At 33.2% G+C, this 53,545-nt stretch overlaps 1 protein-coding gene across 1 annotated transcript; it reads left to right on the plus strand.

Moving 5' to 3' along the window:
• Positions 1–14,594: 14,594 nt before the first annotated feature.
• LOC134276972 (protein AF-10-like) lies at positions 14,595–29,799 on the plus strand. The gene is made up of 16 exons (XM_062759259.1): positions 14,595–14,791; positions 14,904–14,983; positions 16,779–16,833; positions 17,248–17,360; positions 18,731–18,834; positions 19,232–19,325; positions 19,898–20,041; positions 20,450–20,654; positions 21,549–21,819; positions 22,278–22,454; positions 23,176–23,370; positions 23,860–23,948; positions 24,150–24,355; positions 24,585–24,639; positions 25,361–25,440; positions 29,622–29,799. Exons 1-16 carry the CDS (start codon positions 14,683–14,685, stop codon positions 29,718–29,720), a joined length of 2,076 nt encoding a protein of 691 aa, XP_062615243.1. The 5' UTR covers positions 14,595–14,682; the 3' UTR covers positions 29,721–29,799.
• Positions 29,800–53,545: the final 23,746 nt, after the last annotated feature.

Genomic DNA, 53,545 nt, shown 5'->3' on the forward strand with positions numbered 1-53,545 from the left:
ATCTACAGTACCTTCATTCATTTGTCGACTCTATATATCCCAATGATCTTAAAATAAAAGATACTACAGAACTTGACACATCTTTCTCATATCTGAATATTTTACTAAAAGAAGAGGTTAATGTTAACCGAACAAAGCTTTATCATAGACCTGGTGACTTCAACTTTTAAATCGTCGGCTTCTCTACGTATGTAGCAATATACCATTATCACCATGATTTATGCCTCTCTGTGTATCTGATACAAAAGCATGGATCTAAATACGAACAACTTCTAAAATAATGCACGCTTCTATTGTATTGTTTCAATGCACATGTGAGCTTGAATCTGTTATCTCCATATTTCATATGATAATAAGTGAACTGCAAGAAAATTCGAATTTGATTCCGAAAAGTATAAACGTTTTTACTCAGGTATTTGAAACAAGAATACCATCAGTCTCATCTATAAAGTCATTAGCAAGTTCTGTGGTCTATAGAATGACCTTGTCAGCAATACAATCTACTATTATAGGTCAATTGCTGACTGAGGTTATTAACACACTTAATTGTTTCAGGATTTTTGTCTGATTTTCCCCGATTATGCCAATAGGCACACGACGGGTGTGACCGGTCGACAGGGGATGCTCACTCCTCCTTGGCACCTGATTCTATCTATTACATAAGAGGTCTGTGTATGGTCTTCTTCTGATTGGTATTGGTTCAATGCACACATGAGCTTGAATCTGTTCGTTATCTCATGTTTTATTTCATAACATGTTAGTTGCGAAGAAAGTTGAGTTTGATTCCAAAAAGTATCAGAATAAATACACGTTCTCAAAGTACATTTTGATATATGAGTGGGTATTGAAAAACATTCATGTATCCCATCGTTTGATTAAGGAAATAAACAGCAGTATATTCATACAAAAATTAAACATTTGAACGTTTTTATCAAAAGGTCACAATATGGTATGGTAAAATTCAATCCTATCTCATATTTTCATATCCTACATTAAACTTATTCACAATCTGTCGATCATATTATTACCGAATTCACTATTGAAAATGTCATAAATACTTAAATATTTTAAATTCACTTTGCTTTTCTTTTTTAGTTAAAAAAAAAAACAAGTATGAAATTCCCGATTTGACACATTTTCTGTAACATACGTGATCAGAGACGTTTATAATTGGTGTACATAAGTATAACATAAAATGGACATTATTTGATCATGAGGTTATATTACCATAACAGATAGCTAAAGGCCTTTTAGTCCATATGAATTATTTATCGTATTCAGATGTACCACTTACAGTAGATTTGGACCCGTCTTAGTCAGCAGTTTTCTTTTTTATGAACATGAAGTCTTTGCCCTTTTTCACCTTGACATGCCCTTGACCCCTCCCACACATAGATCAATTATTAACATATGCAAAAGAATATAGGGAATATTTATGTAGAAAGCGCTTATTGTGATATATTTAAACACCCTGACATGTAGTTTTTCCAGCAAATTTATTGATATTAAGATTTTTAAAGTCCTGCCTTTTAACATTTATACAAAGGTACTGATAAATCCAGGTTCTTCTAAATATGCAAAACTATTGTCATTTCATATCAAGTTAAAGTATGGACAATCAGTCAGAATAAAGTACACCCCAGGTAAAGTGTGAGTCAAGAATATATTCATGGAACCTTTCGAACACCCCTACTGTTGGTTTGCAGAAATGGGACAGCATACGTGTTAGTCGATACAACTTTCAGAATAGAATATTTGATCATAAGACTAATAATTAATGTCCAATATGTATTACACAGTAGCATTGCTTCTTGGACGAGACCATTATAGGGAGCAATCTAGTTATTGTTTTTGATAGTCTATACATTTGGGATCCAATGAGACGTCCAAAATATAAGTTTTAGTCCACTGAGTGAGATAATGGACCTGTGAATGAGATGCTGGACTAAAATATAGTGATATTGAGAGAAGGATGTCGAGAAAACGAATAGTGTTCAATATCAAAGTTCATAAAACAATACAAAATAGGAGCAGAGCAAACAAGGACCTCCGAAACATCAGATGTGGGATCAGGTGCCATGGAGTAGTGAGCATCCCCTGCTGACCGGTCGCACCCGCCGTGTGTTCCTTGTAATGATCGGGAAATAGCGGAAAATCCGTCTTCAATTCAGTGTATAGATAATGGACTAACAATTAGTATGAAAAACGTCAGTCAGCATTTGTCAAAACTCATTTATATAAAATGATTTATTGTCTGTATTGCCAGCGATTATTCAGTTTATAATGATTGTTTTACTTCCTTCTATGATCAGAACAAAATTAATAATATGTGGAAAAGTTCTCTTTGCAGATTAAAAGTAAAATTAATTATCTATCAATATGTTTGGAGGGGTTATTTTCAATTAAAAACTTAATTTAAAATAAAAAGTAATAAAAAATACAACACGGAACGAGACATCGAGAGAACTACTTATTCATTTATACTGTTTATGGATATGTAGTACGTATTGCTTGAAGAAATGACCAAAATGACTATAAAGTATAAAAACTGATTCTCTATCACGCATGTAATACTTAGTAATATCTCGTATTTTGCACTTTTTGTTATATAAATCTCTCAATGTTTTACTGAAACCAGTTGGAGCACCGCACTGACAAAAAAGTACGACAGTTTATTATGATTAACTCTAGTTTTTCACTAAAGTAAATCAAAGTATTTATACATGTACTATGAATATTAGATGGATATATTTTATTTTGTCAAATTCCTACAGTGTTTTTTCTGATATTTAGATAGTTTCTTGTATATTTCCATATTTAAAAAAAATACATTATTGGTGTGTAACCTAAATGATATATATTAGGGATGTCAACATATTTATTTTCCTTAGTCGAACATTCGATTGCATTATTCGAACGATAGTCGACTATTCGGATCATTTTTCTTTTTTAAAAATCTCATCGATAGCGTCTTTAAAAATAAAAAAAAAACTTTATTCGTAAATTTATGTAAAAAGTAACATTAAGTGCCTATACTTTTTATTTATACAAAATCTTATTCACATAAGTGAATGGGATTGGGCAGCAGGCAAAGCCTATTTTAGCTCTCTCCCTAAAATGCCTTTACTTTGTTACACATCGATATTCAGATGATCCTTAAGTTGGGATAAGATGTAGAAATGAAATAGATTTACACCAGCAATTTATTCCCCAAAATGTATGAAATTTCGTAACTTGAATCACATTCATAAATTGGTCTGTACATTCTTTTGTTCTAGTACACTTAGAGAATTGTCAGCGCATTGTTTCAAAAGCTTACTCAGTTTTTAAGATAAATTGGAAAAGGGGAGGAGATTATTGTTTAAATTATTATCGAAGTTTCAAAACTTAACGGCTACATGTATGCTGTGTTTCTATAGCATAATTTAAACATTCTTAGAGGTAATAAATAAATTTATAATTGGTACAAGTCCAATTAATAATTTTCAAAGTCCAGTAAAGCGCTGCATAATTTACTACGATAACAATAAAGATCAGTAATTGAGAAATAATCATTGCGGTATGTAATTACTGTACTTTCTATGTTTACAATGTAGAAACTTATTTATATACTGTGACTGTGTTTAAGCTCTTATTCGTCAGAGAACGGATACTATAATGCTTTTAGGAATGACGCTTTACAATTTTGAGTTGCTCAAGAATTCTTTAACCCCCCCCCCCTTTTTTTGCATTTATCAAATATTCGAATGTCGTTTCATTATTCGATCGTCGGTCCATTCGACTGACAGTCGAATAGTCGACTATTCGTTGACATCCCTAATATATATATTAATGTCCTGATTCTTAAAAAAAATTCTAGAGTAAAGTTTCATAGTAAATCAAAATATCAAAGTACTTACAATAGTAAGCTATAGTAAACTTTAATTTACTAGAGTAGGTTTTTAATAGGGGCAAAACATTAGTCAAATTGCAACCTAAAGACTGATTGTGTTTTCAAACAATAACATTGTATCAACCGTAAAATTTGCCTTTTATAAATTATGTCATCAGCTTTCCATGTATTATAAATTGTTCGTAATTTAGTAAAACATGCGCTTGCATAAAATATAGCGATAATGAAAAGTAAGCAAGCCCAAAAGTCCATTGAAGGAATATAAATAAAGAGCCATGCAAACATGTGTAAAATGTTAGTGGTGGGATAAATTAGCAACTGTATGGAAGACATAGATTCCATATGCAGATGAAAATGATTGCTACCTGAATAAGGAAAGTCGGTGCTATTTCTATTTAGGGCTTTCGTGTTTCTATTGAAATTTAGATGTAATAGTTTGCTATCGTTATCTTTTATATAGGTCATTCATATTTCTCCATTTGTTACGTTTTCTAAACCATTTGAATACATATTTGAGGTGGAAATGTGAATGTAAAAAACAGTTAAGAGTCTCATAAATCTTATCCAGAATACGAGTCTATAACAGGGCTAAACATGCACCCCTTGAGAACACAAGGGGTAAGCACCCCCTGTCAACCGTTCACACCAACCCTTGTAATTGGACAGGTAAAGATGTAGACATATTTTATTTATTATATACCCTCGTTTTTGGACAGGTAAAGAATGATATAGACATATTTTATTTATTGTATACCCTCGTTTTTGGACAGGCAAAGATATAGACAAATTTTATTTACTGCATTCCCTCGTTTTTTGGACAGGTATAGACGTATTTTATTTATTATATGCCCTCGTTTTTGGACAGGTAAAGATATAGACATATTTTATTTATTGTATACCCTCGTTTTTGGACAGGTAAAGATATAGACATATTTTATTTATTGTATACCCTCGTTATTGGACAGGTAAAGATATAGACATATTTTATTTATTGTATACCCTCGTTTTTGGACAGGTTAAAATATGCTGAGTAGACATATATTTTATTTATTGCATACACTCGTTATTGGACAGGTAAAGATATAGACATATTTTATTTATTATATGCCCTCGTTTTTGGACAGGTAAAGATATAGACATATTTTATTTATTGTATACCCTCGTTTTAGATATAGACATATTTTATTTATTGTATACCCTCGTTTTTGGACAGGTAAAGATATAGACATATTTTATTTATTGCATACCCTCGTTATTGGACAGGTAAAAATATAGACATATTTTATTTATTGTATACCCTCGTTTTTGGACAGGTAAAGATATAGACATATTTTATTTATTGTATACCCTCCTTATTGGATAGGTAAAGTTATAGACATATTCTATTTATTGTATACCCTCGTTTTTGGACAGTAAAGATATAGACATATTTTATTTATTGCATACCCTCGTTATTGGACAGGTAAAAATATAGACATATTTTATTTATTGTATACCCTCGTTTTTGGACAGGTAAAGATATAGACATATTTTATTTATTGCATACCCACATGTCTGCAGGTGTCCTTTTTACACTTTGGCGATTATGTGATAAGCCACAAATACATGACTGGTCCCATTAATTTTGCAGTATGATTTTGTTAGTAGATGTTACTTTTTTTTAGAAAATAATTTTGAATACAATTTTACTAAGGTAATTCATTTATATTTAAAGGATAATATAAACGATGCTATCACCTTTAGCAACTTTCCTCAAAAATGTTTGCAGAACAATGAAAACAATTTGATGATTAATTATAAACTTAATTCAAAACAATATAATAAAAGCGCTTCGCTACATTAGAGGACGTACAACTAATGCATTGATAAAGCTGAAGTTAATCTTCATTTGTTTTGCTTCATAGATGAGAACGTTACAACACAGTCAACAATAGGTGAAATGACAAAGGGAAGAAAACAATGACACCAAAAGTGAAAGTTGGAGTTTTTAATTAAAAATGTTTTGTATTGTCTGAGAGGACAGGGACATGTGAATGATAAAAGTAAGGCAAACAAAAATGACAAAGTATAGAAAGGGTAAAAAATGAAAGTGAAATACAGTATTGTTAAAATTAAAAAAGAAACTGATTATCAAAAGCCTTTGGTCTATATGTATATATAAAAACTGTCAACAAACTAAATATTTAGTTAATTTCCAGCATAGGTAGTGTAAAAATGGATATAAATCATGTTTTCTATGCTTTTAATAAAAAATTTTGATGAGAACTCGAGCTGTACACTCGTTTTTCCACTTGATAGTCTGTCAGCGTGGGCTTTTCTCCTTCCTTTAGATTACTTCATAAATTCATATATACATCAGTAATCAGATGAACATATTAATATGCATTGTTGACCGGGGTTGACAACACAGGTTTTATACTATTTGTTTTTATCCAGTGAAATCGCGTGATACAGCCAGAATTAAATTAGTTTAATAAATATAATATATGAATATTTTAATTTGGATATTAATTATGCTATATAAGATCGAGGGGTGAATAGTGAGTATCTTTTTAGACGGGGTCACGTCAAAACGGAAGCCGTGGTTATAACACATGAATTAAATCTACGCTATATGAAAGAGTGCAGGAATTGTTTTGATTGAAATACAAACATTTTGTATCAAACTGAAGAAAGTGATATGAACTTTTTTTTACTCAAATCAATAAAGCATTTTGAAAATTTAAAACTGAAAATATTAATTTTAAATCACACTAGTAAACAAACACAGTACTCTACTGCGTAGTGTTACGACTGCGTGCGCATCATACATTGTTTACTTCCGGAAAAATATTGATTCGGACACGGTGAAATTCGAACAATACAGAAAGGTTTATAGACAGAAATGAAAAACGTGAAGATATATTATCAAGTTTTGTTTTAGTGCGTTAATTAACAAAAAATTTAAGTTCTTATCAAAACTAAAAAAAATCACATTTGTATATTAGCAGGAAGATTATTTTGACCCCGTCTTTCAGTACTGTCTCAGTACTTTGATTTTACTTGAATTAAATAATATGTATATACACTGTAGTCAGGAACTCAATTCAGTTCACTTTATTACGTAAGACATACTTAGTACATCTTATTTCATTCAATACCGGTATATAAAATACAAACAATAAAGCATAGCGTGTACCAGGTATATTTTTTAAACAGTCAGCATAATATTTAAATACAATCAGTATCATGATGATGGGGAATGTACAATTTCGAATTAACTGCTACTGTACTAGGATATGTTGGACAATACTAATAGGAGGACTTGCAATTTTCTCTGGTCCCTAGGAACTACTGGCAAAATAAGTATGATTACCGTCTCCTAAAATACTATGGTTATATCATAAACCACAGTAGGAATAATTTACTGCTGTGCCCATCATGTATGAATTATCTATAATTTATACAACAGGGTTATCAAGAGTTATCTATAATTTATACCTTTATACCACAATCCAATCAAAATAGTATTAATATAGTCACTTTATCTCTGTTTAATGACCTGTGCCATCTCATACCATTTCAAATATTAGTAAATCTTTGACATATATATATTGGTTTTACCGCGGTTGTGTACATACGATATACAGATTATTGCCTGTAATACTACACACGTGTATGCATAAGGCAATAGCTCAGTAATATATTGGAGCTATGATAATGCAGCTTGGAACGTGAGGTAAAATGAAAAACATTAGGTAACTCTTTTATCTCGCAAAAATAAGGATCATAAGGATCATTCATTGATTTATATATACAGGTTATTTACTCTTTTGTTTAAATTCTAAAGTTGAGAGAAAATGTGCGATACATGCAGTCTTAAAAGATCATTTTCATTTAAAATAATATTGAAAAGAAATCGGAAAATTTTCAAAAACATGAGATTATTACAGGTTTTTCAGCATCTTTTGCATGGTGGATGTAATTAATAACCAATTAACCATAAATAATTCTTTCAAAAGAATTGATTTCCCCCCATGTGGAGGAATTTTTCCAACACTGAAAAAAAAAAACGAAAAAGAGTTTCGTTGCAAGTATCCGTACTAAAATTTGGAGCTACCTGTTCTTTTGGGTGAGACTTTAAAAGATAGGGCCGATCCTTTGTCCTAATAAGAGCTGGAATTGTACAGAACTGTCTTTACCCTATTGTCCTGAGAGCTGAATATATGTCTCGTATTTTGGCTGAGTTGTTTGCTTTAGTATACCGACTTCGAATAGGGTTAGGCTTAGGCTTAGGGTAGTTGTTTTAGTATACCGAATTCGACTTCGGAAGGCTCCATCAGAATCTGAATACAAAGGGCTCATGGCGGGTATGTCCAGTCAAAAGAGGATGCTCACTCCTTCTGGGCACCTGATCCCGCCTCTCAAATTTCCAGAGGCCCGTATTTTATGCACTCTTTACAGATTTGAACTGTTAAAAGATTTTTTGAGATCGATGACTGTTTGATATACCTTTTGTTTTCATTTGAAACTTTTCAATGGTATATTGTGACGTCTCTATACGAGTGAAATATTCTCAAATGAGTCGCATAAAACAACATGCAATAAATTGTAAATAATCTATCAAAAACTGTTGATTCATAATTACTCTTTGGAAGATGATCACAATGATTAAGAAACGTATTAGAATCACTAACTCGGCCAGGTGTCTTAAATAAGTGGGTTTTAATCAAAGGGAATACAACCTATAAATTTCTTTACGATATTGAACATTTTGATAGATAGGAATGAAATAACTTAAAGGCAGTTAATTCAATTTTTAAATAGCAGGTGCAAGTATTATGAAACCATCTTAAAAATGTATTCATATTTTACAATGACAAAATGAAACGCCTGTATATTTGACACACTTTCTGACATTACGAAATAAGTGCTCTATATCTAATTCAGTTTCCGTGACAAAACGAAATGCTCACAATACAAAACTCATGCTTATCATAACGTATAGTAACACGTTACACATTTCTTGTCGTGACATTAATTTCATGCGCTCTTAGCGTTCTCATTATTTCGTGTGTGTTGCAATTTACGTTCACGACTTTATGTACATAGCAGTAGTCGGTTCAGAAAATGCATTGTTTCTCTTTTTATTAGCAATTTAGAACTATTACCTTTTTGTTATGTGTCATTTATGGTAACGAATGTGTATACCTCATGAAGTATAGAGTATCAATCTTTGGACAGGTAGCCAGGAATAAAGTATATACCTTGAGAATTAACCTGTATTAAATTGTACAATAATGATCAGAGATATACATGCTACAGTACTATTAGGGATTTCATGTAAGTACATCATAAAATCAACATTTTTATCACAATCCCTATGATGACTACTTCTTACTCGGCTGAATGTAGGACAGTGACGCAGCAAAGCTGTCCAACGGCGAGATATGTACCAATTTCAAAAGAACTATAGACAAACGAATTACCGGTAAAGAAATAAAAGACGTACGCAGGAGTCCTCCAAGGTTGGTCTTTTAACGCCTCTCCGTTGATGAAATGTTCCAACGATTACTTAAGTCAGAATGAACATGCAAGCAACAGAAGAAAAGATAGATAGAAAAAGCAAGAAAAATTAGTATTACATGTAGCTGCTCCCATTAACTGACTCTTCATTTACACAATAAAATGCTTTCTTTGGTTATTTGTACGGGAAAATACTAGTATGTTGCAGCCATTGCAGAAAAAAATGCATGACCTGCGTAAGGGGTAATGTTATTTTTTTCCTGCAAATGCTAATATTCAGTGGATGTTCATATATCAAATGATGACAAAATAAAGTGTTTGCCAAAAACATATCTGGTGTTTTGCTATACTTTAGAAGGAGCGTAAATAGTTAAGATAAAGAACAATGATCAATCACATTCAGCGCAAACATAGACAATAATGAACAGGGTAAAAACATTAATCTTTGGAAACATCAGAAGTGGAATCAAGTGCCAAGGAGGAGTAGGCATTCCCCTATTTAAAAGCGCTAGCGCTTGTACAAACTCTTTCAATGTACGAACTTTTACAGAGAGTAAGAAGCATGTTGAGAACCCTGGTGCTTTTGCGTATGGAATCAAATGGGAGGCATAAACTCCATATGCCAGTGATAATGGTTTATTGCTCCATAAATAAAGGAAGTTGACAGTACTAGTAGAAAAGTTTAAGTTGCCTCGCTTGCCGTGAATGTGTTAGTTTGCCATCAATGTCTTTCTTTAGTAAAATTTCCAGATATTAAACTCTCTGTTTGGTGTCTTTTATTTCAAGTTCAAAGAATATAAGCAGTCACTCTTCCATCCCCAAGCGCCCACACTAGAACAAATTGAAAGTCAAGGTCACAGTTTGTATTCCGGATAGACCTTGAGGATACATAACACAAACAAAAAGAAGCATGGATTGATAATAATTTGGACGGATTTTGAATAGAATTGTACAAATAATAAATCCGTAAAATATACAAAGAAATCGTAATTTTCCCTGGTGCTTTGATATAATACTTTGTGTCGTTTTCTATAAGATTCTATTTCAAATTTCGCACACAATTTTGATGAAATGACCTTATCTTACAAAATTTTCATACTGGACCAACAGGTTACCTATTTGAATATTAATTCAGATAAATATTGAATGATCTCTGAAAGAAAAAAAAATTAGTATAATGTATCCTTTATAACCATGGTTCCGTGTCACAGTAGACGTTGGCATGTTAAAAAACCTTTCCTGTGCAAAAGCCATGAAAACCAAGGAAAGGTCTAAATTCTTTGAAGCCCTTCACTCATATATGTTGAAGCCTTAAAATATGGATGAAAAAATTTTTGCAAGGGACATAAAACATGTCAATAAATTGGATTGAAGCCATTGCAAGCAAAAGACATTTTTTCTATTCATGTTGAAGTTGTTTTTTTTTTCATCAATAAATTTTGCTTCATATGGATACAAAAATAGGTCTGCTACGGCGGGGTACATTTAACATCCAGACCATAGCAGGTAGTTGGAAAACGTAAACTGAGGACAGGTTGAGGTCAAAAGTTTGATTTTGAATATATATTGAGTTCTCATCAACATATGAGCCTGAAAATATGCAGGTTTGTATGAACATGCCAAAATATATAGTTCCATTGTCAGAATAATTTCAAAAGTTATTTTAATTTGAAATCGGAATAAAATCTACATACTGATATTGTCAATCGGAAATTAGTGCATTTTTAAATATCAGCCTCGGAGTAATCTTTTTTTTAAATTTATTTTTATAAAATAAGTTTGTAGATAACCAATGGCAAGGTTTGTAAAGTATTGAGTTTTATTCACATTTTTTTTTATCAAAACGCAAAGATTTGTGTATGTAGTTAAGGATTACAGTAATACTATATAGATACAGTACTATAGTAATTACAGTAGTAATACTATATAGATACGGTGCTATAGTATTTCAAATTAAAATTGTTAGGAGTATCAAAAATACTTTAAATCTTACAAACAATCTTGAAGAATTCCCGCCTTTGAAAGGGGACGATGTATCTATTTATAAGTTTCTGTATTTTGAAAATCCCTTCATATATTGCATGTTTTTCTGTAGATTCATAATCGACAAACTGGGTATAAAATGTGTAAAAGTAAAGAGTACGAGTAATGAAGTGTAAGGTCTATTTCCTTTACATGTATTTTAACTGATGTTTCATTCGAAGACTCGGAAATATCGTCAGTGTGAATGACAGTGACTTTTATTTCGTTCTCTTTAGAAACTGATTTGATTTTTCTTTATTTTTAAAGATTTTTTTAAAGTTTATTTGTAATTTTGAACATAGCTTTTCCTTCCAAGAGCGATAACTCTAAACGAAAGATGTTAGACATTGTAAGTAAGTAAGTAAATTATTTATTATAGTGACATGTGTATTGTTACAGTAATACAATATATTTTACAACAATAAGTTTAGTTTCTTACACCCGGCCCAAAGGACCTATATGTCACTGTTAATATTTTAACAAATTATATATACAGAGGCACATAATGCAGATAAATGATATTTAGAATGTTCTTTTTATGAAGTTCTGGCGAGTTTTAAAAGCATCAAATATAAAGTTTGCAGATTGTCTGGGAAATTTAAGAAATTGAACCTTGTATTTTGGACTAGTAGGATAAATTAACGGTTTTGGTTATTTTCAAAATCTACTGATTTTAATTAATTGATTTATCTAATTAATCAAGGGTATCTTTCATTATAAATCTTTTAATCAAGGGTATCTTTTTATTATGTTTAACTCTTTATTTCAATATAGCTTTATCATCGTTTCTCGGGTTTCAGCAAATGTTCTTCTTTCTTTACTCCTCACTAGGACATTAACAGTAGTGAAGGAGAAACTTCAAGAGCATTGTGTATTAATGTATTCGAGAAATGGTGTACATCATATGTGGATACTTAAAAATTCCAAGGAATTTTTGGGAAACATGAAATAACAAGGTTTTACCAAAATCAACAGATTAAAAACTTACGACTTTTCAACTTTATACACAACCATTCCCCACAATAAATTGAAGTCCAAGATATTTGATATCATTAACAGCTGCTTTTCAAATAAACTCATACATTTACTTACCTTGCCATTGGTCATTTGCAAACTTTATATTTTGTGAAAAAAATTCTAATTGTACACTGACATTAAAGAGATGCTTGAGTTCCTGATTGACAGCATCTATGTGGTTTTTGGAGACCAGGTTTTCCAACAATCTGTTGGAATTGTCATGGATACCAATTGCGCCCCGTTTTAGCAGATCTATTTTTGTATTCATATGAAACAGATTTTGTCCAAAATCTTATACGTGAAAATAAGAAATAAACATTTACTGTGGCCTTCAGTTCGACATTTAGATATATTCACAACGTACTGTCAATTAACAATGAATTAACAATTTCCATTCTTATGTCAGTACGAAATATTCCGGTGAGCTTGAGATAATACAAGATAAAGTAGAATCTGACACATCTGTTTCATATTTGGATATATTACGTGAAAAATCTAATAATCTAACAACCAAGTTCTATGATAAACGTGATGACTTTAACTTTTCAGTCGTCAACTTCCCTTACTTACATGTATGCAGCAATCTACCTTCATTAGTGACCTACATACGGTGTTTATACATGTTTATCTCATACGTGTTGGTGATACAGTCCATTAGATAAACTTTTGCTTTATCCACGGGTAGATGCTTTATCAATAGCACTTCCGGTTTTGACACGATCCCTCGCTTCAAGATTTTATTTTATTGAAACTTTTATTTGTGAAAATTATTGCCCTAATAAAATGAATGATAAAGAGCGATAATATCGTTAAAAGCAAGAAAAAGGCTCGTATATGTCAAAAAAGTGTCTTATTCTATCAAGGAACCTGCTACTTGAAGGCAGATGTTACCCCCTTTAAATCGTTTTCGGAGAAAGTAAAAGCCTAGCAGTTAAGTTGTTGTTATAAGATTCCTTTAGCATCTTCAATAATGCTTTCTTATATATTATACTACGTATGCCTACCTAATAGACCTAATGTGGGTGCAACAAAAATTCTAAATTTTGAACACGATCTACTTTCTTTCGAGGCATGTCAACATCAACGGTGCTACGTCATCAAGTAATACTCAGTACGTCATCAATTTGAATTGACAATCATTCATGTAGTTTCGCAGGGGAAGTCTCAAAGTTTAGTTAAAACAAAAGTCGTATGAGATAAATAGAACATCTATAATTGTGTGATTTGATATTGGCTTTATCCAACTCAAGTCGTTGAAATGGTGTATATTCGCTCAGCAAGCCTCGCGAATATATACACCACTTGAACTCGTTGGATAAAGCCAATATCAAATCACACAATATATATATCCTCTATATATCTCATTTGATTCGATACACAAGAGCATGCTCTACGGGGTACATTAGATTGTGCAATTACTATATAAAAAGGGAAAACGTGCTATCCTTTGGACATGTAAAATACACATATCATGATAAAGAAAATTATTAAATCTTAAATTGAATTTTTGTATTTGAAGAACTCACTCCAAAGCCTTTAAATTGCTTTTTTTTTTCGTGGGGGAACGGGGGCGGGGGGGGGTCATAATTATGTGCATGCATACAGACACAAACGAAGCGAAAATATTTATATTTACGTAAGTCAAACTTTTTTCATAATCACCATGAGTATTTTAAAACATGGTGATGTTTATTCTATATCCTCTTACAAAAAATATGTAATTTTAGTCTAATATTAATTGACAGTCAATTTGGTATAAATTACTAGTCAGTTAATAGTACTCAATACTGAGCTCAAATTTACATTTGAAAATCTTTTAATGAACAAATTACCATTCATGTCGACCAGTGACCTTTATACTAACCATATATGTCCCTGTGTCGACTGAATGATTGTAAAATGTTAAGAAAAGAATCGATCGAGAGTTGGCGTGTGTAGTTCTTGAAATTAAAACATTAGGCCTATTTTGTAAAATATTACTTGAAAAATTGTCGAAATTTGTTCTAGCTGTATTTATTGTTTAAATTTAACCTTAACGATTAATGTAAACAGATTAACATATTCTAAGTGCTCTGGTGATCTTAAAGTGCCCATAAGTACATTCAGTCCTTTGATGAAGAAGTCCCCCTTGTTTATTTTTAGAACGCATGCGCTGTGACCTTTCTGTCGGAACATGGGGAACTACATGTCGGCAAAACAATGATTTGCTTTCGTTTTCAAGGGTTAATTCCTTGAATCGGATCACGATGAAGGAGATGGTCGGGGGTTGCTGTGTCTGTTCCGATGAGAGAGGGTGGGCGGAGAACCCCCTTGTATATTGTGATGGTCAGGGCTGCAACGTAGCGGTTCATCAAGGTAGGGGGGGCACTAACGATTTGTAAATAATATTATAAACATGAAGATTGCAATTGAATAGTGTGTCGAAATATTGCTGAACTTTAAATTTTACGTTTATTTTGTTTAACAGCTTGTTACGGAATCGTACACGTACCCAAGGGGCCTTGGTATTGCAGAAAATGCGAATCCCAGGAACGAACAGCTCGAGTTGTAAGTTTCGCGGCCATTTTGAATTAGACCGGATGCACGTTTTTCTGTGTACATCAAAAGCTGAAGCGCAAAAAACTTAGCCTTATTTGTTGTAAGAGCTCGGATGTTTTTACTTTTATTGGAAGACAAGGTTGTCTAAGTAATAGGTTATGAAGAGTAAATTACATATGTGCAGTAATCTGTCAGTTGCAGTATTTTGAAGGTTGATTTACTGTGGTCTTTGGTAGGCTAGTCATTTAGTGTCTTATGTTGTGCTATTTCAGCAACCTTTATTTGTGTATATTGGTTACTGCACTAGTATATGACGGAGGGATAAGTTCAGAATGAAGTGTATGCAGAGCTCCAGATAAGGTGCGTATTTGCAGAAATATGCATTGAATTTTACAAAATAGGCATTGAAAATTAAAGCTGTGCATACAGATACGTATTAGCAATCATAGATAAGCATTATAACACGAAAGTACAGCGTACAATTTGCATACTATGGGTTGAATCATACAAGTACAACTTAGGTAATGATATTAATTGAGGACCTAACTCGGTGTTTAATTTTTCTCAAAATGAATTAAGATTTAATTGTTTTAATGACCACGAACATTCTTACTAGTAATGGCGGTGACAATTTCCATTTCGGGAAAAAGAATCAAAGACTTAGTTTAAAATCTATTTCGCATAATATATGTATTAAATTTTTAATTTACCGATCAAGAGTTCTCTTAAATTCTCTAGAGTTCTCTGTTTAGTAACTTTACCTACTGTGTGATCTTCCTTGTCAAAAAAGAAATCAATGTTTCTCGGTTTTAGCCAAAAGTATTGTTTATATTTTCAAAATTTATTTAAATAAATGCAGAAACTGTCCATTGTAGTTTTTTCTTCTTCTGAAACACTTGTTTATTCAAAATACTCTGAAATCATTTTACTGAAAATAAAAAATCTGCATTGACTTGAAATTCATTGAGTAAATACACTTTGGGGTAAAAAATTATCTGGAGCTCTGGTATAGTTGTGTTACTTGCATATTTAAGTAGCTGTAATTAAAGATTTTTCCTGGTGAGAACGTTGTTAATTGTTAGAACTTGTGTTTAAACCATTTGTATATTAGTTATACAATAAAATATGTTCAAACGAAAGCTTTTTCAGTCTTCATGGTCTTGGACATAACATTATACATTTATTGCATGATAGTGAGGGAAATATGAAGACTTATTCAGCCAAGAAAAATCATATTCCCCGAGGGCTTCGCCCGAGGGAAATATGATATTTCTTGCCTGAATAAGTCTTCATGTTTCCCGAACATTCATGCAATGAATTGTTTATTATACCGAAACAAGCAAAACCTTTGAAATAAACATAAACTTTCAAATTCGGCACCACTCTCAAAGTCACTTTCATTTCTAACGTAAAGTTATTATAAAACCCTTCGTTCAACACATTTTCATCAGTTTTTGTGACGTAAACCAGGCTATTGTGATGTCTACTTCTCTCGGAAGTTTTTGTTCAACGAACGAGAACTATATTGCGGGAAAATACATTAGGTGTTCCGAAGAGGTGGAGCATGATGAAAAGCGTGCCGACGGGCGGGAAATATGAAGTTTTACGGCCTGATCACGTGATAACTTAGAACCAATCAGATAACGCGTTGTTTAGAATATTTATAATGAGGTATAATAAATATATTTCCTTTTCAAGTCATTAAATTTTAGTGAAATCTTGCAAGTCATTGAATTTAAGGAGAAATGTAGATTGTACATGTCTTAGTAAAGTGGGTTAATTTCTTTTACATTTTCCTCTACAGAAATGTGAGTTGTGTCCCCAAAAGGATGGTGCACTGAAGAGAACTGACACAGGAGGTAATGGTACTGACTAGTGGTACAGACTAATATTTACTATGTGCCGACACAGGACTGTTAGTACTGGCTAGTTATACAGCTACACTGCCTAATATTTACTCTGAACTGAGTTGTGACATTTGTCAAAACTCGAGTTAATTATGTTAAATTTTTAACTGTGGATGAAGACTGACTTTGAATTTTCCCTATCATCTGGAGTGTAAAGCAAATTTTGAATTTCAAATTTCCATGATTTATTTAGAACATTTTATCACAAGGTTTAGAAATAGTAGAATGCAGATGTTAATGTAAAAGATTATTAAAGATGTTAAGTAATTGTGACGAACCATTCTGTGAATGTGACCATTCTATGACTTTGTTGTAAACACTGTCAGGTTGATCCGTGCCTCTTAAAAAGATTTTTTCTGCTTTCAGTTGCCTGGTGTCACGTGGTGTGCGCTCTATTTATACCAGAGGCTTGGTTTGCTAATGTCCAGACCATGGAGCCCATTGTTTTGAAAAATGTCCCTCCTGAAAGATTTAATAAAGTAAGTCAACTACATGTACTTACGTGTACATAAAAACAAGGGCTTCATATTTTAACGCCTTTGGCGTAGACAACAATGGGTTAGTTAATGAATACCGCTCAGAAATTATTAATATTAATAAAATATACGGCACATACATGTGTAGTGCTAATTCATGATTATGTCAACAATTCCATGCCAAATAATTCCACTAAATTTTGAATACACAATTTTCGTACACATACAGTAACTCCGGTGATAACAGAGAAAAAAAAAACATAATTATTAATTACCCCGCCTCCTTCCCATGACAAACACACACACTCCAAATAAATGTTTGCCTACCTTACCATTTCTGTGATTTTATATTTGACAATCTAAATGTTTTATTTTGAAATGATTCAAGCAAAAAACTATTTCCCCAATATTTTGCTTCACAAAAGATTCCTCTGGTCACTATAGGAGATAATTTGTTAATGATGTTAGTGATTTATTGGAGAATAAAGGCAGTGGCAGCTTTCTTTTTGATATTAGTGTTAAGGCCATGACAAATAAATAGTGTGTTTCCTGTTCCATCCTGAGAAAAAAATAGGGTAGATAGGTATACACATTAATTTTTTTCGGCATCTCGGAAGTCGACTTTGTACCGTTCCGGTTTGGAGTTTATAGAGCGCATTTCGTATCCTGTTATGACAGAGCTAGTGGCACGCTGGATGGAAAACAGTTTTTAGTAAAATGAGAAGATTTCGATAAAAAAAGAAAGCATTTTATTTATTTTAACATTTAATTGGCAAGTAAACTGCCATTATTCTCTAGAAATCACTTTCAAAATATTTCTGATTAATGTGCATACAATATGCATTTTCTCAAACAAGGAAGTGATCCAGATTAGCTTGATTATTATTGCTTATAGTAAAACTGAGAGATTCTACTCTTGAAAGATATTGGCAGAAAAAATTTCAGGATCTGTCCTTTATTTTAGGGTTGATTGGGGAACCAGAAACACACAATTTATTTATTTAGGCCTAACCATATTGGCAAAGGCATCTTTCTTTTAATATGGGTGTTAAGCGTAATAGAATTTAGAGTAAAGTAACCATAGCTATGTTGATCTTTTATAGGTGTGTTATATATGTGATCTTTTACAGGTGTGTTATATATGTGATCTTTTACAGGTGTGTTATATATGTGATCTTTTACAGGTGTGTTATATATGTGATCTTTTACAGGTGTGTTATATATGTGATCTTTTACAGGTGTGTTATATATGTGATCTTTTACAGGTGTGTTATATATGTGATCTTTTACAGGTGTGTTATATATGTGATCTTTTACAGGTGTGTTATATATGTGATCTTTTACAGGTGTGTTATATATGTGATCTTTTACAGGTGTGTTATATATGTGAGGAGAGTGGTCGGGTAGATAAGGCTAACTCTGGAGCCTGCATGCAGTGTAACAGGAATGGCTGTAAGATGAATTTCCATGTCACATGGTAAGTGTAACAACTGTTCTTATTGGGTTGTAGGCAAAGGCTTCTCACGTCAGAAAATGTTACAACCTTCAACAAGGGGTTTAGAAAGTAAAAATGTTGCTTACAAAAGCAAACTTTTGAGTGTTTTTGCAGAAATACAGTAATCTTGAACCTGATGGGGCTGAGAAAAATATTTGAGATATCGGAGGAATTGAGATATCAAAGATACATTACTTAGTGAATATGTGATTGGGACTTCAATATCACTTCAACATATCCATGGTATTCCAGATATCAGAGTTCGAGATATCAAAAGTTCAACTGTATATAAATTGGCTGTGGTTGTCAGGCACTGGAACTGCAGTTGAAGCAACACACTGCAAGCAAATTAATTGAATATGTTCTTTATTTATTGCAGTGCTCAGGCACAAGGACTTTTGTGTGAAGAGGCTGGTAACTATGGAGACAATGTGAAGTATTGTGGGTACTGTGTCCACCATTACAAAAAGCTGGTGAGAATTTTTTAAGAAAAGAAATAGAGATAAGATTTTTTCCCATTTTCTTTTCTTAGCCTTAAAAAAAACCAATGTTAATTCTTTTATTTTATATTGGAACTCAATGTTAATTTGTATTTGGTTATAAGCCCCCCCCCCCCCCCCCATAAGAACCTCCTAACAATATTCATACTGGATGGAGGATTCCTAATTCATAAATCATTTTATGGCTTTATCAGAAATTTTTTTTATCAAATATCATGGGGTACTCTTATTGAATATCAGAATATTGATAAACCAGATTTAACATCCTTATTTGTAAACTAATATCTGATGCAGTTTTTTCTCTAAGAACCGGCTAACGGCCAAATTGACCGCTTGAATTGACAAAAATGCCGATTTGAAATAAAAATTTTGTTGTATGGTCCACAGAGATTTTGTTCATAAACCTCTGCCCCTAGCCTGTTACAACTGATCTCTAACCCTTTACTTTGAAATAAAGATAAAACACTGTCTGACGTGATTTTTTTCGTCTGATGTAGGAAATATTTGTGGATTTCTTTTAATTTTATTCTAAAATACATTTGCAGAAGAGAGATGCCAATATAAAACAGATTCCAGCTTTCAAGCCTATTCCTGCAGATAATGCCAGTCCTGACAAGGGAGATAAATCTAGTGTAACATCCTCAGATATTCGTGTTAAGGTTGGATGTCAGGATGTTCAGCAAAGAAAGGTGAGAGAAAGTTGCTTTGGAACACATCTTTTAAAATCGAGATGCTATCTCAAAGAATATCTATAACAAACCATGATTTAAAAAAAATGTTGCTTGTATATCACAATATTGATATTGCATCACTTAATAATTTAAAATTAATTGTTGTTTAAGTTACTGTGAATAATATAAATTTTTGGAAATCAATGTTTGCAAGCAAAATTTCGTTGGTTCATGGGGACATTATTTTGTATTTAACTCCCATATACAGAAGATGCAGTGAATGAATATGCCGACAAAATAATTTTTGGTGGGGATGTAAATTTGTGGATAAGTTTGACCCAAGAAGTCCACGAACATTGGTCCCCCAAGAACATTGATGATTTCACAATATGAAAAAGTCATATCTAATTTCATTATAAATAACAGAGAGGAAATAAAGCAGAAACGAAGGAGGGCTATAACACGATGGGGCACCTGTTGGCGGGGATAGAGAAGGATAAACACCCCTCCACGCCCCCCTTGTCTAACGCCAGCAGTGGTATAGGAACCTCCACCATGTCCGAGACGTCAACGATCAGCCCCACAGAGTCACCCAATCAGGAGGAGGAAATTGAGAACAGAGCGTTCCCAAGTAAGCAGCAGAAATTTTTGAAAGATTTTTTTTTTAATGGGTGTAAGGGGAAGAAGTATATTCATTTTAATGCATATTCCTGCTGCCCTTTGTAGTCAAATCTTTTAAAATGATGTCTATATTGTATAGAATACCTGAATTAAAATTGTTTCAAATTTTGGAATGTAAAAAAAATGTATTTTAGAGAACTAATCCACAATCTTTTACTGCAATTTATAACATCACTTAGTTTGTTTTAACTCAGTCCCGGTAGCGAAAATAGTGCATATGAATAAAAAAGGATTGGAGATGAATAACTGACAAAAATTGACATATCTTTTTACCTCAATGGTGTCATAAGCTATCAAGAAAAAACTGTTTATATTTCAAGTAGTAAAAAAGGAAGAGGAGAAAATGCACAGTTTTTGGTACGATCAAGCAATTTTTAACAGAGTCATGCCCCTTGGACTTAGAAAAAATCCAATTATTTGCAGTTTTTGTTTATTTCCTTTGCAGAAGTTGCAGATACTAATATGAAATTTGTTATACAGATTTATCATGAGAATACCTCACATAGGTCAAGTTCTCTCTTGGGTATATGTCCAAGGGGGGGGGGGGGGGGTTCACAAACATCTCTTGTTTTCAGAAAATGTCACATGCCATTTAAATACATGTATCTCTGATTTCTGATAAGTTTGAAAAGTTGTTCTTTATGCAACAATTACATTTGATTCATTCAATGATTCTGCTGATGAAAGAGGATTGAATGAAGAGCTTTAGGTTTCTTTTATTTTAATGTGGCAGACATTTTGCTTGAAATGTTTTACTTTTAGGATGTATATCCTGGTATAAAATTGTATTGCTCTTTTTTTTGGAATAAAAAAGATCTGATATCAAAATATGAATTAATTTCAGTTTGTCAAACCCCTCAAAATGACAGAATCAGTCTCCATCGATCTGTGTCATCCGGGAGCTTGTCTTCAGTACAGAGTGCAGATCTTAGATTACCCAGTGAAGTGGGACCAATGTTTTCATCCTCCAGTGCTTTGGGCGGTGAAGCATTAAGTGGCAGTTTTACAGGATCATTAGATAGTTTTATAACAGGTGCAGCTCAAAGGATCTCAACCATGGGGAAAACTGCTTCACAGAGTGATAATGAAATTGATCAAACAGCTAGAAGATCAAGGTAGTTATATTTCATACTTCTGGTTAGATTCTTTCATACAGCTGAAAAATATTTAGGTTTGAAATATTTGTTGTTCTTCACTGTACTTATTTAGATGAAGATACAATTTAAAGTGAAAAACTGATTTTTTGGAAACATTTAATGTAAATGTTGAAGTTATGAAAGGTGATTGACTTGTGAAAGGGTGTTGAAAAAATATAAAAGAATGTTCAAAACTAGACAGAAAACAAGGTTTAAAGGGAATCATATAGATCTACTTTATGATGTTCATCATTTGCTCTCCAGTTTATGGAGGTTGATTCTTAACATGAAACAAACAGCATTTAATGAAATACCCCTTGAAAACATAAAGAATTGTTATTCCCAGATGATTGAGAGAAATGAATCAAGGTTAGCTGTTCTTTGAACTGAATCAAGAAAATCCTGTTGTTGACCATTCTTTTCTTTTGATTCTGCAGATCTCAAGAAAAGTTTGAAAAGAAACTAAAGAGAACAAAGCTGAACTCTGCAGCGGCCAAGAAACTGAACCGAAACCCCTCTACAGAAAGCAAGGACGCCTCACCCCCAGGGTCCCGGAAGGTCCGCAGAAAGCCCGAAATCACCACTCCAAGTATAGGGGCCAACTCCAGTCTAAGGTACTTTAAATATATAAAGATTAAATTCTTAAAGGGGTTGGAAAAATGGTACTGTTGTGTTTGATGCTTTCTGACCTGTTTACTCTTAAGATTTCGCCATATTTTGTACAGATTTTTAATCCAAAATACGACTCACGTTTTGCTGTTATGAAAATAAAGAAATTGGAAATAAGTTCATTTGGAATTTAGCAGTTGGTTTTCGCTATGATCTGCCTCATTTCCATGCCTTTTAATGGCTGAAAAAGAGAAAGATTTCAAACACAGAAGTGATGTCAGGTTGCCAAAAGGCTTTGGTATATATATTCTCTATTTATGTATGTAAAAATTGATGGAAAGTGAAATCTTGCTGGCAAATGCCAAATCTCACAGACAAATCTAATTAAAAATACTGAGAGAAAACGATAAGGGTAAACAGGTCTGTACTTTGAGCTAAGCACATGAAGCACCTGAGAAAAGAAAGTGAAACGTTTATTTTTAAAATTCATTGTTATTGTTATTATCCTACTAAACTCTTAAATTCTTATTTAAAATATATAATTTTACTCTGTCCCAGATGTAAGTATATTCTTGTAATGTCTTCAGTGCACCCTCTTAAACAGTAACAATTTGAAGATTTCAGAATTTGATACAAATGATGCAGAAGATATATTTAGGAAGTTGATTATATCAATAGATTTAAGACAGACCAACATCCTTAATGACATTTTCTGTTGTTTTGCAGTCTGAATAACTTCTCAGTGTTTGGAGGCAGCCCACATTTCCAGAGTCTCAGTGCTCCAGGCCCACTCAGCTTCTCTTTTACTCAGAACAACTCGGGCTCCAGCCTCGGGTCATATAATGATCTCACAGATGGTGCATGTGGACCACCAAAGATATTTCCTAGTCAGCAGTCTCCACAAAAGGAGCCACCAAATGGGTATTTCAGTGTACAAAATAGTAAAATAATTTATTATAGGGTATTTTTACAAAAAGATTTGATTGTTGTTCATAATCCCTAATTATTTGTAGAAAACATCATATTTATAACAAAACAAGATTCAGTAAATCACTAGAAACTGTCTTATGGTATTTAGAATTAAGTTCTTTATTGAAAAATCTGCTGAAAAAAACGAACTTTTATTAGTATATTTAACCTATGTAAACAAAAACATGACTCGTGCCTTTTTTACATAACAAAGGTTTCGAGCTCTAAATCTGTCTTGTTTGTCGACAACTGAAATTCAAACTTTTGATAAATATTAAAAATAAGTATTTGTAAAAAACCGAAAAATAAATTTGAAAATTTTCAGCTGAATCTGTGTCTTTGTCCCTTGAAGAACTAGAAGGTAAAGTTGATTAATATACACTGTACCTGAAAAACTTGTGTGAAAGATGAATTTTAACTAATTTTGTTAATTATTTACAGTGAGTTTCCGACATCTTTAGAACAGTTACTAGAGAGGCAATGGGAACAGGGCTCTCAATTTCTGATGAAGCAGGGAGAGCATTTTGACAGTAAGTGAAGAATCGAAGGTCAAATTTGTCCCATTTTACATTTATTTGTCATCTTTTAATATTCAGACATTTAAGTACTTATATATTTTTACCTAAATTTAATCACATTTTACTGCTAGGTTGTAGATGAATTTTTTGCTCCATAATATAACAGGTTATGCACATTTGTATATTTCTAAAAATGTATGTTTTTAATTGCAGTTGCTTCCCTTCTGCACTGTTTACACCAGTTAAAGTCAGAGAACCAGCAATTAGAGGGTCACATACAGTCCCTGTCGACACGCCGGGACCACCTGCTGGCCGTTAACGCCCGGCTAGCTGTTCCGTTCTCCTCCCCTCTGCATGCTGAGTCATTCCTCACCGCAGATAAATCTTCAGAAAAGAACTCCGAACCATCACTAGTGCAGGTAAATGTGGTGTTAATACCCTATGGTAATCCTATGTGAATCAGTGTGAGAAAAAAGCTTAAACTTCTTAGAAAATTTAATACGTTTTTATCACACTTTGTCTTCTGAGCAACAGTAGGTACATGTAGATTTAGTTGAAGTTTTGTCAGAGAGCTAAAAGTAAAAAAGTTAAAGTAAAAATCATTCTTTTGATCAGTTTCAAGTACAAAACCTTCTGTCCATGTTGTAGGATGTAACCTGTTTAACCTCTGACAATCCGGTCTTGGCTGGAGGCACCACCACAGGTAAGATTTCACCTGCAAAGCTAGAATGATGACAAAGGCTTATCTTGCAGCCAATGATGTTAAAAGAAAATGACACCTGTAGACTATCAGAAATCTTAAATCTCAGAAATGGTCAACATCAAAGGTCAAGGTTATGGAAATTATCAAGCATGATGATGGGTCATCTTTCTAGTTATAAACTAAAATATATCTTTTTAGGAGGGAGTGGGTAAATAGTTATTGCCCCCTGACAAGAAGGGAGGGCATATTGCTTTGCTACTGTCTATCGGTCAGTCTGTCGGTCCACCATCAGTTTCCGTGCATTTTCTTCGCAGAGGTTGCACATATTGAAAAATTTGGTATACAGATTTATTATAAAAATATCTAGGTCAACTTATATTTTGGGTACGATCGAGCCATGTTTTACAAAGTTATGCCCCTTGGACTTAGAAAAATTCCAATTATTTGCAGTTTCTGTTTTCTTTGTAGTGCTAGCACATATTAAAATTAAAATCTGTATACAGATTTATCATAAAAATACCTAGGTCAAATTCTTTTTTGGGTACTATCCAGCCATTTTTGACAGAGTTATTTCATTATGACTTAAAAATATTCCAGTTATTTAGGGAAGGGGGGGGGGGTTATAAGTGTTTCACAAACATCTCTTGTTGACTTGTAGGAAATATGTTTTTCAGTACATTGACAGAATTGATTAAGTTTTAGAGCATATTTCTCTTTACAGTTCCCATTACGAGTTCTGTCTCAGCCCTCCCAGCCATGGCTTCATCATTCATCAGTAGTAATCCAACACAAACCTCATCTGTAAGTATCCTTTTGACCTTATGAGTATTTACTGTAATGCTTTATGACAAGTCCTTAAATTGAAAAAAATATGAGTTTGCTCAAAGGAAAGGATGAATACACAAACGGTAAAACACGCTATAACGAAGTGCCAGGGACCGACAATTTTGCTTCAGTATGAGTGATTCATTACATACATTAATTATTCAACGTTATAATTACATCTTAAAATTTCTTTGTCCTAGATAAAGGTACAGATAACAGTTTATTTTTACTTAAATCTACTGGTTATCTCTAGGCGTGGTTAAAAAAATATTATGTGTGGGGCGGGACAAATAGACAAATTTAATCGGGGCTTGCAGCAGATGAATTTGCAGAATCATTCAAGAGCATGTAAATTTAAGGAGTATTAACTTGTGAGATTTTGATTTCATGACAATGATCAATGATTGGCTTGCATGATAATTTAATGCATTAACACTTATGGCGTTTATGCAAATTGTCATGCAAACCAGTCAATTGATCACATCATGAAACAAAAGTATTAGACATTTATTCCTCAAATAAAATCAAGGGGGTTTGAAAATCACTTTGCTAGAAGTTTCAAATCATTATCAGCCTGTTCATTTTAGGCAGGTTTTACAGTAAAACACACTTACATGTTATAATTACATTTTAAAATTTCTTTGTCCTAGATAAAAGTACAGATAACAGTTATTTTATTTTTACTTAAATCTTCTGGTTATCTCTCGGCGTGGTTAAAAAAAAAATTAGTGTATTAAGGATAAATAACACAAACAAACCTTTTTCAGAAATCAACAATATTTCTCATAGATTTACATTTAAATTGGTAACCTGAATAATGATTACCGAGTAATATGGGAGAATTTTATAAGATTTTGTCATATGGTAAAAAATTTTGTATGGAAATATATAGAAAACAAAACAAAGTCTCATATCTAAGCACCAAGGAAATCCTACAATTTCTTTATATTTCAGGGATTTGTTATGTCATTTCAGATCAAAATCAGTAAAAAAAATATATATCAAACCATGCATCCATTTTTAGCTCACCTGAGCCGAAGGCTCAAGTGAGCTTTTCTGATCAAAATTTGTCCGTTGTCTGTTGTCGTTGTCGTTGTCGTCGTCGTTGTCGTAAACTTTTCACATTTTCATCTTCTTCTCAAGAACCACTGGGCCAATTTCAACCAAACTTGGCACAAAGTATCCTTGGGTAAAGGGGATTCAAGTTTGTTCAAATGAAGGGCCATGCCCTTTTCCAAGGGGAGATAATCATGAATTTGTTAAAAATTAATGGCATTTTTAAAAAATCTTCTTCTCCAGAACCGCTGGGCCAGGAAAGATGAAACTCATGTGGAAGCATCCTCAGGTAGTGTAGATTCAAGTTTGTTCAAATCATGACCCCCGGGGCAAGGGTGGGGCCGACCCAAGTTTTACATAGGAATATATAGGAAAAATCTTTAAAAATCTTCTTCTCCAGAACCACTGGGCCAGGAAAGATGAAACTCATGTGGAAGCATCCTCAGGTAGTGTAGATTCAAGTTTGTTCAAATCATGACCCCCGGGGCAAGGATGGGGCCAAAATGGCCGACCCTAGTTTTACATAGGAATATATAAGAAAAATCTTCAAAAATCTTCTTCTCAAGAACCACTAGGACAGGAAAGATGAAACTCATGTGGAAGCATCCTCAGGTAGTGTAGATTCAAGTTTGTTGAAATCATGACCCCCGCGGCAAGGATGGGGCCAAAATGGCCGACCTAAGTTTTTCATAGGAATATATAGGAAAAATCTTTAAAAATCTTCTTCTCCAGAACCACTGGGCCAGGAAAGATGAAACTCATGTGGAATCATCCTTAGGTAGTGTGGATTCAAGTTTGTTCAATATCATGACCCCTGGGGCAAGGATGGGGCCAAGTTTTAATGGCAAATCCCAAGTTTTACATAGGAATATATAGGCCACAAAAAATCATAGAAATATATAGAAAAATCTTTAAAAATCCTTCTCAATTACCATTTGGCCAGGAAAGATGAAACTGATAGGGAAGCCATCCTCAGGTAGTGTAGACTCAAGTTTTTTTTTCAAATCATCAGGTTTGATAAAAATGGTGGGGCCAAAATAAAACGTGCAAGACTGCCCTAAACAACAATTGCAGCTTAATTTTTTACATGAGCGAAGGAAATATTCTTTTGCATTTTAAAATATATGATTTGGTCGAATTTTCTCTAACTTAGAGCAGTGTAGCCACCCTTGGACTTCCGGTACAAGAACTGTCCTTAATGCATATGATACGTAAGACCCTGTTGAGGCGTAATGTATTGAAATTTTGCATCAATAACTCTCCATCACCTGTACATTGAAATTTTCCAGCTAGAGCAATGGAAATGCGTACATAAGCCATTTTCAAGTAGCCTTAGCATAGTTACGGGAAACGAAAGGGGAGTTTATTTTTTTTTTAAATATTGCTGCTTTATTTATGATGAACAGTAAAAAAATCCTTAAAACTCCATAATATTGTCAAATGTTTTGTTAAACATGCAATTTTTGATTTCTGTTAAGCAAATCTTCTTGACTTCTGGTACTTCAAAGCTATGATTAGTGTACCCGGGGTGGCAATTTTATTAAATGGAATCATCCTCCAGGTAGTGTAGATTTTCTAGTTTGAAATCAAACTTTTAAAATGATGATAAAATGCCATATGTTTTACGCAAATAAATAAAACATATATTAATTAATAAAATACAATTATTTAGGTTTTTTGTCTATAAACATATGTTCCCCCCATGAAACACAAAAAGCTTTGGTATAAATTTGTAAAAGACCCGATGTGCTCAGGTGAGCGAATTTTTGTGGCCCCTGGGCCTCTTGTTAGCTCACCTGAGCCGAAGGCTCAAGTGAGCTTTTCTGATCAAAATTTGTCCTTTGTCTGTCGTCGTTGTCGTTGTTGTCATCGTAAACTTTTCACATTTTCATCTTCTTCTCAAGAACCACTGGGCCAATTTCAGCCAAACTTGCTACAAAGTATCCTTGGGTAAAGGGGATTCAAGTTTGTTCAAATGAAGGGTCACGCCCTTTTCCAAGGGGAGATAATTATGAATTTGAGAAAAATTAATGCCATTTTTAAAAAATCTTCTTCTCCAGAACCGCTGGGCCAGGAAAGAATAAACTCATGTGGAATCCTCCTCAGGTAGTGTAGATTCAAGATTGTTCATATCATGAGCCCCGGGAGTAGGGTGGGGCCAAAATGGCCGATCAAAGTTTTACATAGGAAATATAGGAAAAATCTTTAAAAATCTTCTTCTCAAGAACCATTGGGCCAGGAAAGATGAAACTCATGTGGAATCATCCTCAGATAGTGTAGATTCAAGTTTGTTCAAATCATGACCCCCGGGGTAAGGGTGGGGCAAAAATGGCCGATCAAAGTTTTACATAGGAGTATATAGGAAAAATCTTTAAAAATCTTCTTCTCAAGAATCACAGGGCCAGGAAAGATGAAACTCATGTGGAATCATCCTCAGATAGTGTAGATTCAAATTTGTTCAAATCATGACCCCCGGGGGTAGGGTGGGGCCAAAATGGCCGATCAAAATATGAAAAAAAAATAACCTCACTCATCATTTATTGAGGTTTTGTACAATGTAAAAAGCTGCCTCATCATATTTTGGGGGCAATAAAAAGTAAAAAAAAATGCCTCCCTCCCTCATCATATTTCTTGAAAAAAGGCCTGAGAACCAAGGAATTAATCTTCTTCTCAAGAACCATTTAGACGGGAAAAATGAAACTCATGTGAAATTATCCTCAGGTAGTGTAGATTCAAGTTTGTTCAAATCATGATCCCCGGGGTAGGGTGGGGCCAAAATGGCCGACCAAAAATTAATTCTCATAGGAATATATAGGGAAATCTTTTAAAATCTTTTTTCAAGTACTTCAAAGCCATGATTAGTAATATTTATGTAGAATTATCCTCAGGTAGTGTAGATTCAAGTTTGTCCAAATTATGATATGTGCTTTTTCCTAGCTGATGTGCTCAGGTGAGCTCTGTGGCCCCTGGGCCTCTTGTTTGTTTGTGTTAAGTACCCTTAAATTTTGATAAGTTGTCTTCATTTTTGCCAAGTGATGAATTTTATCTTTTGGTTTGATAACACTTTGTTGTGTTTAACATTATGATGATTATATTTGTAGGTATCAAATACTCCATTACCCAGTGTCAACACGCCTACAGCAATGGAAGTCTCACCTTCCTCCTTGTTAACAGATAAAAATAAATCCGACGTCACATGAACTGTTTTGTTTTCCTCATTTAATTCTGTTTTAATTATATATATTAAATTATTTATTGGAGAATAAAGATGTTTTTTAATTTGTGGCCTGTTTTCTGATAGAGGTTTGAAGAAACCTGAGTTTCTGTTTAGCAGCATTTGGCATGAAACTTAGCTTGCAGGACTTTTTCTCTATGTTTGAGTGCTCTCTATCATACTTTTTGATAATGTGAAACATAGATGTTTGGTAACATTCAACTATGGTAGAGAGCAGAGGACAACAATACAAAATATGAATAGGCACACAGGTCTTATATGTCACTAGAGTATGATGTTAAAAATTTTTCACAAATGAATTACAGATATATTCCTGTTTTAAACCAGAAGCCATAAATAAAATTCACAATTTGAAAAGCGGCATCATTGTTCACTTTAACTATACACGTAGCATGCTTCAAGTTAGATCCCGAGGCAGAGTAGTGAAACAAAGAAAAAATGCATTTCCATTAATGAGTAATAATCAGTAGTGCCCCCACCCCACAGGAACTCATGACCCAGGTGGCACATATTTCACAATTTTTGAAAAAGGCACCTTTGCTCATCATAATCATTAGCCCCTCCCCCCTCTCGATAACCCTGTCCTAGTGACATTGAAATTCACAGTTCTGGAAGAGGGATCTTTGTTATCATTAGAACTCCGCCCTAACACCGGAACCCCTGATCCAGGGGCCAAGAAATTCACAATTTGGAAGAGGCACCCTTCCTCATTTTACATGTATTTTTAGGCTTTTTTTCCACAATTCTGATATTAATTATTGTGATATCAAAACCACGAAAAATCCTGGAAAACGTCCGATATTTCGGACTAAATAACAGGTCTAAATTGGTACCGTGCTTAATTTCGGAAAATGATGACGATCAACTACGTGAATTACTTTTAGATAGAAACCATAAAATACTAAAATGAGGACTTTAGACTAAAAATTTTTAAAACTGGAGACTATAAATTAGATCCTGCTTTACTGATAAGTCCTTGGCGTCGGAAGCAAATTGAAAGGGACGGGGTGTAATTGAAAGGGAAAAAAATGAAACCTAAAAAAAATCTTGCCTTGAAAAAAAGAGGAATTAAAAGACATATAGGCGAATATTTTTGGTTAGTTCAGATAAATATAGAAACTTGAGGTTACTTTAGTTCCAAATCGATGAACATTTTATTTTGAACGCAGGTAACATATATATTACATTATCTTTATATTTAATCTCGTTTTATTAATTTTTTTGTACACAGCCATTCCTCACAATAAATTATTAAGTCCAGGCCTTTCAATATCATTGACAGCTGCTTTTTCAATACAAATGGAACTCGTAAATTTACTTACCTGGTCATTGGCCATTTACAAAATTATTTTGTTTAAAAACATTCTGATTGTACACACAAGTACTCTGAAGTTGACATTATCATGGGTACCAATAGCGTCCCCTTATTAGCAGACCTACTTGCTGTGGCCTTCAACTCGACATATAGACGACGTACTGTCAATTAACAATGGTTATTTCCATTCTTATGTCGATACGATATATTCTGGTGAGCTTGGGATAAAAGATACCACAGAGTCTAACACATCTGCTTCATATTTAGATAACATTTTACCTGAAAAAAAAAAAAACCGTTAATGGTATTCTAACAACCAAGCTCTGTGATAAATGTGATGACTGAACTTTTCAATCGTCAACTTCCCTTACTAATGCAGCAATATACCTGCATAGTACAAGGTTTATATCTCTCATATCTTTCAGATGATTCGATACGCAAGATCATGCTGTACGTATGTACACTCTCTGCAACGAGGTAAATTATTGACAAACAAATTGAAGAAACAAGAATATCAGCAGTCTCGTTTAAAGCCATGATTTCCTAAGTTCTATGGTCGATACAATGACCTTGTCAGGAAATACAATTTATCACTGATTCTACTGTTGACTGACGTTTTTCATACTAATTGTTAGTCCAGTATTATAAACCCCCATTTGAAAAGTGGGAGAGTTTATATAGCAATCGTGATGTACGTCCGTCTGTTATATGCATTGGGGTTCCAATCTCATTTCCGCAACACCTCTTATACCACTGAATAACCTTTCACGGTTACCGTAGCTCAGTCGATAGAGCGCTCGCTCCGTGATCGGGAGGTCGTGAGTTTGAATCTCAGCCGAGACTGACCTAAATTGATAAAAAACAAGAGGCCCTGGGCCTTATAGGTCACCTGAGTATCGTGTAACAACTTTCAAATAATTAAAATTGGTTCGTGTTTTACCCCAGAGGCCATGAAATTCACAATTCACAATTTTGAAAGAGGCACCATTGCTTATCATAATTATAAACTTAGCATGCTTACTCTATTTACTTAATACCCAGAGGTAGATCAGAGTAACAAAGAGAAAATGCACTTCCACTTTATAACCAGTTGTGCACCTCACCCCAAAGGAACCACTGACCCTGGGGCCACATATTTCAAAATTTTGCAAATTTTATCATAAAATGGTTGATTAATACTAAAGAGCAGATTTCAAAGCATTAATTTATTTTCAGACTATGTTACACCCCCCCCGTCCCACGGGGCATGAAATATAACCTTTTTGCTAGATGCACCTTTCTTCATCACAAATATATATATATACTTGGATCATTGGCATAAAACCCAGGAGCAAAGGAATAGATTTTCAAAGAATTAATGCATTTTCACTATATAATCAATAGAGCCCCGCCCTAACACCAGAACCCCTGACCCTGGGGCCATAAAATTCAAAATTTTTGGAAGAGGCACTCTTTCTCATCATAACTATGTACTTACTTAGTTTATTTAATACCCAGAAGCAGAGAAGAAAATTTTCAAAGAATTAATGCATTTTCACTATATGATCAATAGAGCCCCGCCCTAACAACAGAACCCCTGACCCTGGGGCCATAAAATTCACAATTTTGGAAGTGGCACTCTTGCTCGTCATAACTATGTGCTTAGTTTATTTAATACCCAGAAGCAGAGAAGAAGATTTTCAAAGAATTAATGCATTTTCACTATATGATCAAGAGCCCCGCCCTAACACCAGAACTTCTGACCCTGGGGCCATAAAATTCACAATTTTGGAAGAGGCACTCTTGCTTAACATAGCTATGTATTTAGTTAGTTAGTTTACTTAATACCCAGAAGCAGAGAAGAAGATTTTCAAAGAAATAATACATTTTCACTATATAATCTATATAGCTCCGCCCTTGCACAAGAACCCATGACCCTGGGGCCATGAATTTCACAATTTCGGTAGAGGACTCAATGCTCATTACATTCATGCCAACAGTATGACTGCTTGATGTCCAGGAGTAAAGAAAAAGATTTTTAAAGATTGCAATAATTTTGGTGGTTTTGGCCCCATCCCTCAGGCCCCAGGGGGACGGGGACCGTAAAATTCATAATTTTTGTTCCCCTTCAGCCATAGATGCTGTATACCAAATTTGGTTGAAATTGGTTCAGTGGTTTCAGAGAAGAAGCAGAAAATGTTCAAATGTTAACACACGACGCACGACGGACGACGCACGACGACAGACGAAAACAGATAGCAATAGGTCACTTGAGTTACTCAGGTGACCTAAAAATCGGTAGCAACTGTTCCTTCGCCCTGCGCACGGCACTTTAAAGTGAAAGTTGCGGGTCCTTCGGATGAGACCTTAAAACCGAGGTCCCGTGTCAAGGCAGACGTTGACACGATAAAGATCCCTCACTGCTCAATGGCCCTGAGTGCCGAATAAAGGTCAGAATTTGAAGCCCTTCGCCGCTATATGATGATTTCTCTACATGATTAAAAAATTCTCGAATGGAGCGTAAAACAACATACAATCAATCAACCATCAATCAATCATATTACCACTTAACTCTATGAGACTTTCCCAGAATCTTTATTACATATTGCCATTGTGCACCTCCTATTTTACTTTTTGATCCTACACATATCTTGGGTTTCACAAAGCAAAACATGGACATACACTGCCATTATATTCGTATGGAAGGCAGGTGTAGCATTTAATGAGCTCATTATTTCCACAGCAGTTTTGTTTAGAGCCATATCATTTCGTAAGTTCTTTGGTCGATACAATGACCATGTCAGCAAATATAATTTATCATTGAGACAAATGCTGACTGACGTCTTTCATACTAATTGTTAGTCCATTATTTTTACTCTGAATTTACGACGGATTTTCCCGTTATTTCCCGATCATGACAAGGAGCACACGGCGGGTGTGACCGGTCGGCAGGGGATGCCTACTCCTCCATGGTACCTGATCCCACCTATTTCGGAGGTCGGTATTTGCTCTTTTCCTATTTTGTATTATTTCGTGGACTTGTGAGCTTGAATACTGTTCGTTTTATCCATATTTTCCCATTTAGCCCAGATACGCAATTAATATATAGCTTTAACACACTTTTATATTTTTTCTAAGTATATTCATATAATCCGTTGAAAGCAGAGAGATTTGTGGGTATATTCAAATGGGAGTGTTTATTCAAAGCAGAACTGAGAGGACAAAGTTGTGTCAGCCAAGTATCACATTAGTTCTGATTCTAGGTACTATACTCAGGTGTAAATTGTTTTATAGGTAAATGTGAGTTAATTTCAGTGAATTTACAGGTTTTGTGCAGTATCCTTCAGTGCTTTTAAGAAAAAGGAAACATTGATCATATATTTACATCCCATTTATTTGATTATTGTAGGTAAAAAATTAAACAAAAGGAAAAAAAAATGTTTTAAAATCTTTTCTTTTTCTATCTATTTTACACCCAAGCATCTTGATAGAAATTAATATTCGATCAAAAACGAAATCTCATTATCACGATCATTTGTGAATGTAGCGTGTATTTTATCTAAAGTTGAATCCAAGGGACATACACAGCATAGTTAGACGTCAAGTCTAAGCAGTACCAAGAGAGTCTGTCTGGTCCTCATTGCCGGTATTTTCCATGCGCTCTTCTTTATCAGTATCCTCTCCATCAGATTCATTTGTGTCCTTTGCAATGCTTTGAACTGATGCTGCAATGGCAAGCAAATTGAAGTTTGTTTTCAATGGGGTTGAAATTGTATTCTTTTGAAGATATGGTGCTTGTTGGTACTGATTTGTGGTGCAAAAAGACTCGAGTCAGCTGCCTGCATATTAGGTGTAGGGGAAAGCTGCATTGGTGCTTGTACTGGCATTTGACATGGATTTTGAAAAATGGAAAATTGGTAGGGATAGAATGGTGAGGGAAATGATTGTACGCACTGATAAGGATTGTCGATCTTAATTCTCTTATGACGCACATCATTTTCAGAAGAATTTGGAGATGGCTCAGGATAAGCACTTTTAATTCATTTGCCTGACTACATGACTAATCTATTGTGTATAGACAAATTCATCAGCATCAAATTTGAAGGAGCCGGTATTTCATTTGTAGTGTTTGTTTTTTTTTTGGAGAAAGATAACATTATTAAGCATTGAACAACTTTTGGAGTATTTAGGGTGATTCGACTTTCTAAGTAGTTCTCGCTACAAAGAAGCAAAGGAATTGGTAGACGATGCCATGGAATTTTCGGATTCAAGATTCTGTAATTTCTCTTTTAAGAGATTTCAGGTTCTCCTCCACTTGTCTCTCCTTTTGTCTACAGTCGTTATGGAATCTTCCCTATCCGCATTTGAAATAGTTAGGACATTTCTCATTAGGGCAAGATTTTTTCCCGGAGTGTCCTTCACCTTTGTGCCCAATCCAATGGCAAATTGAACATCTCAAAACTCTTAGTCAACATGGCTCACGTTCATTTACTGGTGCCACTAGGTTCTCATAACCTTTTCAATTTCCGCCAGTTCACTCCTCTTTTCCTGAAGCTTTACAATGAATATTTGTCAAAATCCCGGAATTCTATAAAGTAAATTGTCATTTAATCATAAACTTTGATAAACTTCAGTTCAATACTCTTTTTTTGTGCAAAAGTTAATCTAATGTTAAAATAGATGTTCCGATAAATATCCTAGTAGTTTACACTTTTCTTAAATCCGACTAACAGGTTATTTTACACTTTCATATCCCGATAAGATTATAGGTCAATTTACACTATCATAAGTACAATTGTAAATTGTTATTATTATATGATTCTTATTTTCTTTATTAAAATAATTGTGCTTAGGTTGAGGGTAGACTGTCATTTCTCAGAAACCAATTCACCATTTCCTTCACTAGATGCCACACACCAGTATAGGTGGTTTGAATCTGACCGAGGCCAATTACTTACTTGGTTGTACTTTCTTCCCAGTAGCATCCAATGTGTCAAACAACCCTTCAAAACACAACTTAATTTTTGAAATGATAAGTATATAAAATAATGTAAATAACTTCAATGAGGAATACCCATTGCATTATGAATTGTATAAAACAATCGTTTATCATATAAACTGAGTTTACCTTTGGCCATATGCCATACATGAGACCAATGGTTGATATCACTTCTTTCTTTTTTCATGTAAGCTTTAATCTGGGGATGTCAATCAAGTACATGTATATTTTTAGTTTCTACATACATGCACATAGCTTAATTAATTTTTTTTTATCCAAATAAAGCATGGAACAAAATAAATTGTAAGTCTATTTAAAATTGTGACTAAGAAAAAGTTTCAAATGGCTTTGCATATTAATCAATTACTTGACCTTTCTGCACGGACAAAATATGATTTTTTTGGCATTGAAAAGTTAATAAGCAAGAAAATTATTAAAAGGTCTCAAGCTTTTGCTGAATTTAAGCAGATATGTCAAAGTTATCTTAAATATTCAGAAAAGAACATAAAACGTGGAAGTATATGATGTAAATTTTTAGATATTACTAAAGAAAGTATCAATTTTATGTTAAAATTGGCTCAATTTTTTCCTTGATTTTCAGAATACTAGTATATTTACTATATCTGTCACAATTCCTTGAAAAAATTGATAAGAAATAATTTAAAAGATATTATTGAACCAGAATAACACATTTCACAATTAAAAAAACAGATTTGTGTGCAACCAGCATGGAAAAATAGGAATCTAAACTTAACAGTACTGTATTTAGTCGTATATGGTAGTATCTTTTCATGCAAAAAGAAAACCCTTCAATCTTTTGACATACAAGTAGGGATTGCATAATTGGCATCAGTATTTTTTTTAATTAGTTATTTCCAGAAAAAAGGGTAATGACGTTGATCTGTCCTTGTCTCTAATATAAAATGGTCAAATTTAATTTCACTGATTCCATTTTTAATTAGTTATTTCCAGAAAAAAGGGTAATGACGTTGATCTGTCCTTGTCTCTAATATAAAATGGTCAAATTTAATTTCACTGATTCCATCACTTAGTGATATTGTCTTCGTGATTCTGTGAAAATTTCATTAATTTTTTAATACAGAAAATATGAGAAGAATCCTATCTTAAACACAATATACATGGTATTTAGTGCTGAATGTTGGTGTCAATAATTTTACTTTCGGGTAACTAATACACGCATGCAAGTGCAGTAAGTTAAAATATAACAAACAGAGGTATTGCACTTTTCTTACTTAAACTAGTTGAACAACAAGTATCTGTCTCAGCTTCAGATCCATCAAACTATATGAAACAGTATTCAAGGTCAAAAAACAATACAAAATAGGAACAGAGCAAACACGGACCTCCAAAAGATCAGAGGTGCTATTAGGTGCCATATTTAACTGTGTGTCCTAGTGAACAGCATCTAGCATCTCCCCCAACAAGTACAGCAACATTTTGTTGCCTTATTACATCAAATATTGCATCTAGATGTGCTTTCCAAACCTTTTCAACAGCTGGTACAAGATAATCCTATTGGGTGTTGTGATAGGTTCTCTCTGAGAAACAGGATATTGGCATATTGAAACAGTCAAACTTTAATATATGCTTCTGCCACTATTCGAGATTGCTGCTGACAAAATCAAGTTTCCAGTAGGAATTGATCCAGTTAAGGGTTGTGATCCCCATGTGAAAGTCTCTCCATAGACACATACGCTGGATACAAACAACAGATTGAATTCCAACTATGGTTTTACTAATGTCACACCTCTGACCACATATTGTAAAGAGCTGGAGAAGCTGGTTTAAACATTCTTCAAACACAATAAATTTTCTGCTACAGTGACTTGGAGGAACATCATGATGATCTGTGTTATTGTTTTCATCAATATCAGGAGGAATCCATTCTGAAGTTACAGATTCTGTGCTGACCAGTGACTCAATGCTCTCACCAAGGTCCTTAAGTGTATCCAATGTAACCAATGTTTCAGTATGGGTATCACAGGATTAAAAAAAAACAAATAACTAATATATTTTGAATTCTCTGCATGATTTACTTTAAGGTAATAAAATGTAAATTAAATGAAAGTGAAAGATATTTTCAGTTTACCTTTAATCTGTAAAAAAAACATGATAAATGGTCGACAAGTTTTCTTATCAAATTCAGATTAGACATACACATGTTGATATATATTTGCTGAAAAATGTATATTTTGACTTATTTGAACACCCGAAAATATGATATTCCTTTCATTAATGTGCCACACTGACAGCTAAAACTGTTAAGGTGATAATTTTTACGAGGGTCATTCAAAAAATGCGTAGTCTTTTGTTCTATTTTTTTTATTTAACGCCATATTATATCCAAATTTGTTACACATACATGTATTTAACAACAATTTCGAATAATTTGAGCAAAAAATGGAATAATATTTTCATATTTAAAAAAATTATCAAAGATTTAGAACAGCAAAAATGGGGTCACATAGCAACGTCAACATTGAGTAATTTACTTAGATAATATTAGTAATTAATTTCACTTATAGTATCTGTAGCCATATTAACTCAAATAAATGGAGCTGAAACGAATTAAAATCTACAAGTTTAAATTAATTCTTGCTGTATTAAATACTATACTATCAGTTAAAGTAATATATCGCTCCGTTTAAAATATATCAGTTTCCAAATATACACATGGACTTGGTTGATAAAGGAAAAAAAAACAAAACATGACGCTGGAGGACGTCACGGAGCAGTGAGTAGCAATAAAATTTTGCTTTACATTCGGGAAATTCCTCTATAACAAATTCTGTATAAAACAGGAAATGAACAAAAAATAAGCCGTGTATATGTATTAAATGGAAAAATGCAACTTTTGAGTGGTGGCGAGTTTGACTGCAAAGAAACATGTTATATTTGAAATCTTGTCAAAAGAGTTAGGAACGTCATTAAACGCGATGTGCGCTTCAATGCGGAACTAATAGAGTTACGCAGTAAAGAATTTCTAATTGAAGACACTGACAATCTAGTTCAAGCTATTTGCACAATTGATCGCAAACTACATCTAGGTGTTAAGTGTTATGGATACGTTTTTTAAGAAGGAGAAAATGCAACAAATGTATGAAACTAAAAAAAGAAGAGTAATTTTGAGAAACTTTCTCGGCACGTTGTTTTTGACGTTTCAGTGTTGGTTAACTGTGCTACGTGGTAACAAAACGCGTGGCTTAAATATTGGCTAAAACAGGAGTTCTATTTAATCAAATGGAATGACACTTCACACTTCGACAAATAAATTACATGCACGAAATGTGTTGATCTATAATCTTGTAATAATAATACTAGTATGACGACGAGGAACATAGTTTACGGATTTTTTGAATGGCCCTCATAATAATGAATTAATTCTATGTTCATGAGTGTTTCAGATTTTTAAATCGGCTGTTCCTGACTGAATATATTTGTCACAAATTAAAATGCAAAAAAATAAGACAGGATTTTAAATCCCTTCATTCCTTTTTTATTCCTTCAATAAAATAATCCCTTATTGATAAGATATATTTATAGAAAAAAATATGAATAAAAGATATATAAATCTAGTTCTAATTCTAAAAATATTCTGTTTAAAACTGAATCGTTTTAGTATATTACATTATTTTGTATTATTTGTAATCGATATATAAATTTACTATTTTACAGAAAGGATTTTACAAGAAGTACATTCAATGGAGTGCGCTAGATACGCGTACTATCACGATTGCAGGAAAAAATTAAAAGAAAGATATAATAACAAAACATTTAATTCATTGACTTTGTTGACTGTGTGATTCATACATGTACTATTTTTGATTAATTAATCATTGTTTAAACCGTTCAATAGTATATTACAACTGTAAAAAATCGAGAAGATTTTTATGAATAACCAGTGTAACCATTCTTTATAATTCCATTCCGTTCCTTCCCTTTTTTTCTCTGCACCTTTTTTTATACCCCTGCTTAAAAAGCGAGAGGGTATATAGTAATCCATATGTCCGTCCGTCTGTCTGTTACGCTTTTGGGTACCCATTTCTTATCCGCAACTCCTTTTATACCACTGAGTGAAATCTGACGAGACTTTCACAGAATCTTGATTACATATTGCCATTGAGCACCTCCTATTTTACTTTTTGATCCGACACATATTTTGGGTTTCCCGGCCACGGCAAAACCTGGACTTTGCCATTATAACCATATGGGAGGCGGTGGGTATCATTTATTCATTTAGTGAGCTCATTGCTCACAATACCTCTAGTTTTGGTTTGTAACTTTGATGGTTGTACATCACGTGTATATAATTATGTCACTTTACTTGTGTTTGAGAGGACAATCTAAGTTGGAATACTTTTTTGTCCAATTCCATTGATTGTGTTTCAATGAAGTAATGTTTGAATCAAATTAATTAATGATAAATAAAACTAAGACTATTACAATTTGTTTTGAATATTATGATATAGCTGTGCATTACAAACTTTTCTTTTTACACTTCTTATTCAGCTGTGCAACTTACCGGTGTAAAGACGAATAATGACCCCCATCGAATAATGACCGGGGGTCATTTTTCGACAGCGAAAAATGACCCCCGCAGTCAATATTCTACGGCGAAAAATGACCCCCGGTCATTATTCGACGTCCAACAATGACCCTTTTGCCCGTAGAAAAAGTGTCACCACCCTAAAAATTTGCAGAACCCACGTGAAGAAAAATGCCCCCCGTAGAACAATGACTCCCTGTGGATTAAAGCTGAATTTTTTAGGTAAAAAATTAGATAAAGAAGCATATTGGCCAAAATGCTCACCTGAGCTAATTGGGAATAAATTGTTGATATGTTGACCTCATAACATTATACAATTATAACTATTTTTAAAGGTCAATGCGATGATTCAGAATCTAAAGGAGTAAAAGATTTATCGAGCCTAAAGGGTTAGGTAAACATTGTTTTACGATGGTGGAAATCATCGTACTGACAGAAAAATTATGTCCTAGCACCCCTTGTTCAAAAGTAATGGCTAAGGATAAGTTTTTGAAAGGTAGGTCAAACTCAAAGGTCAAAGGGTCAAAGGTGATGGTTTCTTAAGAAAGGTTTAATGTAACAAGGATTACATATGTGAAGCATGAAAACCCTAGCCCTTACCGTTCAAAAATTATGGCCAAGGATAAATTTTTTTTTCATAAGTACGGAAATCTCCAAGGTCAAGGTCAAAAGGTAAAAGTTTTTAGTATACAATGAAAGGTCATGCCAAAAAATACATATGTGAAGTATGCGAGTACTAGTATCTACCGTTTAAAAGTTATATCCAAAGTAAAAATTTGGCATTTTTGTGTAAAATGGGACAAACTCCAAGGTAAAGGTCAAAAGGTCAAATTTGGTGGTACCCAAAGCAGATCTTGAAACAAGGAATACACATATAAAATATGAAAGTCATAGCTCCAATAAATGAAAAGTTATGGTCAAGGTTAAAGTTTTTGCGGACAAACAGGCCGCCAGATAGATAGACAGATAGACATACAGACGGACACGTTAAAATTATATACCCCCGAATCTTCGATTACGGGGACATAAAAAGAAATGATCTTCAATTAACTTTTCATATTATGATACAGTATAAAGAAGACGTTACAAAAATGAAAATGTTTGTTCTGATTTAAATTCTCTGAAAAATATACTCAGAACTGAGTAAAAGGATGGAGTAAAACAAGAAGGAAGAAATGTAATGAATACTGTATGCTATATCAAAAGGTTATATCTACATGTATAGTTTTTGCATTGGAATGTGTATTTTACACTAGCCCATAGCTTTACAGTGTATATTTTTAAGTGTTATACCCACCCAACCCCCTGACTTATTTAGGAGGAAGTCGATTATCAACAAAAGCAACAACAAAAAACTACCCTATCTTTATTTTTCTATAAGGAGGGACTAAAAATAAGATTAAAATAATCTACTATTCTACTAATTTTCAACTGTTACTTTGCCACAATACTTTCAAGTATACCCCCACCAACATTTAAAGTATGCTTTAATCATTGCGAAGTAGCTATTGGTCAGTATTTAAAGGTCGATACCTGTAGAACCGGGTATTCAATTCAATCACGCTCACTCGAAGGCTTTTCTTTGCCTCATCACACCCACTCACCTACCCACCCTCTTACGTGTACTATGTTTAATAAAGAAAGTTAATTGAAACAAGTGTTATTTAAAGGATTTCTCAGACTGTTTTCATCACAAGAAAATTAAATTTTTTATACAGAACAGATTGTCAAAGATGGGAAACAATTTGCTTAGTTACTCTAGATAATTTTTCTTTCTATACATAAATGTAAAATTGTTGTGTAATGGTTCATAGCTACATATAGTCGAAATGTGTTTACAGATAGTTCTTATATACATTTATTTTGCACAGGCTTTACTTAAACAAGTCAATTAATTGTACATTATAATCTATGACACTTATGTAAGTTTGTGAGACTTAACAGGTTTCTATAGTTTTTTCAACATAAATCGATGTTGTTTTTTTATCTATAATTTTTTCCTGGGGGCGAGGGAAGCATAATTGTGTTCATACATCTTTTATATTATGTTTTTAATCAGTGAAGTGAGGACATATAAACATTGTGTTAAAATGTATTTTGTATTGTGATATTTGATTAATTACTTTTTTGATACATTGTAGAAGGAAGGTAGAGAATCGATACCATATTATTGAAGATGGATTTTGTAAATGTATACTTGTATAAAATGCTGGCATGCAAGCGCTTCCATACCTATATAGACAAGTCTTTTTGATATGATTGTAAATAATTTAGATAATTTATGTTCGATTGGCTTGCGTGATAATTTTATGCATAAAGGCCTTCGACGTTTATGTATTTTTTTTCTTAATATCTCTTTTGTAAATATCACAATTTAAAAATACATATTTCTTTACATTTTTACATTGGAATAAAAATGTAACACTAAAATGATAAAAGTATTTTTGGAATATCTTTTTCACGGATATTTATTGCTCCAGTCCTTACGTGTTTAGGTGTATGATGTTTTTAGGTATGTTTTGGGCAACACGAGCTGATAGGTATACATGTACAATATCTGCAGCAGAGGCGTGTTTGGTGTAAAGAAATACTAAAAAAGATTGACCCGTAATTTTTCTGCTAGTTCTAGGTATAAATAATTCAACAACCTATGAAAGTAAAAATGATGATACGTAAATGTCAAAAATAAACAAATGAAACTTTATCTTCCACTCTTAATGAAAGGATACAATACATTGTTTCATTTTGACGCAAACTTAGAGGAGAACAAGTATGTCTTATATTGCCCGATCAACATGTGATTATCGACAAATAAACATGATGAATTAACGTTATAATTAATCAGCATATCCCACCAAATGAGTTTCAATTGTTTGTACTATAAATATGTAAAACGATTTTATTTTCAAAAATGATGTGTTTGTGAACACTGATGTCCTCGTGTGGCAGCTTATGGCGAAGGTTGAAATTACTTAAATGCAAAATAAACTCCAAGGTCAAAATTGTTGAACCCAAAGAAATCTAATATTTTCACCTACCTATCTACGTATGAAGAATTTATAAAACGAGATACTGACAAACAAGTTGATAAAACAAGAATATCAGAAATATCGTTTAAAGCCATATCATTTCGTAAGTTCTTTGGTCGATACAATTACCTTGTTAGCAAATACAATTTATCATTGAGTCAAATGCTGACTGACATTTTTCATACTAATTGTTAGTCCATTAGTTATACCGTGAATTGACGACGGATTTTCCCGTCATCTCTCGATCATGACAAGGTGCACACGGCGGATGTGACCGGTCGGCTGGGGATGCTCACTCCTCCATGGCACCTGAACCCCTTCTCTAATGTTTTGCTCTGCTCCTGTTTTGTATTGTTTTATGGACTTTTGATCTTGAATACTGTTTGTAACTAATATCTCCATAATTATGTTTCATTCCACATATTAAATACCTTCCTTTTAGAAATCCAAGTTGAGTATTTCTTAAAATATTGTTTAGGGTGGATTTTATCCTATAACCCAATATGTTTATAAAATACATTTTAAAGTGTAATAGCTCGCTACTTTTTCAGAAATTCTTTTGGCTTATCACCTTTTGGTAAGCATATAATAATTTCTAGACTATGAAAGATGGGGAGTTTATATCCCAATAGATGTTTAAAAACGATACCTTACTTCTTAAAGAGACACCGTGACGCACAAAGGGGAAAATTGACAATTGTAGAATTTTTGCATGACCTGTGTAAATTTTGTTCAATTCCTTAAAGTATTAGGTTTCAGAAAATTACAGGTTTCAGAACCTAAAAATTATATTTTTAAGGAGAAAAATAAAAGTAAAAATAACTTTAGTATGCTCCATAACGAAAATATTACAAACTAACCTGGTACTTCTTCCTCCCTATTGTACGCGTGCGCAGAAAAGTTGAATAAGTTTCCATAGTAACCATGGTCTCAAGTATCAAGGAATGAATGTAAGCAGACCAATATCTTTGATGTAATCTTTTTAACAAGTTGTTAGAACATATCTCCCACCTTTGCATGCTCCAGTTGAATGTTGTTTACAAGTTTGAGCTAAAAATAAAAGTGGTGTGACCTTGACATACACAAAACAACGAAACAGTAGATGCAGCCTTTGTTTTTCCGGCACTTATATTGTACAGTCTTTTCTTGCAGTTTAATTGTCATATCTTAGCTATGTATTCATAATTTCCATAAGTCTTTCTCTGTATGCTACATATATATTAAAAGAAAGACATGATTTTGACTCATTGTGTCCTTTTAACTAATCATAATTAGCAAAAAAATTACGTTCGAAAACCACATTTTTATTTTTCTTTACTTGATACACTTATTACCGAATATGGTATGAACGTCAAACGCCAAAGTACATTGTATATTTCTTTTTCAATTAATTACAACTATAGGTGCACTGCACTGCTCTTTTCACTGTGTAAAAAACCCAGCATGTTGATAAAATTGTGTTTCCTATAAAATCTTTCATCGTATTCGTGTACTTAGTATTCATGCGTTTTAATACATAACACATTTAAATACTAGTACTTAACATGTCTTCGACTATTCATTACCCAATGACTGCATCATGTTGTGAACCAAGAAACGCAACAACTTAGATACTATGATACCTGTATTTCAGATGCTTGTGATGATATTTCGATCGATCAATATTCGTCATATGGCAATATTCTGGAATATATATAAATCTGCCTTTAAAGCCTCTTTAACCATTGCTTCAAAAACGGCATCTGAACATTGCAGTCGACACATTTGCAGATCCCCCCAGAAGGAAAGTTACAGTTAGTATGTAATACATTCAATGAACTACTTTTAAGAATTTGAGTAAATAGGGTTTTTATAGTGATTTCTGTATGTTATAATAAAAAATTGAAAACTTTTGATAAAAATATTGAAATTTATATATTATTGATTAAAAGTTCATGTACATTTTAACATTCAAAATTATCTAATGTTAAAAATCTCGAAACTTATTTAATAGAATTCATTTTCGGGTATGAATATAAAGATAACTTGATGCTAATTATTGATGGAAAAAGTTACTTAGTTATTTATTTCATCTTATCGACTCATATATTTGTCAACAAGTGCCATCTAAAAAATTTCAGGGTCAGTGACATTAATTGTATAAAACTAGATTTTACTTACCTGGGGGTACATAAGAATAAAAAAAGATACGTTATTTAATGATTGACCGCTCACGGTAGAACAGTGGTAGAGGGCTCGGTTGTTGCATTGAACAAGAGACCCAGGTTACGATTCTTGCTTGGCGCACCGAGTCGTTCATTAAACGTTAACATAAAAAGAGACCGTTCATTGGACGGCATTAGAAGTGAAAATCACTGGTTTTTGGATGAGACCTTGAAAACTAAAGTCAAGTAAGAATTGATTGAATCGTCAGAAAAATACGGACCTTCAAACCATCAGAGGTGGGATCAGGTGCCATGGAGAAGTGAGCATCCCCTGCCGACTGGTCTCACCTGTCTTATGCTCTTTGTTATAATCAGGAAATAAAAGAAAATCCATCGACAATTCACTGAATATATGATGACCTAACAATTAGACCAAGTATGAAAACGTCAGTCAGCTTTTGACGTAATGATAAATTGTATTATTTTGCTCACAATTAATGTCACTGTATCAACCACAGAACTTACAAAACAATGACTTTAACTCTTTACAACTTACTAAATTAGTATACAACATACACTTTACGTTAACGTCATAGAAATATGTGTTTACCATTTCCCCGCAAGAACTTTATAGCGTGGTAAAAGTTTCTCTAAAGTTTATCGTAAATAATATTATGACGTAATATCTTAATAAGAAAATAACTTTTCTTATTTACTATTTAGTGAGATTTCAGCAGGTATAAAATAGAAGGAATTAGGCATTAAATTGAAGATTAAATGAACTTTTGATTGCAGGGAAACGGTATATGCGTGATTTTACGTTAGAAATAGGAAATGGTATATGCGTTAACATGCGTGACTTAGGGGAAGGAGGCTAAACAAGCTCAGCATTCTTTATCCTCGCCTTTTGCATACTTAAATGTTACGATAGCAAATTGATTCTCGTCGTCTTGTGTTTCAGGAATTATGGATGCTAGATATTTGCTCCTGATTGTGATTGTTGCCAATGCTTTCTTCAACGTTTCAAATTGTGAGACTGCCAGAAGAAATACCAGAGTGATACCGTCTTCCCTTCTTCCTCGATTCGCGTATGTAGCCAGAGCATTGAAGAATCTGAACAATAAAAACACGTGGACATTGTCTAGATACTTAAAATGGAGAGGAGTGTACGGAAAATGAAAATAAATGAAATTAATTTACCAATTTACAGAATATTGTTAGCGTATGCTTAGTTTGTTTATTATACAGGTTGGTTTATAATTTTGTGTGTGATTTTCTTAAACAGCAGTTGAGTTGTACCAAAATTAACGTCATAAAGTATATGCGATATCTATCATGTATTTTTTCATTCATTTTAAATACTGAGTATTTCAAAGGAATTTTTATGCATATTTGAGGTGAAGTTTGACACAAATGAAAATGCAAGGTTGGAATTTGCTTTATCATTTTTATCAGAAATATAAATGACAAAACAAATACACCACCACATACAATTAACCATCTAAAACAAAGTTCTGATGCTAACCGGCAGTTGGCTACATATGGCAAGAATTAAGTATTGGGAAAGAATTAAAGAGTATAATAATTAATTAGAGAAGTACGAACCCGTGTAATCTCATGGAATATAACACTAAAATAAAAAGAGTATGTTTGGGTCTCTTTTTATGGGTTTTTATTGCTTTACATCGGTCTTAATTAACTTGTTTAAGTATACTGTTTTAAGGTATGAAGCAACACAATCAGTGATTAAAATAAAATATTCACAACACTGGTGTAATTGATGGAAAGAAATACTAAAAATAATCAAAATATGAACAAATCTATATTCATCTTTCAATCTTTTTGACAGTAAACGATTACCTTGTTTCGTTTAGACAAAACCTAGAGAAGAACAAGTAGCTGTTTAATTGCATGGTTAGCATGATAATTAACACATAAGTATGATGAATTAACGTAATCATTATTTAGCATATTCCGCTACTAAAATTGAATGAATGTGTCAGAGAAAAATAAAACAATCATATGTTCACACATGCATGTAACGTTTGTTCATTGTTTATAGCAAAGGATCTTGTCTTCCGGATGGAAAAATGTAAAGTAAATTCTTTATTTCTTCTTTCAATACACCTAAAAGTTGTTAAAATAAAGATTCTGACAATTTCAGGTAAGAAATATCACGTTTAAAAAAGACGTACCACGTACACCAATATACATAATCTCTATATGGGTTGAAAGCTACAATCTTGGGAAAAATATTTGCAAAGTTGTACTGGCTGTAGTTGTAGATGAACAAACAATTAAGTTATTCACAAGACTGGAATGTCACCTAAGTACCATATTCCATATATACATTAAACCTCATTATTAAGTGAGGGAGTTTCATGCGTTCATTTAAATTTTGATTCCTTATTTTGAGAAAAAATTAAGAATATTAATAGCTGTCAATAAAAGGATTAGTAGAAAACACTCTCTCAAACACACACACACACACACACACACACACACACACACACACACACACACACACCCTCACACACACACACACACACAAATAACTGAAAATAACAAAAAAGATTTTAAAAATAAAAGTGAAGCAAAAGAAAAAATATATAATAATAAACTAGAGGTATTGTGAGAGCAATGAGCTCACTGAATGATACCCCGGCCTCCCATATGAATATAATGGCAGTGTCCATGTTTTGCTGTAGGAAACCCAAATTTATGTGTCAGATCAAAAAGTAAAATAGGAGGTGCACAATATGTAATACATCTAAAGATTCTGTGAACGTTTCATCAAATTTCATTCAGTGGTGTGTGAGGGGTTAAGGATAAGAGATGGGAACACCAAAGCGTAACAGACGAACGGACATATCGATTACTATATACCCTCCTGCTTTCGAAGCTGGGGGTATTATAAAAAATGAATGAATACATGAAGGACGTTGATAGACGGAATCGAGCCAAAATGCAATAAGTCAAATAGGTCAAATAGGTAACTCTGGTGACCTACATGTACATGTATTTTTTGACGTAATCGAGTCAAAATGCAGTAGGTCAAATAAGTAGCTCAGGCGACCTACATGTATTTTCAAAATGTTTTATTAACAATGCTTTGCTAAAACAAATGCAAGATGATTATTATATTTTTCTGTTTATTTCTTAAGGTGAAATATCCCTCTGCTCCAAATTTCACCATTTTCTTTAGTCCAAACATTGATTTTCATCAATAACAATAACATTAGATTATAATAGAAAATAGCTTGAAGTATGAAGCGTTGCTTACTTTTTCAGAATTCAAATCATAATTGTGAAGAAAATTTGATATGCTAAATAAAAACATCAATAATTTCTTATCTCACAATAAAATTAGAAATATGAGGTTTACATGAAAATAATATTCACTCTCATACCTATCGAATTCTCATAAAAAAAACTTACTGAAGCGTTGCTTTTTAAATCAGAATATCAAATTGTTTTCTGTACATGTAAAATCATATACATCCACCTACAGGAGTAATCTTTCCATAATCGCCCTTGAAAATATTTTTAGTGAAACAAAAGATTAATTAAATGTTTATAATCAATTCTGCATCTGAAAGAATCTTTCTGTAATAATTAAATGACTTATACGTGTACATTAAGAGATAGAAATATCTCAAATTACATCGTCTAAAGGAACTGAATATACATGTAAATGTTTTAAGTAAACTATTATAAATAATTGATAAAAAGATAGGCAATAGAAACTAGAAATCAACATCTGTACGATTTGATTGTGCTGACTATAAAATGGTTCATATTAGTGAAATCTGTAAAATATGAATTGAGAATTCATTGAATTCCAAGGGAAAATGTCTTCAGAAAGTTGACAATCCACTGAATTTCATGAAGAAAGTTATCTCTCTTATCAGAGGGATATTACACCTTAAGGATGGTGACTGTATATAATTAAGAGGCAGTTGTGGAGACATCAGAAGATAATAAAGCAACATTGTAATGTATGTGCTTATACAGCACTCATATCACACATGATTTCAAAAGGCATATACGCACCATGCATGACGTAAAACCACAAACTACTGCTGTGTTTTTCGGGAAAGTGCTGTAAATAGAGAATAATACATACCCTTTTCTATACTGTAAAAATTTATGATGCATTAAAGTGGCAAAAATTTCCATTTGAATGGAACGCTTTAAGCTATTTTTAGAAGTTAATTGTCACACCCATTTCTTAAGAAAGAATTGATTGATTGTATGTTGTTTAACGTCCCTCTCGAGAATTTTTCACTTATATGGAGATGCCACCACTTGCCGGTGGCGAGTTACAAATTTTTCGCCTATACTCGGCACTCAGAACCATTGAGCAGTGAGGGATCTTCTTCATGCCAGCACCCACTGCGACACTGGACTTCGGTTTATACGGTCTCATCCGAAAGACCAGTCTCTATGTCCCACCATGAAATTCGAACCCGCGACATAAGGATCAACTCCTTACTTTGCGACAGTAGAACAGACGTTCTAACCACTACGCGACGTTGGCGACCTTAAGAAGGGAAAAAAAGATCTAATGCGGTTCATTCGAATATAGGTATTCCATAAATATAATAGCCAATCAAATCGACGGGCTATATAAAGACCGAGTAAGCACGTGTTCGGACGATACAGTACATGTGTTATGGTAACTTCTATAAACAAGATAAATTCATGATTATGTCCATTCGTATGCAATGCGTGTTTTATAGAAGTAGGGAGTCTCTTAAACTCTCTCTATTAACTTTAAAAATCTCCATTTTAGTGTTACTTATGTTGCTAGACGCGAGGTGTCCTAAAGCATTACGACGAATATTTCTGTCACGTTTCTAAAATATGGGCGTGTCATTATGTAACAAATGATATTCGATATGCAACACCCAAACTTTTCATGGAAACTAAAGATTTTTAATGCGCTTCATGGTAATCTATCATAATTAGGAATGAATTACGTTTGAATACTCAAATACTTATATTTCTCATAATTTGATACCTTATTGCCGAATATGGAATGAAAGTCAGCACCATATTAATATATCTTTTCAAGTACAACTACACTGAACTGCGCTTTTTGAGTGTGTTAAAAAATCTGCATGTTGACAACATTGCGTTTTTCATAGGACATCGTTCAGCATATATCCACAAAACCCATTTAAATACATTCGATTAATTGCCGGTGTAACGACGAAAAGTGACCCTCGTAGTATTCTGACCAGGGGGTCATTTTTCTTCGCAGGATCAATATTCTACGACAAGTAGGGTCATTTTTCGACTGTAGAAAACCATTCCAGACCAGCAATTCTACGACTCCATACACGTTGAAAAATGACCCCCCTAGAAATTTGACCCCCTCCTTTTTTATGCAATAAAACCTTATATCTGTGTCTCCTGATATCTTTTTTATACTTTCAAATGTAAGGAGGGAGGGGGTGTACTTTACTCCTTTCCAACATATATTTGATTGCACATCTTAATAGTAGCATCATAATCAATGTATCTAGTATGGATTTTTTTTTGCTTTCAGAATCCCAATGAGTATTAATTTATTGAGGAGCATAAATTTATCATTATATTTAGGAGTGCTTTTTCTCATTCAAAGGTTTTGTTCCGAAAATGGCAATTAGCATTTTTTTACCATTTGAATTCATTTTTGAAAATTTTTACAAATCCAAAATCATTGCATAGAAGCAAGAAAAGCAACGTAATTTAACGATATAGCTCTTACATGCGGAGATAATGAACAGTATTCCAGATCATAAGTCCATAAAACAATACAAAAATAGGAGCAGAGCAAACACGGACCTCCAAAACATCAGAGGTGGGATCAGGTGCTATGGAGGAGTGAGCATCCCCTGGCGACCGGTCACACCCGTCGTGTGCTCCTTTTATGATCGGGAAATAACTGAAAATCCGTCGTCAATTCAGTGTATAAATAATGGACTAACAATGAGTATGAAAAACGTCAGTCAGCATTTGACTCAATAATAAATTGTATTTGCTGACAAGGTCATTGTATTGATCATAGAACTTACAAAATGATGACTTTAAACGAGACTGCTGATATTCTTGTTTCATCAACTTGCTTGTCAATAATTTACCTCGTTTTAGAAATTGTTTATTCGTAGCGCATGCTCTTGCCTATCAAATCAAACTCCGTATGCATGTGATGAAAGTATATTGCTGCAGAAGTAAGGGAAGTTGACGATAGAAAAGTTAAAGTTATCACGTTAAAACTTACATATATCTGTATGCATTCTGCTTTCGGAAACATACCTTTTAAACTGTATACGGAAAATACCATACACGGAAACGTTCCTATAATGAACTTTAAAAAATCCCCCAAAACGGGCAAAAATTTACATCTGAGTGAATAATAGTTCAATCTTCACAGACATATATAAATTCATTCCCTTTTCACCACATTTAAGCCCACAGACACCTTACAGATGGTTGCTGTAACCCCCCTACTTTCTTCTGAGATTTTCTTAGACACTAACTTTGCAAATACAAATGAATTCTCAGTTTATCATGCAATTACTTTGATATCTAATGTCATTTTCTATTTCTGTTATTATACTTAGAAAAAATATAATAATTATGTAAACTGACAACTCTTTCATTAGCAAACATTTTTTTTATCTATTGGTAAAAAGCTCTTAAAATCATCACATGTAAGTACACGTAGAAAGGGGGAAAACGATACTACATGCTCCAATTTTTGGTATGACGAACACTTCTTTTCTTCATTTTTTATGCAACAACCCCCATTTTGTTAAGGTTTTGTTGACGCTAGCAAACGACAAAAGACATTTTACAGGTTTTGAGCTAACCATTTTCGTTTCCCTGGTATCATAGGTCAGAGGCAATTTAATCTAGTACTTATTTTTTTACAAATTAAACCATCCCCATTTTTTAACGAGAAGTTTGAAATTTCATTTATAGAAATAAACTAAATAATAATAAAAATTTAATGAATAAAAAAATAAATTTTACCAAAATGATATTTTTATAAGATCTATTTTCCTAAACAACCGCCCTTTTTTGTGCCAGTTTTAAAAGTAGGGATAAAAAACGTTAAATCTTAAATTTAATTCTGATTTTTGCAAATTATTTATCAAGGGTAATATCAAAGAGATTTACAATTATGGAAACTTGTGAAAGTTTCTTTTTCTGACACGAGCTAGAAAATGACCTTTCTTTAAAGATCAAAATGACAACTGTGGAAACTTACTGTATTAAATATTAATGTAATGAAGAAATCTATGAATGCACGTATCTTTGCTCTAATAGCCTTAGAACATTTTAATATATATATTGTTTTCCTTTAATTGGGATAAAACAGTTTGTATTATCAATGTAAGGTAAACTATAACTTTGATAACGTTATTTCAGATAAAAGCTTTCAGAAATGAACACTTCATATCATAAGGCTGTTTGATATAACCCGTATCCAATCGCCTAACAAGATTATTCCTACCAAAACGAATGTTTTTGTATCAAAAAATGACAAGGGGGTCATTATTCTATGGAGTCATTTTTCTACAATGCACACGGAGAAAAACGACCATTTGGCCATAATTTTTTTAAAAAAGTGGGTCATTTTTCTACGTAGAATATTGACCAAGGGGTCAAATTTCTACGTAGAAAAATGACCCCCGGTCAATATTCTACGAGGGTCACTTTTCGTCGTTACACCGGTGTAGTTTCACATCCCCATGATTGCATCG

The sequence above is a fragment of the Saccostrea cucullata genome, unplaced genomic scaffold (assembly GCF_032062105.1).
Source record: "Saccostrea cucullata isolate Sc308-1 unplaced genomic scaffold, CSIRO_AGI_Scuc_v1 ctg643, whole genome shotgun sequence".
Taxonomy (NCBI): domain Eukaryota; kingdom Metazoa; phylum Mollusca; class Bivalvia; order Ostreida; family Ostreidae; genus Saccostrea; species Saccostrea cuccullata.

What these genes read in the sequence shown, in the direction of transcription:
- LOC134276972 (XM_062759259.1), top strand. Translation starts at nt 14,683, where the DNA reads ATGAAGGAGATGGTCGGGGGTTGCTGTGTCTGTTCCGATGAGAGAGGG. An exon ending in AGGAACGAACAGCTCGAGTT is followed by an intron (nt 14,984 to 16,778) that starts GTAAGTTTCGCG and finishes TTTCCTCTACAG; the next exon opens with AAATGTGAGTTGTGTCCCCA. An exon ending in GGGGCCAACTCCAGTCTAAG is followed by an intron (nt 22,455 to 23,175) that starts GTACTTTAAATA and finishes GTTGTTTTGCAG; the next exon opens with TCTGAATAACTTCTCAGTGT.